At 37.1% G+C, this 72,089-nt stretch overlaps 4 protein-coding genes across 4 annotated transcripts; 2 read left to right on the forward strand and 2 right to left on the reverse strand.

The window, feature by feature from the left end:
• Nucleotides 1–18,102: 18,102 nt before the first annotated feature.
• On the forward strand, nucleotides 18,103–18,907 carry LOC138888419 (kinesin-like protein klpA). Its single transcript, XM_070170279.1, has 2 exons — nucleotides 18,103–18,686; nucleotides 18,787–18,907. The coding sequence occupies exons 1-2, from the start codon at nucleotides 18,103–18,105 to the stop codon at nucleotides 18,905–18,907; spliced, it is 705 nt and encodes a 234-aa protein (XP_070026380.1).
• Nucleotides 18,908–28,092: 9,185 nt separating this feature from the next.
• Nucleotides 28,093–36,605, forward strand: LOC104225730 (DDT domain-containing protein DDR4). The gene is made up of 12 exons (XM_009777592.2): nucleotides 28,093–28,915; nucleotides 28,999–29,109; nucleotides 30,776–30,862; nucleotides 30,942–30,979; nucleotides 31,077–31,158; nucleotides 32,350–32,456; nucleotides 32,608–32,764; nucleotides 34,585–34,677; nucleotides 34,774–34,897; nucleotides 34,975–35,017; nucleotides 35,106–35,294; nucleotides 35,370–36,605. Exons 1-12 carry the CDS (start codon nucleotides 28,430–28,432, stop codon nucleotides 36,112–36,114), a joined length of 2,262 nt encoding a protein of 753 aa, XP_009775894.1. The 5' UTR covers nucleotides 28,093–28,429; the 3' UTR covers nucleotides 36,115–36,605.
• A 969-nt stretch (nucleotides 36,606–37,574) lies between these two features.
• On the reverse strand, nucleotides 37,575–39,174 carry LOC104225732 (uncharacterized). Its single transcript, XM_009777593.2, has 2 exons — nucleotides 39,084–39,174; nucleotides 37,575–38,756 (listed from the first exon to the last, which is right to left on the reverse strand). The coding sequence occupies exons 1-2, from the start codon at nucleotides 39,135–39,137 to the stop codon at nucleotides 37,812–37,814; spliced, it is 999 nt and encodes a 332-aa protein (XP_009775895.1). The 5' UTR covers nucleotides 39,138–39,174; the 3' UTR covers nucleotides 37,575–37,811.
• Nucleotides 39,175–58,068: 18,894 nt separating this feature from the next.
• Nucleotides 58,069–61,902, reverse strand: LOC104213019 (hydroxyproline O-galactosyltransferase GALT6-like). The gene is made up of 7 exons (XM_009762409.2): nucleotides 60,642–61,902; nucleotides 60,081–60,319; nucleotides 59,709–59,999; nucleotides 59,473–59,601; nucleotides 59,216–59,389; nucleotides 58,682–58,789; nucleotides 58,069–58,606 (listed from the first exon to the last, which is right to left on the reverse strand). The coding sequence occupies exons 1-7, from the start codon at nucleotides 61,510–61,512 to the stop codon at nucleotides 58,397–58,399; spliced, it is 2,022 nt and encodes a 673-aa protein (XP_009760711.1). The 5' UTR covers nucleotides 61,513–61,902; the 3' UTR covers nucleotides 58,069–58,396.
• Between the last annotated feature and the right edge of the window lie 10,187 nt (nucleotides 61,903–72,089).

Raw genomic sequence — 72,089 nt, forward strand, 5'->3', positions numbered from 1 at the left:
GATAAGAAACGACTTGAACCTCGATTTTTTGGAGACACCAATAATGATGTCATCCCCGTGACATAAGCACTCGAGGCGACCTAAACATCATGTCGGTGTGGTTCCCCAAAACATTAAATGCTTACCAGTGACGGTCGGCCACTAGTGCCACGGAATCGTCGTCGTGAACCTATAAAAACAGGTTTCCCATTTAAATCAAAACTTTACTTTCATCTTCACCAATTTCTCTAAGTATCTTCCTCTCTCCATCTCTTCTCTTCCACTGTCCGTTGATTCGATCTTTTAGGGCCAAAACACCAAACTCCACCTCTTTCCGCTTCATCTCATCTGAACAAATGACGAAAACCTCCAAAACCGTCCCTCAAAAGGAGAAAGCCTCTTCTTCTTCTTCCCGACCGGCCGGCGACAAAATGCCGATATAACCAGTCCTTCACGAGATTGTTCCCGACCCTTGTGTCCTAAAAAACAACTTCAAAGTCGAGAACCCTTCGTCGGTCCTTGGCCGGTGTGAACACGTATCGAGGTATATTTGCTCGATAACGGCGAAACAACTCGAAGTCGCGAAAGAAGACTACAATTGGGGCCCCGGAGGTCATGGTACAAATCCCTGCCCCCAAAGAAAGTATCACAACTCACGTGGAGGGGTTTCTAAGTGTTTACACTTACCCCTTCACACTGGGTCCTCTTGACCCAGTTATCGTCGATTTTTCTAAGGTGTACCAAGTTACCCTCAGCCAGGTGCATCCCTCGTTCTAGCGCATAGTGATTATGCTCCGCTTCTTCTCTGGTAAGTCCAAGGGGTTGGAATTCACCCTTAGCCACCATATACGGTGTAATATCCCATATCATTAAAGAAGAGTAAGTACCTAACTAACTAAACCAATAAATAAATAAAAGAAAAAATAAAGAAAGAAAGTTAATGGGCCTAGCCCATCTGAAGACTAGTAGCATAAGCTTGATATATAATGGACAAAAAAAAAAGAAAAAGAAGCTCTAATTAGAGAGGTTTTAGGATTTAACAACTTAGAAATTAGAAGAAGGTTTATACGAGTAAAAGGAAAAGAAAGCAGAGAAGGTATTGGCGGAAACCCTTCGGTCAATAAGAATCAGAAAAGGTTGTTGGTGCAGTCTTGGTACCGAAAACTCATACCCAACTGGAATTTTTTATATATATATTCTTGCGTCTCAACGTTAAGCTCCAGGCAATTACATGTATTCTTCCTTCTTTAGAAATAATATTATTTTATATACACGATTTTATGGGACTGAGTAGATATCAGGTGGAGATTGAATTAAGAGTTTAAAAGATAAAGTTAAGAAAATTGGGAGAAATCCATGAGATTTTTTTCATGAATTAACTGGGTATATTATATGAACATGTTGTACTTAACAGATTTTGAATTGGTTTAAATTACCAGTAGCGCGAGTAAGTATAAATTGACGAATTAAGAGTCTAACATGAAACCCAAGGATTGGGTATTCAAAATTAGCTATGGATCAGCTTAAACAAGGAAAACTAACACAAGATCGATGTTGATGTGGTTATAGATTGATTAAAGAAGTCGTATGAATCGCTCGTGGTGACGAGTTTGATATTTCGACACAAGTACTGTGAGTAGTAACCTTATCGCAATTTTGTATTTCTATAACTAGCATGATTTACATATGACTAGTTTCCTGAAGATAAAAAAGAAATAGCCGGTTGATGTTTCGAATTTTCTAATGTTTTGTACTCAATTGAAAACTGAAGTTGTTACTATCTTGTCAATTAGTAGTTGCTAGATCTTTAATTTGTAATGTCTATATTTAGTTGAGTCTCAAACTTGTAGTATCAGCTTTAGGGTTTACTAAAGTTGTTCTTTTCTTGCTTCATTAAAAAAGAGACAGTGAAGAGCAGCTTGGGTGTGATTCCCCATAGGTCTTACAGTGTTTGCCACTTTTGTTCTAGGGTTTGGTATACACTGCATTTTTAAGAAACAGAGAAAGAGTAAATTCACGAAACTCATCTTGAAGTATGTTTATATGGTCAATTTAGTTATTGATCTTGGGGTGACATTAAGGAGTCAATTTCCACATGATACTTCTGTTATTAGGGGTATTTGCATTTTGACAACTGTAAGTTCCTTCATTGCTTTACTTTGTCTTATAGGGGATGTAATTAATCAAACCAGAAAGAAGATTGCTTTGCAAAGGCATAGAGGTGGTGCTCTTTGTTTAATTTATTGTTGGGTTTGTTCTAAGAGTATAGTCATGCTAATTGAGGGGAAAGATTTGATTGTTATTGTGACTGCTTTTATATAATTTTTGTTCCGCTTAGCTGAGACATTGTTGAGGTACGTGGGTAATTCTTTCTTGCCATTGTGCATCTCTAAGAGTGATTTCTCAATCTTTCCGTTGATTTTTTGTCTTACTACCTGGGTAAGCCGGGTGTTGGATAACAGATCACAGAGATGAAATCTGCTTAGTGTGCTTATCGTTGGTAGAGCTCCTGCACCTCATCAAGTAGTTAAAATTGGAGCTCCAATTGCTGAACCACCACAAGATGGTGTTGGAGCTGGTAATGCTCACGTTCTAATACCAATGCCACCGCAAGGTGGTGGTGAAGCTCCAATCGTTGAACCATCACAAGGTGGTGATGCTGGTAATACACAAGTTTCAATACCGATACTTCCACAAGATGGTGTTGGGGCTCCAATACCCGACCCACCTCAAGCTGGTGCTGGAGTAGTTGAGAATCCAAAAAAAATACATTTCCCATAATATTAACTTTTTCTGTGATTTCACTTGTATTGGGTATATTATTCCACTTTTGTCCTTCACTGGATATGTTTCAGTTGAGCAAAATAATTGAGACGCACTGTATTTATTGCAAATGCTGCAGAAATGAATTCTGAAAAATGGTTGAAATTTTGGATCAAAATTGGTGCTATTTTATCAGCCGTTGGATTATTTGAATCCCAATTGAGTAGTTCAGCATTTCAACTTTTGGGCATGGCTGATATAGCTTTGTTGCCCAAGTTCTTTTGCTTAAGGTCTAAGTCAATACACCTTGGGTTGATATAGTGTTATCAACAAAAATTTTATTGGAAATGTCTTAAATTGATTTTCAATACATCACTTCGTCAGTAAATATTTAGGTTTGTTTTTAGAATTTGCTTCATTTCTTTGGTTGAGCGCCAATGAGATTGCCACTTTTGGTAATTATATGTTTACTACCTTCCCATGGGATTGTTTTTGTTGGCAATTATGTGTTCAATTCTATGTGGTTTTTTGGTGTTTTTGGTTATAGCAACCAAACATGTGTAATTGATTAGTGATTTGAAGACTATTGGAGGGATTATATGATTTTTTGATGAAGATTTGTAAGTCAAAGAGGTTGCTTACGTTCAACAATTAAGGTAGATGATAATTAATAGGAAATATTATAAAATAGTATTAGCATTGGTAAAATATTATCTTTAGGGGTGATTATTTTGCATAAAAAAAAGCACAAGTTGTTGTAAATGACCAATGTAAATGGACGTATGGTCACTTAATCAGTATTGATTTTATAGTTCATAACACTAACCGTCAAAATCACATTGAATAGCTATACATAATAGTTATTATATAATAAAATCATATAAAATAAATAAAAAGTTATAACTTTTCTCTCACAAATAATTTTTTTTAAATAAAATAAGTTACTTTTTGAAAAGTTCTTTTCTTAACAACTAAATATTTTCAGAAAATAATAATTTATGAATAAAAGAACATAATTATTTAGAAAAACACAATATAAATAATTTTTTCAAATTATTATTATTGTTGTTGTTATTGTTAAAAATAGATTAAAAGGTTATTTAGATTTTCTCTCAAAGAGAAATAAAATTCGTGATAAAAGGATAGCAACATTTAATAATATTTATGTGTAAACCTCATTTATTCTTACGATTTCTAAAACTTAATCCAGTTAGGAAGCCTAATTCACATGTTACATCCTTGAAACTATAATCTTTCATATAATTTCATGCATGCTACTAAATTATATACTAACAGGCAACAAATCAATCTCATATGTCAAAAGAAATAATTAATATACTATTTTTTCTTCTTAATTGTAATATGCATGCAAGACATAATATATATTAAGTGTCCTAACATTTATAGAATTGTATTTACAAATTACTAAGGATAAGAAACAGTATATAAACCATAATTTGAATAAGAGAAAATAGAACTCATTTTTTTCGTTATCAAACTGCTCCAATCTCTCCAAATAATAGCTTGATGAAATAGAATCCTTGACAATATCATGTGATACCTTCTTTCATAAAATAATATTTACTTTGATGAAAATTTACCAAAGGAGTGTTTGACTTCTTAGAGCCGTGTCTATGTGCCTCATATATAATTGCTTTAATATTCAATCTTCTAAGATCGTTATTTTTTTTCGTCTCCAGTATATTTCTTCAAAAAGGATGAACTTGTGTTCAATCTTTGATGGGGTGAATTTTGAATTGAAAGAAGAGTTGGTTAGTTATCTTAAAAAGACACAACAATAGGAAAGAAAAGGCACATTAGTTGACTTCTTTTTATTTAAATATTTTATAGTTAATATATTATTTTTAAATAATATGGGTTGTGCCAAACCAACGTGTCCATAGACTTTCCAACCATTGTGACTCAATGTAGCAATTGTTCAATTTATTTTCTTTTAATTTAAGGAATAAGATATTTATATTTGTTTAGAAGGGCAAATATGTAATTATATTTTTAAGTTTAGGGGTCCGTGCTTTTAATATAATGTAGATTTTAATATGAACATGTTACCGACTATTTTGAATTTGCATTTGGGACAAGTCCTTTACTTGATATAATACCACTATATTTATTTTAGATGATTTCAGTTATTTTGAATATTATCATTGTTACTTAATATGTTTTACCGTTACTTGAGATAAATTTACCGTTATCGAAATGAAATTACATGATTTGATAAGAACTGAAATGCCATATACTGTTTTAAAATATTTTCCTACGAGGATTTACCGATTACAAAGACAAGTATAAATGGGAGGGAGACTTTGAAGGATCCCGTAGCTAACGACGAGTTCGTTAGACCTGGTGCACCTTGTATTTACAGATTACCGATTAACGTTATAGCACTCGCTAGTGGGAAAGTAGAACTAGCATACGTTACAGTTTTCCCTCGAGTATGGATCTACAGTTATATTTGACTCATTTTACGAAGGGGTTCACACAGTGATACAGATTACATGATCTTTCTTGAAAAACTCCCAAACATAAAGATTTGCTATGACACAATATTTACTGAGTTTATTACCGATTTGTTAAATTGATTTATGTTACAGGAAACACATGAATAGACTGATTATATTTACCGTTTTGAAAGGGCATTTTATTTTTATGATAGTTTCTGATTATTATTACACAAACATATTTTCTGACTTGTCCCCGGTAAAAAAGATGGTTGCGGTTAAGTGTTATTACTCATTGAGATAGCAACTCACTCCCCACTATTTTTTTTACAGAGACAACAGTTGACACGAGCGATGATTTCGTTAATTAGAGTATATGAGTTGATAGTTCTTGGTGAGCACCGCACTTGTACGCGTGGGCGAAGAGTTTATTTATTGTTATCGTTTTATCTTTTGAACTCTTAGAGTCGCTCCATAGTCATTTTTATTAGCGTCATGAGTATTCATTCATTATATCGGATTAGTTAGTAGTATTGCACTTTCTTTTCGTATTTTTGATGAGTTTAGTATTATTATGTTGGTAAGGTTGGTAATGTTGGGGAAAACCGATTTGTTCGTTGATGAAGATTGTGACTGATTTAGGTGAATATTGGTTGTTTGTTATTTGTTTATGAGACAGGAAAGTTTTTGGATAAATCCTAAAATAGGGGAAACTCTGTCCGATTTTATGTAAAATACCGATGAGGCTTACCTGGGGGCACTTGCTCCTAGGCGCCGGTTATGATCTTGAATTGGGTCATGACAAAGTTAGTATCAGAGCCTAGGTTATTCTTGTGACTAATGGAGCACACGTCGGTAGTAGAATATCAATTATGGTTATGTAATTGGCCATTCCCATAATCGTGATTCTGCGAGGACGTGATAAGATGTGTCTTGTCTTTCTTTCTTATTCCTCAGAATGTGTAAGGTGATTAGGGTCATAACTAGATCTATCACTATTATCTTGTTCCTCTATGGTTCACCCGATAATAAAATTTGGTTAAAGGTTCAAAGATATCAAATGGTGACACTAGGCAACTGTCTCTCGACAAAGGAAAGCGACATAAGTAGTAGGCACGGATGATGAAAGGATCATTGTGCTTTAATGAGGAGCTTTCTTTCCGCTAACATGTTTGATGGAGTCCATTCCTAAAATTAGTACTACTCCACCACTCTAATAATAAAGGATGCTATTATAAAGGTACTTACATCTATACAAAAAGAAAATTTAAGATCTTGATGAAAATAATGGATAGACATGAGAAGAATCGGCAACAAAATAGTGCTCTAGAGTCTTTATGAACCTTGAAGATTGCAGGGAACATAGAAATATTCTTAATAAAGTTTCTAAAAGTGAAACTACCAAGTATACCATTCCTGATAGTTCAGAGGATCCTTTTAAAGGTTTTTGATAAAATATTTACCACACGAGCTATAGAATATTTTATGGAGTGGTATATAGAACAAATAACTTATAGACCGGAGAACATGTTGAATACATAAACTGATACCGTACTCTTAGGGATGCCAACAAGAGCATCACAAATAATTTGCGAATGATTTCACTGAAGTGTATGAATCACTTCCTTCTTGACAATTTCTAGTATGAACTTGCCTATTAAGAAATTGATTTTGACGATGAGTCTACCGACATATAGCACCTAACTTTCTCAACATAATATATTAATTTTAGAGGCTTGCCGAAAGATTGGTTAACAATTTAAACAAGGTAGTAATTACACATACAAAAATTTTGATCTATTCTATGGCAGTTACACTTAGCGAAAAGACTGAAAACATGAACACGATAGGCGTGCACCCAAGAATTCACGTAAGAGGACCGATATTAGGGAATCTTTTAGTATAGATTTTAATATGGGTCAAAAATTTAAAATCAAGGACATTTTGAGATATTGAGGGATCTTTTACAGGTTGTCACTTCTGTGAAAAATCTATAGTAGTTAGACATATATTTAAAGCTTTTAACTTCAAGTTAAGAGAATGAAATCCTAGATAATCAAAGTTGTAGTTGATATGGTTTGACTCTAACGTACTTATGGGTATGAATTGATTATCTTCTTACCATTCTACCCTCGATTATTATGGAAAGACTATTATGTTTGGTGAACTTTATAAGCTAGTTTTGTCCAAAAAGGGATTATAGGTTTTAGAGACGAGCAAATTGTACATTTTGAAGGTTTAAGAGTAATAGAAGAAAGGTTGTTTAGGTCTCATAGATACAGTAAGGGGCACAAGAGAAGAAACACTTAGTTTGAAAAAATATCATAATGAGAGATTCGCTGATGTCTTTCTGGGGATTTACTAGGATTACCTCCAATATGAGAAATAGACTTCGATATTGAGGTGGCACCTGACATGCAAACCATATCATATGGCATCAACGGAGTTGAGAGAGCTAAATAAACAATTGCGAGACCTACTGGATAAGGGTTTTATCATACCCAGAGTTTCACCATGAGATGCACCATATTTTTTTTTTTAAGAAGGAATAGGTCACTAAGAATGTACATCAGCTACAAATAATTGAATAAGGTAACAATACACGGTAAGTACCCATTGTCTCGTATAGATGGCTTGTTTGATTAGTTACAAAGAACTATTGATCTTTAGTTTGGTTATCATTAGCTTAGAATAAGAAAGGAAGATATTTCGATATCTGCCTCTAGAAGCCGATACATACATTAGGAGTTACTTATGATGCTTTTTGGACTGGCTAATGCTCTAGCTGCATTGATGTATATAATAGATTTGGCATTCAAGTTATTTCTGGAAAAAAAATTCTTAGTTTTTACTGACGATATTCTAGTATATTCTCGTAGCCAGGAAGAACATGAGGATCACCTGAAAAATTTAATAAACACGCTGGAGGAAAGTCAGCTTTTTACCAAGTTCTTGAAGCATGAACTTTGGCTAGCTCAGTGGCATCCGCCGGGCATACTGCAAATAAGGATGGGATTACGGTAGATTCTAACAGTAAAAAAAAAGGTTCAAAAGTGGCAAGGGTCAACTACTTCTATGGAGATTCACAACTTCTTGGGCTAGGGAGGCTACTACAAGCTATTTTCTATAGAATTTCTCAATAGCAGTGGTGCCATTTACCAAGTTAACAAAAAAAAAAAGATAACTCAAAGTTTTAGTGGACGAAGAAATATAAGTAGAGCTTTTAGAAGCTCAAGACATGTTTGACCACTATCGATATTAGCTTTACCATCAAGTTCTAGTGGATTTCCGATATTATGTAATGTTTCAAAAGTCGGATTAGGATATATTATCATGTAGAATGATTGGGATATCTTGTGCTTTAACACAACTATTAAAAAAAATACGAACAAAACTATTTTAATTATGATTTGGAGATTGTCGCCATGGTATTTTCTCTGAAGATCTAGAGACACTACTCATATGATCAAACTTGCGAGATTTATACTGACCATAAGAGCTTCAAGTAAAAACGTTTGCATAGAGATTTGAATCTTCGATAGTATTGGTGGATTGAACTTCTCAAGGACTAAGATTATTCTATTTTGTTTCATATTGGGAAAATGAATGTTGTGGCTGATGCATTGAGCAGAAAATCTATAAATAGTTTGGATATATAGTTGGAGACTTTTGGCTGAAGATATGCATAAACTAGAGGATACCAATATCAAATTTAGTATGGGGAATTAAGAGACATTGCTAGTTTGTGTTAAAGTCAGGTCTTCACTAGTAGAGTATATAAATGTCACTCAATATAAAGATGAGCGACTATGTAACGTGATGAGGCCCTGGGCAGTGAAAGCAAGGATATGATTATTGGTAGTGATGGTATTCTTTGACTATGTGACTGGTCATGTGTACCAAAAGTAAATGGGTTAAGACGAGTTATTCGTGAGGAGCTCACAACTCTTGATACACTATACATTCGGGGTCCAATAAGATGTACCCTAACTAGAAAAAATATTGTATTTGTGAGAAAAGAAAGAACAAATTTCAAATTTTCTTTACTTGTTTCTAACTATTTGACTTGTTGGCATGTTAAGGAAAGCATTTACGACTTACAAAATCACTATAACAACTCGAGATTTCAAAGTGAAATAGAATATAATTATGACGGAACTACCTCAAACAATAAGAAGTCATGATTATATGTGTGAAATTTTGTATAGGCTTTCATAATAAGCATACTTCTTACTTTTCAATACTTTTATTGTGAGTTGATATATGCACAGATGTACATGAATTGAAAATTTTCCGATTCCATAGAATTTTATTGTCCATAATTTATGAAAGAGGATCACAATTTACTTCATACTTTTGAAAATCTTTCCAATAGTTATTGAGTACACGAGTAGATATTTGTACTGTATTTTATCCACAAAGAGACGGGCAGTCTGAACGTACTATATAAATCTAGGAGGATATGTTAAGAGCTTAAGTATTTGCTCTTGGAGGTAGTTGGGATAATTCCCAATGTTAAGCTAAATTTACCAACAATAATAGCTTTTAGTTAGAGCATTAATATGGCATTGTATGAAAAGCTATGACGACGTCGCTCCCTTATTAGATGATTAAAAATAATAAGGCTAAGGTATTAGGTTCAGACTTAGTAGTATGAGAAGTTATTTATAAGGTCCAGTCAATCAGATAGATATTACTTACATCACAAAGCAGACAAAACTTTTGTGCATACGAGAAAAATTAGACTTAGAATTTATAGTTAGAGACTGAGTGATCATACAAGTCTCTTTTCTGAAAGGCGTGGTGCAATTTGAAAAAAGAGAAAAGATGAATCCAAGGTTTATAAGATTGTAAGAGATACTTGAAGGGATGGGAGTCGTTGCTTACCATTTAGTACTTATTCCTAAGTTATATTTTTTTTATCTAGCATTCCATGCCTTTATTCTATATAAAAAAAAAGTATATTGAACTCCTCTTATGTGCGTGAAGCACCAATTACACAACTTGATGAGAAGTTAACTTATGACGAAGAGTCGATCGCTATTGTTAACGGACAAATAAGAAAGTTATGATCAAAAGAAATTATGTTCTTGAAGGTCTGGTAGTGTCACGACCCTAAACCTAGACCCGGTCTTGATGGCGCCTCTCGTGAAGACAAGGCCAGTCAACTAATCCCAATTCAGATTTTTAAACAGTTAAGCATTAACAATCAGTCTAAGCATGAGTAAATAAGCCAAAAACTAAGCAAAAGATAGTGTAATGTGCAGAATATAGCCCAAACACAGCCCGATACTGGGGTGTCACAAGTCACGAGTATCTACTAGGGTCTAAATACAACTGAAAAGTCTTAAATGTACAAAATACAGACTAATGAAATGAAGAGGGAGAAAAGCAGTGTTGCGAACGCCGACAGCTACCTTACTAAACTCCGATAACTCCGCCTCCGATCAGCCAATACTCGCTACCGGATTCAGAAATACCTGAATCTGCACACGAGGTGCAGGGAGTAAAGTGAGTACTCCAACTCAATAAGTGATAATCATAACTAAAGTCTGAATGGTAAGAAATCATGAAAAGTGCATCAACATGCTGTATAGAAGCAGTTCAAAAACCAGTAAGAAAGCAATGAAGCTGAAAAATCTCTTAGAATATCTTAGCTCGGTTTAAACTTCTTTGAAAATGACTTTTTTAACAGTTGCACAAATGAATGCAAAATAATTAGTGCAGATAAGCACAGAAATCCACCCCTCGGGCACAAATACACAATTAAACAGGTACATGACAGGCAAATAAGAAAGATAAGCACATAAGGTTCGCCCCTCGGGCACAATGTCAACAAATCCGCCCCTCGGGCAATATCTCAGAATAATACCAACCCCTCGGGCAATTAGATAGAACAATACCAGCCCCTCGGGCTATATCTCACATCACAATGGGTACCCGCGCTCACTGGGGGGTGCAGACTCCTGGAGGGGCCCCTTACGGCCCAAGCGTAATATCAAGCCACCTCGTGGCATCATAAACAGGCTCTCAGCCTCATATCAATATCAACAAGCCACCTCGTGGCGTACATATCTCAGGCCCTCGGCCTCATATCAATATCAACAAGCTACCTCGTAGCGTACATATCTCAGGCCCTCGGCCTCATAATCAAAAGTGTATCACTGATGCGGCGTGCAACCCGACCTAAAAGTATCCTCACAACACAGGCCCTCGGCCTTACTCAGTCAAAAATCACATAAGCCACTCGGGCAACAGTAAACCATGATGCTCAGCCCAAAAATATGATTTAAAATATCATTTCAAGTGTTAAAACAGAGTAAACATGGCTGAGTTTTGAAAACAGTAGAATATAGCATGACTGAGTACAAGTTTAAAGTTAAAATAGTGAGGAAATATCAATAAAAATTCCCGAAGGGTTCAAATAGTTGGCATGAAGCCGAAATATGGCATTTAGCCCAAATAATGATGATACCAAATAGATTTCAGTCAAATATGCAGTAAAATCATCAATCGGGATGGACCAAGTCATAATCCCCAATAATGCATGACCCCATGCTTCTCATCAAGCGTGTGTCTTACCTCAATATAACACTATTATGTGCAATCCGGGGTTTCAAACCCTCAGAACATCATTTACAATCATTACTCACCTCAATCAAGTCCAACCTCTAGCCCGCGATGTCTTCGCCCGCACAATTCGACCTCTGGATGCTCCAAATCTAGCCAAAATCAGTACATAATCATTAAAATATGCAAAAGGAACGAAGTTCACTCGAAAATATCCAATTTACATCCAAATCCCGAAATTGCTCAAACCGGCCCCCGGGCCCATATCTCGAAACTCGAAAAAATTAACATCAATGGAATCCTCATTCTCTCGTGAGTTCGTACATATCAAATTTACCAAAATCCGACCTCATATGGTCACTCAAATTCTCAGAATCCACTCTCCAATTTCAAGCCCTAATTTCCCTACTTTTCCTCAGATTTTTCCACTAATTTTCATGATTAAACAATGAAATAATCACCATAAACACAAGGTATAAAGCCTAAGTAGCTTACCTCTTTGGAAATACTTGATCCTCTTTTGAAATCATAGCTTGGAGCTCCAAAAATCGCACAAAAATGGTGAACACATGACTGAAAATCGCGAAGAGGCATTTTTTATACATTCTGCCAGCACTTCGGCACCTGCGATCCCATAAGCGCACATGCGCTTCCGCTTCTATAGAAAAACACCCGTTTCTGCGGATTTCACTTACTCTATCAGATTCCGCATTTGCGACCCAGGTATCGCACCTGCGGCCTCGCAGATGCGGTCAAGGTCTTCGCTTCTGTGGCCAGCACCGCTTCTGCGGTCTCCTTTATGCACCAGCAGCATTGCACTTGCAGTCACCAATCCGCATGTGCGGAAACAATAGAAGCAACAAATTTTCTGCTGCAAAACTCCAAGTCCGACCTCCCGATAATTATCCGAAACTATCCCGAGGCCTCCGGGACCTCAACCAAAAGCAAAAACATATCCAATACCTTATTCAAACTTGCACCATCTTCAAAACACCTCAAACAACACCAAATCAACCCAAAGACATCCGATTCAAGCCAAACTTTTCAAAAATCTTCCGAATTATGCTCTTGATCAAAAACCCAACCAAAACACGTCTGAATGGCCTAAAAATTTGCACGCACATCCCAAATGACACAGAGGAACTACTGCAACTTTCGGAATTTCATTCCGACCTCTATATCAAAATCTCACCGATCAACCAGAAAATGCCGAAATCTCAATTTCGCCAATTCAAGCCTAAACCTTCCATGGACCTCCAAAGTGCATTCCGATCACGCTCTTAAGTCCCAAATCACCTAACGGAGCTAAACAAATCATAAAAATTCCAATCCGAGATCGCATACAAACAAGTCAAATCTTGGTCAAACCTATCAAAATTTAAGCTTTAAACTGAAAACCGTTCTTCCAAATTCATTCTGATTAACCTGAAACCAAAACCAACGATTTACATAAGTCATAATACACCACAAGGGGCAAGTCATATCCGAGAACTGACGAGCAAAGTGCAAAATCTCAAAACCGATCGGGTCGTTACAGGTAGAGATACTATATCGTTGAAGAAACTACTTTGGAAGTGGAAGATGCTATACAAGTCAAGTATCCTCACTTGTTTCAGTTTTAGTCTACAAGTATGTACCAGAGCTAAATTCGGAGACCGAATTTTCCAAGAAGGGAAGAATGTAATATCACATGTCATTAAAGAAGAGTAAGTAAGTAACTAACTAAAACAATAAATAAATAAATAAATAAATAAAAGAAGAAATAAAGAAAGAAAGTTAGTGGGTCTAGCCCATCCGAAGACTAGTGGCGTAAGCTTGATATATAAAGAGAAATTTTCATAAAGCACTGTCTTTTTATGGTAATTAACTATCTATAGATACAATTTGCTATATTACGGATCATGAATACAGTAGCATTTCTAGGCGTGAAACAGGGGATTACAACTAGACAGATTTTTATATTCGAGTGTATTCGACTGTATTCATGGCGTAAAACATGGGATTACAGCTGGACAAATTATTGTATTCGATTGTATTCATGGCGCGAAATATGGGATTACACTGTTTGTAAACGGAAAGTGAATCAATTAACATAATAGACTCCTAATATAGCAATTATAACACATAAATTTTGTATTTCCAGTTATAAAAAAGATTCTCAACCGAAAAATATCCCAAAAACATAGCAATCTTCAGAGAAATTATATAATACATCTGAATACATAAATTATATTAATTATAAAAATTCATGGCATACAACGAGACAATGAATACAATGAAGTACATAGAATATAGCGGGATACATTGAAATATAATGGAAAAAAAGACAGTGAATACAATGAAATACATGAAATACAGCGAGGGAATTACAATGTAAGAAAAGACAATGAATACAATGAAATACATGAAAATACAGTGTGATACATTGAAAATACATTGAAAAATATTAACAGAAATTCAAGTTGCTCAGTCCCAAACTCCGTCGTCTTTGTTCAAGAACAAACCCTAATTTCCGGCGAATCCGCCGTCGAGCAAAATCCCTGAATCTCACTGTTTCCACGCATCCTGTACAGTAGATAATTTCGTTGTATTGTAAACAACAAAATAAAACAAGAAGATAGATAATTTCATTGGAATTGATAACCGTAAATTCCATGGTAATCCAAGAAATTGAATAAGCAGCAAATTGCCACCTCCCTCTTACTCTCGTTCTCTTTATTTCGTCATCTTCTTAGCTGTTCCTCTCTACTATATCTGTGTATGTGTATCTTCAATTTTGAGGGAAAGAATGATGAAGATCTAAAGGGATGTATGGCGCTGAAGATGTCTCTTTGTATTAGGTCCACTCTTTGTCCAGCCGTTCTCCTCTCTTCAAGTTGTTGCACCAGCTTTTTTTCTTTTTGTTACTCTAGGTATTTTCAGGGAATAAGGGAAGAGAATGACATTTATCAAAGTAGAGAAAGAAAGAACTTGAAGTGAGATGTTTATGTGAAATACGGTAATTATGTGAGAGAAAAATTTGAAAAAAAAAAGAGAGAGAAAAATAAAAAATAGCGTATTTAGTGGCTTAGGGGTAGGAGGTAACCAAAATTAGATATTTTGCTATAAACATTAAAAGGTATCTATAAAATATAATTTTTTAAAATGGTATTTATTTAAAACAAATAAAGTTTTAACATTTGCTATAGGAGGTAAAAATTACATATATAAAGGACAAAAAAGAAGAAGCTCTAATTAGAGAGGTTTTGGGATTTAAGAACTTAGAATTTAGAAGAAGGCTTACACGAGTAAAAGGAAAAGAAAGCAGAGAAGGTATTGGCAGAAACCCTTCGTTCAATAAGAATCAGAAAAGTTTGTTGGTGCAGTTTTGGTACCGAAAACTCATACCCAACTGGAATTTTTTTATATATATATTCTTGCGTCTCAACGATAAGCTCCAGGTAATTACATGTATTCTTCCTTCTTTATAAACAATATTATTTTATATACACAATTTTATGGGACTGAGTATATATGAGGTGGAGATTGAATTAAGAGTTTAAAAGATAAAGTTAAGAAAATTGGAAGAAATCCGTGAGACTTTTTCCATGAATTAACTGGGTATATTATATGAACATGTACTTAACAGATTTTGAACTGGTTTAAATCACCAGTAGTGCGAGTAAGTATAAATTGACGAATTAAGAGTCAAACATGAAACCCAAGAGTTAGGTATTCTAAATTAGCTATGGATTAGCTTAAACAAGAAAAACTAACACAAGATTGATGTTGATGTGGTTATAGATTGATTAAAGAAGTCGTATGAATAGCTCGTGGTGACGAGTTTGATATTTAGACATAAGTACTGTGAGTAGTAACCTTACCGCAATTTTGTATTTCTACAACTAGCATGATTTACATATGATTTTAATATAAACACGTTACCGACTGTTTTGAATTTGCATTTAGGACAAGTCATTTACTTGATATGATACCATTATATTTATTTTAGATGATTTCAGTTATTTTGAATATTCTCATTGTTACTGAATATGTTTTACCGTTACTTGAGATAAAATTTACCGTTATCGAAAAGAAATTACATGATTTGGTAAAAACTGGAATCCCCTATATTATTTTAAAATATTTTCCTATGAGGATTTACCGATTACAAATACAAGTATAAATAGGAGGGAGACTTTGAAGGATCCCGTAGCTAACGGCGGGTTCGTTAGACCTGGTGCACCTTGTACTTTACAGATTATCGATTACAGTTATAGACCTAGCTAGTGGGAAGGTAGAACTAGCATACTGTTACAGTTTTCCCTCGAGTAGGGACCTACAATTATATTTGACTCCTTTTACGAAGGGGTCCACACAGTGATACAGATTACATGATATTTTCTTGAAAACCTACCAAACATAAAAATTTGTTATGACACAATATTTACTGAGTTTCTTACCGTTTTGTTAAATTGATTTATGTTATAGGAGACACATGACTAGACTGATTATATTTACCGATTTGAAACGACATTTTATTTTTATGATAGTTTCTTATTATTATTACACAAACATGTTTCTGACTTGTCCCCGATTAAAAAATAGTTGTGGTTAAGTGTTATTACTCACTGAGCTAGCGACTCGCTCCTCGCTATTATTTTTTTACAGAGACGGCAGTTGACGTGAGTGATGATTTCGTTAATTATAGTATACGAGTTGATAGTTCTTGGTGAGCCCTGCACTTGTTCGCATGGACGAAGAGTTTATTTATTGTTATCATCTTATCTTTTGAACTCTTAGAGTCGTTCCATAGTCATTTTTATTAGTGTCATGAGTATTCATTCGTTATATCGGATTGGTTAGTAGTATTGTACTTTCTTTTCATATTTTTGATGGGTTTAGTATTATTATGTTGGTAAGGTTGGTGAAAACTCAGTTTTGTTCGTTGATGAAGATTGTGACTGATTTAGGCGAATATTGGTTGGTTGTTATTTGTTTATGAGATAGGAAATTTTTTGGATAAATCCTAAAATAGGGGAAACTCTATCCGATTTTATGTAAAATACCGATGAGGCTTACTTGGGGGCACTTGCTCCCAGGTTCCGGTCATGATCTTGAATTGGGTCGTGACATACAACTGTATCAACCAAAACTTTATCGAGAATTAATCAAGTTTCAACGCTGATCAATGAAGTCCTTTTTTGCAAGTATCGACGAGGACAAGGACCGAGGTTGGATGAGCCAATTTGTGCGGGTAAGGACCTGCGACCTCATCCCCGAGGAGTAGCTGTTGTTCCCCGAAAAGTGGAACCCCAAACGTAAGTGTTATCCATTAATCTTCGTACTTTATTTTTTGCTTTGTGTAACATTTTCATTTGTTATGCAGCGGTTGCCTGGATACCTCACGCGGTTCCCGACCTCGAAGACTGGGTTCAGAAGCTGGCTGCAACTTCCTCCCATGCCGAGCGTTGCTGGCGTGACTTGGCAAGGGGTAGATGGGAGGCTCAAAACCATGGTAAGTTTACCCTGTATGCTTTTGACATCTTTTTCTGAAACATTTCCTTTTACATATACCTGACTCCCTTTTATGCAGGCCTCGGAGACGTCACTGAATTAAGGCTGGCCCCACCTGAAGAAGAGGTGGTTCCCAAACTGGCCAAGGACAAGAAGAGGAGAAGGGACTCACCTTCTGATACCCCGAAGTCCAAGAAGAACAAGGCCCGTAAATTGAAAGACGATTATGTCGCTCTATCTGTCGACGTAGCCTAACAACTACAAGATAAAGAAGAGGAGGGGGAAGATGCCGGTTGTGAGATGGTGCCTCGAAAGAGGGGGAGCGTCGAAGCTGCTAGAATAGATGGGCCGGTGACGGTCGAGGAAACTCATCCTCGGACCGAGGAAGTCTCGGAAGGTACTCCGAGCAAAGTCACCGAGCCAACGGGAGCCGAAGATATTTCCTGCCGCGATGGACAAATGGCAAGTGTGCCCGAAGAGTCCGGTAGTGGGGATCTCTAAGAGGGAGAGAGTGCCCCAAGTGACTTGCATGGGGCAATCACTATCGAGGATTCGTCGCCCGGCCCTAAATTTTCTGAAGGGAAATTTCGGGAGGCTCTAGCAATGGGGACCTCGGATGTGGGAACGACCCATGATGGGGAAGACATATTTTGCGACTACCATGCGGGGGTCAATGATATTTATGACCTATATGCGACGATGGTTTTTGACAAGGCCCATCGTATCCTTAACCAGGTAAACTTCATTCCCCATTATCACGTTTGCTTTTATTTCCTTTTTGTTGATTTCATCCCTTTCTTCATACGCTGTGGTACTTCATCGGGAAGCATTCACCATGTCCCAAGCCGAGCTGAACTGGTGTGAGGCCGATCTCAAGAAGCTTACTAAGGAGAGGGACGCCCTCAAATGCCTCTATGTGAAGAAAGAAGAGGAGATCAGGGACCTCCGAGCAGATTTGGCCCAAGATCGTAAGGAAGAAGCCAAGCTAGATGCGCAGGTAACTATCATTTTGAAAGAGTACGGTCTACTCGACCCAACTGTGGAGGCTAATACTTCAGTATCTCAGTTGCATCAAAAACTAGAGAGGATCGAGCTGCTCCGTGGGGAGGTCGATCAAATAAAAGTTAACTGTGATCGGTGGAAGGAGAACATGGACCGCCTTGCTGCGGAGAAAGAGGCTACCTTGGCCAAATTGTCATTGGCCGAGGTCCAACTTCAGGGCATCAACGAGAAAAGCTCGCCCCATGCTGAATGGATCGAGGAGCTCGAAGTCAAGCTTGCTGAGGCCAAGGCAGAAGTCGGGGAGACGAAGATCTCGGCTGACAAGTCTATAGCCGTGTACTTAGATGATGTCGAGGATGCTCAAATGCAGCTAAGGAAGGCTTCCAATCGAGAGCGACGAAGCAATGACTTGGTGATGTGCCAATCTCGGAGGAGACCCTTGAGGAAATTCATGCTCGAAGTTATGACCTCTCTAAAGAGATAGCTCAAGCTAAGGCGTTTTTGAAGCTGATGATAGGTTGCTTCTCTCCTTTGACGATGATGATGATGATGAAGGAAACCAAGACGGGTCCGATAACGATGAGGAGCCCGAAAGAGAAGCTGCCCCCGAGGGCGAAACCAGCCCCGAGCATAGTTAGTATTTTATTTTTCTTCTCCTTTTTTGTAAGACCTTTGCGGTCTCTTGTACATATCAATATATAAAAGAAAGTTTCTTTTGAATGCCTTCTCGATCTTTATAAACATATTTTTTTGCCTTGTATAATTTTTAGCACAATCTTATGCTTTGAACGGTGCATTCGAGACTTTGGTTTTGGGTGGCTTCCTCAAAGTCACCATAGTCGAGTTCGAATAAGGTTCGAACTTGAGGCATAGGCCCTTAAGGGTTTGTGTCGGATAATGGTGAGTCCCTGAGCCATAGTCAAGTTATTCTTTATTTGGGCTCGGGATAGCCGAACCCTTGGGTTCGGATGGAGTGAGAACAAGGTCTCGAACTCTAAGTGTATTGGCCCTTAGGCTCTTTAGATCAGGCCGCCTCTAAAAGATTGTTATTATTCCCCTCTTTCGGCTTAAAATAATTAGTAAAATTTTCTTTGTGCCTTAGCATGCATTTTTCAACGGTTGGGTTTTTTGAGGGTTCGATATCGATTAAAACCCCTCTACTTTTTGTGCCTTAGAACGTTTATGTTAAGATAGTTTGATACCTCTTAAGGTTTTTTGAGGGCTGATTTTATCGAAACCCTTTTGATTATTTGCCGAGGGCAGCCTTTTTAACCGATTTTTCAAAGAATTCGAAGGCCTAATTTTTATTGCAGGACTCCAACGTCTCCGAGCGACATGAATTTCGCCATAGCCTTTGGGTATGCCCCTTGGGCTTATTTCCCAATAACACTTCAAAATTGTTCGAAGTGCTAGTCCCCGAGAATGATGGCCTTGGCCTATAGAACAAGGGGTGCCTCTTTGAGGCCTTATGAATTCGAGTTTAGATAACTTGAAGCCCTTTTGATTATTGATGACAGTCCCCGAGTTTTCGAGGCATATTTTTTCTCGAACCTTGAGCTATTTCCATCGGGGCTCAACTAGCCTATATGGACACGGTTCATTCGATCGTTTGGTCCATTACAAAGTTTTCCTACCGAGACCCTTTGGCATGAAGTACTTTCCTCGAAAATATAACATCCCGGGGCGCCCAATATTTGAGGTTGATTATAAAGAAGCCTTGGATACTATTGAATTTTCCTCAGGTAGCACATAATTGTTGCCTCTTTAAAAACCTAATTGGAAAAATCCATTTGGGATAAAAACCGATCTAAGGGAAAAAGAGTGCAACACATGCTTTAAAACCTAAGGTCTTTGTGTTGAAGAGTTTTCTCTACGTCTTCGATCGAACACCTACAAAGTTAGCATCAAATACAAATGGAAAAGGAGGGAAGTCATACCTTAGCAATAATGCAGTTTGAGGAGTGATACATTCCAATTGTTTGGCAATTGTTCGTCGTCCATTCTGCCAAGTTTGTAGGATCCCTTTCCGATGATACCGAGGACCCGATACGGTCCTTCCCAATTTGGGCCTAGTTTCCCTTCGTTTGGTTCTCGAGTATTGAGGGTGACTTTCCTTAGACCTAAGTCCCCGATTCCGAAGTGGCGAAGGTTGGCTCTTCTATTATAATATCTCTTGATTTTTTGATTTTGTACAACGATCCGAACAAGTGCAGCTTCTCGTTTTTCATCCAATAGTTCGAGGCTAGTATTCATAGCCTCGTGGTTTGACTCCTCCGTTGTATGTCAAAATCTAGTGCTAGGTTTACCGACCTTGATTGGAATCAAGGCCTCAGAGCCATATACTAAGGAGAACGGGGCTACCCCCGTGCTGGACTTTGATGTTGTTCGATACGCCTAAAGGACTTCGGGTAGAATTTCTCTCTATTTCCCCTTAGCATCATTCAACCTTTTCTTTAAGTTTTGAATGAGTCTTGTTCGTTGATTCGGCTTGTCCGTTCCCACTTGGGTGATACGGCGTCGATAAGATCCTTTTTATTTTATGTTCTTTAAGAACCCTCGTTACCTTGTTGTCGATGAATTGCTTTCCGTTGTAGCATACGATTTCGGCAGGTATCCTGAATCGGCACACGATGTGATCCTAGATGAAGTCTATAACTTATTTTTCTTTGACCTTCTCAAAGGCCTGTGCTTCACCCATTTAGAAAAGTAGTCTGTCATAAACAAAATGAATTTAGTTTTACCTGGAGCCAATGGCAGAGGGCCAAAAATATTGATCTCCCATTTCATGAATGGCTATGGGGACAGAACTGAATGAAGTTATTCTCCGGGCAGGTGGATCATCGGTGCAAACCTTTGACATTTATCACATTTTCGAACAAAACCTTAGTGCTTTTTCCATGCTGTCCCAGTAGTACCCTGCTCTAATGATTTTGTAAATCAAAGATTCAGCGCCAGAGTGGTTCCCACAAGTGCCTTCATGGACCTCTCGTAAAACATAATCAGTGTCTCCTGGTCCTAAATGTATTGCCAATGGTCCATCAAATGTCCTTATGTATAACGTTCCATCTTCATCCAATGTGAATCGAGCAACTTTGGTTCGTATGGCCCTCGACTCTTTAGGGTCCGATGGGAGCTTTTCGTTCTTCAAGTATTCAATATATTTATTCCTCTAATCCCAGGTCAAGCTTGTAGAGTTTATCTCGACATGACCTTCCTCGATCACAAATCTTGATAGTTGGACGATAGTCCTCAGGATGATCTCATCTTCCTCGACCGATGACCCCAAATTTGCAAGTGCATCAGCCTCACTATTTTGTTCTCGAGGTACATAGTCTAAAGTCCACTCCTTAAAGTGGTACAAAGTTACATGTAGCTTGTCCAAATACCTTTGCATTCTATCCTCTCGAACTTTGAAACTTTTGTTTACTTGATTCACCACCAATAAAGAGTCACACTTGGATTCAATGACTTCTGCTCCCAAGCTATTAGCTAGCTCGAGACCTGCAATCATGGCCTCGTACTCGGCCTCATTGTTAGTCAACCTAGAAGTTTTGATAGACTGCCTAATAGTGCTACCTGTGGGCGGCTTCAAAATGATGCCTAGCCTGGATCCCTTCACATTGGAAGCATCGTCCGTTAAAAGGGTCCATACCCCCATTGATGTGCCCGATTTCAAAAAGAGTTCCTTTTCAACTTCAAGTATGAGGGTTGACGTGAAGTCGGCCACGAAGTCTGCTAAAATTTGAGACTTGATGGCCGGTCGGGGTTGATACTCAATATTGTACCCACTAAGTTCGAAGGCCCATTTGGCCAATCGGCCTGATAATTCGGAATTGTGCAAAATATTACAAAGTGGGTAAATGGTTAGCACACATATAAGATGACATTGAAAATATGTTTTTAACTTTCTAGAAGCGCTTATCAGTGCAAGTGCCAATTTCTCTAAGTGTGGATATCTAGTTTCCGCTTCCCCTAGGGTTCGAGTTACATAATAAACGGGAAATTACGTACCTTGATCTTCTCGAACTAGGACACCACTTACCGCAAATTTCTGATACCGTCAAGTACAAGTAAAGTTTTTCATTTTCCTTTGGAGTGTGAAGCAGTGGTGGGCTTGATAGGTATCTCTTTAATTCCTCTAATGCTTGTTGGCACTCTGGGGTCCAGGTGAAATCATTTTTTTTAGCTAAGAGAAAAATCTGTGGCTTCGATCCGACGACCTCGCGATGAATCGTCCTAGAGCAGCTATCCGTCCAATTAGCCTCTGCACAGCCTTTATACTGCCACGACGGTGATGTCTTTGATGGCCTTAATTTTATCAGGGTTGACCTCGATCCCCCGGTTCGACACTATAAAGCCCAGGAATTTGCCTGAACCGACCCTGAAAGCACATTTCTCGGGATTGATTTTCATGTTATATTTCCTCAAAATCTCAAACGTTTCCTGCAAATGATCTAAATGGTCCTCTGTGCTCAGGGACTTAACTAGTATGTCGTCAATATAAACTTCCATTGACTTGCCTATTTGTTCTTCGAACATTTTATTTACTAGGTGTTGGTAAGTAGCTCCTGTATTTTTTTAGCCCGAAGAGCATTACATTATAACAATATGTCCCATATTTGGTGATAAATGAAGTCTTTTCCTGGTCTTTCGGGTTTATTTGAATTTGATTGTACCCGGAGTAGGCATCGAGAAAGGTAAGGATCTCATGGCCAGCCATGGGTCGATCATGCGATTGATGTTAGACAGTGGCAAAGAATCTTTGAGGCATGCCTTGTTTAAATCCTTATAGTCTACACACATTCTATGTTTGTTCCCTTTTTTAGGGACTACGACTATATTGGTTAGCCATTCGGGATATTTTACTTCCCGAATGGACCCTATTTTGAGAAGTTTAGTTACCTCGTCCTTTATGAACGCTTGATTTACCTCGGACTGGGGCCATCTCTTTTGTTTCACCAATTTGAACCTGGGGTCAAGGTTTAGTTGATGCGTTGTTATCTCCAGTGGGATCCCTATCATGTCTAAAAGGGACCAAGCAAAACAATCCATGTTATCAATAAAAATTGAATAGGATTTTTCCTGAGGGGTTAACCTCATTCCCAGGTATACCTTTCGCTCGGGACGGTACTCGATCAGTATGATCTGTTCTAGCTCTTCGACCGTTGATTTTGTTAGCGTCGGAGTCTTCGGGAACAATAAAGGTCCGATGGGTCAGAAAATCCCCTTCTTCCTCTTCTATCTCCTGCTTTCCCGATTCGGTCGAGATTGGTGACTGTGATTGCTATTTGGCTTCCTGTGTTACCTTTGATGCTCGACCTTTCCGAAGTTGATAGTGTTGATATCGGTGTTACCTCATCGACTGCAAATATTTCTTTTGCGGCATGCTGCTCCCCGTATACTATTTTTACACCATTCGTTGTCGGAAATTTCATCATTTGGTTGAGAGTCGAGGGGGATGCCCTCATATTGTAGATCCAAGGCCTCCCGAGTAGCGCATTATACCTCATGTCGCCCTCGATCACGTGGAATTTGGTATCTTGAATGGTTCCAGCTACGTTCACCGGTAAAATAATCTCCCCTTTAGTTGTTTCACTAGCCATGTTGAAGTCGTTCAAGACTCGAGCTTCGTGCACGATTTGATCTTGTAGGCCGAGTTGCTCCTCGACCCTCGATAAGATGATATTCGCTGAGCTACCTAGATCCACTAAAACACGCTTAACTCAAACTTTATTTAGTAAGATAGAAATTACCAGAGTGTCGTTGCGTGGCTGAGAAATGCCTTCTGCTTCTTCGTCATTGAATGATAAGGAGTCTTCGGGCACATAATCTCGGGTTTGTTTTTCCCTAGTGATTGAAACCTTAGTACGTTTGAATATGGGTCATTGTGGAACATCGACCCCACCGATGATCATATGACTGACATAATGGGGTTCCTCCTGTTCATTTTTCCTGTTAGCGTCCCTTTCTCTGAAATGATTTTTAGCTCGATCGCTGAGAAATTCTTGAAGGTGACCTTCATTGAATAGACGGGCTACCTCTTCCCTTAGTTGCCTGCAATCTTCGATTTTGTGACCATGCGTGCCATGATACTTGCACATTAAATTTGGGTTTCTTTGGGAAGGATCGGTCGGTATGGGTCTGGGCCACCTAGTATCTTTGATCCTTCCAATTGCCAATATAATGCCCGAGGCATCAATACTAAAGTTATACTCCAATAACCGAGGTGCATCCACGGGATCGGCATGCTTATCAAAACCACTTTTGTTCATAAGTCCCCAAGAATTCTGCCCTCGATTGCTTCTTCGATCATTCCGGGAGGGATTGCGTCCCAAACCATTGTTCCTTCGATCTGCGGTATATGGTTGATACCGTTCTCTCTTCGACCTTGGCTCCGTGTCGATGTCTCTCGGGGTTTTAACTACCAACCTATTTGGATGTACTGAACCGGAAGGGGCTCCTGATTGGTCGTCCTCGACCCTGATCTTCGATTGATATCGATTGTGCACATTTGCGCAAGTTACAGCTGGATACTCGACCAAATTTTGTTTCAACTGTCGTGATGCTATTGAACTCTGCTCGTTCAACCCTTGGGTGAAAGGTTGAACGGACCAATCATCTGTGACCGGTGGAAACTCCAAGCGTTCCATTTGAAATCGGGATACGAACTTCCTCAACATTTCGTTATCCCTTTGTCTTATCTTGAAAACGTCCGATTTTCTTGTTGCGACCTTTATGGCCCCAACATGTGCCTTCACGAAAGAATTTGCTAACATGGAAAATGAGTCGATGGAATTTGGTGGAAGGTTGTGATACCAAATCATTGCTCCCTTTGATGAAGTTTTCCCAAAAAATTTCAACAAAACGGACTCGATCTCATCATCTTCTAAGTCATTTCCCTTTATTCCGCACATATACGAAGTGATATGTTCATTAGGATCGGTTGTCCCATTGTATCTAGGTATATCCGGCTTACAGATTTCTTAGGAATGAGCTTCGGAGTCGCACTCTGAGGAAAAGGTTTCTGCACGAACTTTTTCGAATCCAAACCCTTTAGGATCGGGGGTTCCCCCGGTATCTTATCAACTTGGGAGTTATATGTTTTCACTTTTTTATCATTATCTTTAATTTTCTTCTCTCCTGACTCAATTCTTTTGGTGAGGTCCTCGAGCATTTTCATTATTGCAGGATCAATCCTTGATTCGTTACATTTAGACCTCTCTAGCACTGGCTAGGTACGGCGAGTGATTTCCGGCTCGACCACACTCGAAGTTTTATGTTGACTTTGAAGCTGAGAAATGGAGGTATGCTGGGCCTATAACATCTCGAATATTACCTGGAGACTAACTCCCCCGTCTCCTACGCCCTGTGTTCCTTAGCCACCAGATCGACCTTTCCTGCGCACACTCCTTTCGGGGTCCGCGCCTAAGTTCGCATTCAAAGCAATGTGCGAACTGACATCGACTGGATCGACAACCTGTACTCCCCCGAGGTTAACCGGTAGCACCCCAGCTCCTGGAGCAGTTACATTGTCGTTTTCCGCGTGAAATCCAAGACCATCGTCATTCATAAAGAGAGTTATATACGGTATAAATCGAGGTTACCCTATTTCGTTCTTCGATGGAAAAAATGATACTATGTCGGAAGGCCAGGACGTTGAGCTCGAGGTCGAAGCTCCTTTTCAATGTCGAGGTCGATATCATTTACCGAGGTCGGAAGAAGGCATGCTTCGAGATGATACCGTTATGATTCAGTAACGGAAAGAGCGAGACACCCGCAATGGGCCAGAGATCATGGCATAAATTTCGGAATGGATTGGTTTTCGGCGGTTAGACAACTGTCAAATATGATTTCCTACTGTAATTAGAAGTGTACCTTATTTAGGACTCCCCTATTATATAAAGGAGGGTCCCATTCATTTGTAACCCATTGTTCACTGATAAGAAAATATACGCATATTATTCTCTTGCTATTTCACTTACTGCTCTTTAGAGTTGTTTTATCATTTATTGCCATCATCATATCTCAAGACTATCACACGTCGATGTCGAGATTTAGCTTACACACTGGTTTGACCTACTTTATTCTTTAATTCATCTATTTAATCCCTTGCTTATCAATTGGCGTTGAAACAAATCACATATCTTAAAACCACAATACAAGTTTAATTGTTACTCGAATTTTAGGGTAAACAGTTTGGCGCCCACCGTGGGGCTAAGGATAATAGTGATTGTTCAGTGTTGATTCTGATAATACACATTATTTCACGCTTGTTCTTGTCAAATATTTTTATTTTCCGGTTAAAACATGTCAAACTCTCAAAACGCACCCGTACATGGTAAGAAGTTAATCCGTTCATTTATTTTTCCCTCTGGCAGTCTGGCTCACTTGAGTTTTACATTTTTAGGTTTGGCTCGTATTAAAATAAATTGATTCATTAAACACTAGGGGGAAAAAGCCACCAAATGCTCAAAGGCTATATGGACTCCAAATGTGCGGTGATCGTTCCCTTGCTAATACATGTGTTGTGTTGTGTGTATACAATTAAGTGAAAAAATCACAAAAGACTTTAATAATAACAATGCCCATCTAATGGTATTACTTCCAAAACTCGCAAATGTTAGTGCACATGTAGTTCAAACTTTCAGTAGCTCCCTGCATTCTGAAAAACATAAATAAGTGGATTACATTACATGATTACATAACTTATCCTAACTTCTGAATTTGTGCATCTACTGTTCTTACTATTTTCGTGGCGAGAGTAAAAGTATTGCATTATTTTAATACAAGTTATATGTGATAGATTTATTCTTTTTGTATAATTTGTAAAATACATTTGTTATAATTTTAGTTATTTAGTCATGTAGGTGTAGAACTGCAGATCACCTAATATTAGCCAAAATGAATACTTTAGATGATCACCCATGATGTTTGAAAGATTTATCGGTTTGTATTAACTCTTCATTGCTAGTAAAGGAATCTCGATGTAATTGCGGATCTATTAAGAAAAATCGTGGGAGTCGGCCCCCTAACTTGGACCTATATAATATAATCGATCAATAAACTCGCTTTTGTCACATATTTTATACATAGCATTAGATAGATATCTTCACAAAATAGTACTTCACTTTTAAGATGCATTGATAATGAAATGATAGATACAGAAAAGACCCAAAATCTCATTCTAAAGAGCATAGAGGTTCAAGGGCTCTTTTCCGGGCATAGTATTGCGAATGCTCATGGTACTGCCTTAATAATATTGCAAAATGATGGAAACACAAGGTTAGAGAAATAATAGAAGTAGTTTATGTTGTATTTTAATTTTAACGATACATAAATACTTAAACACAATTAACATAAATTACTTAATCTAGCTTCTATAATGATCAATAGCTTCTATAATGATCAACAGAATCTCCATGTGGTCAGGGATTTTTGGTCTTCCCCCACCTCTTTGTATGTAACATTATAGGGAACAATCCTACTCTCCTATTTTTCTTTTCTTTTAAAGGTTTCAAAAATTTGCCAACTCTTGTCCCTTTTCCCATACTTCATTCAGTTGACCGAACATTTTTTCTGTCAAATATAAATCAACGTAATTGCACGGCGTCGTTCTGAATATCCTTCATTCTTCCGGTTTCGGGAAAACCCTTGCCCTGAACCAATGTTGTTAAATACATTCACAAATTCCAATTCCGAAAAGTTCCTAAATTCACCGTTCTAGTCCTAATTTAATCCAAATTCACCGTTCCAGTCACCAAATCCCACGCCACTCTTTCCCTTTACCCCCAAAAATATTTTTCCAGATATCCCTAAATTCTCTTTCTCCTCCCTCTTCCCCCATAATTTTCTCTTTCCCTCTCCCCAAAAACAACACACAATTTCACACACCCACAAGAACTAAACACACCAAAGCTCAAATCTTTTTTCTTATTATTACCCATCATTATTTCAAGATTATTACCCATGTTCCATTTTCTTGGATGATGCTTTCCTTTTTTTACAGTAGCAGTAGCAGGAACCTCTTCCTAGATATTGCAGCTGTCGATAATATTTCAAAATTTTCTTGGCCAAAACCCCAACTTTTGTTCAATGCAACCCCACGATCTCCACCTGTAAACCCTCCCTAGACAATCCCTTCTCCGATCCCCCTCACTATCATGTCCGACCCACAGCCCTCCTCGATCCAACACGATACAAACAATACCCACTCGGAAAACAAAGCTGAAAACAACTATAACAACAGTAATAGTAATAGTAATGCTAATAACAGTAGTAGTAATAATAATATAGTTGTCCGGCGAGAGAGGCCGGCGAGGGAGTGTACGAAAAGGGCAGCGGCGAGGTTACAGGCCGCAGCAGCGGCGGAGGCGGAGGCTGCTGCTGCAGTGAGGAAGAAAAAGTCTGGAGTTAGGAAAGAAAGGTTAGCGGCTAGGTTATTGAGGGAGGAGGAGGACGGGGAGGAGAAGTTTCTAGAAGGTGATAATGATGATGAGGAAGGCGAAGAAGGCGGGTCGCCTTCTTCGTCGAGGCAACAATGCAGCAAGATTATCACACAGCTTGTGGGAGAGCCCGAGCCTTCGCAGTTGCCACGGTGGAACCTGCGGTCCATGTGGCAGTTAGCTTCCATATTGAATTTCTTGAATGTATGTCTTAAAGTTTATAACTTTATGTTATATGTGTGCAATTTTTGGGGATAAAAATACTTACTTTTCTTGTGGGGTTTTAGGTTTTTAGGCCTTTGCTGAATATTAGAGTGGAGTTCTCAGCGGAGGAATTTGAAACAGCATTAATTACTCCAAATGACACACTTGGTGATATACATATGCCATTGCTAAAGGTTGGTGATTTCGTCTTAATTCATTGCTTTTGGTGCAATTTGAGCTTTTACATACTCAAATTTGGTGCTGCATTCACTTAGTATTTGATGATTCCTACTTAACTCTAGTGTTCTTTGGTGCTGCGGTGACTCCTTATACAAAGTGTAATTGTTTTTTGTATTTGTGAACCTTTAGATTTTACTCTGGAAAGTTGACTTGCATTATCTGTTGCTTGAAATCAGAAAAAGAGTTTGTGCCCCACTTTTTAAACTAGAATTCTCTGCTCTCCTGTGTCTTTCTCTTCATTGGAAGTGAGGATGTCTGCAAAGTTTGCACCTTTTAACCTTTAATGCTGTTAGAAGGGTCATGGAACTACTTGGAGGACTATTTGTATAGAGAAATACTGATTTGCGATTATATATATCGCAAAGTCCTGGAATATGAAAATGTTTCTCATGAAACACGTAGGATTAACCTTAGAGCTACTTTTTACATGCATACCAATGCAGCTATACCTTGAAATATGCAGTTTGGTTTGAAGTTAGCATTAGGTAGAGAACCACCCACTTCAAGATAGGGATGGGACTCGGTGCCTAAAATGCATTATTAGGTTTGAGGAAAGCATGGGGCTTACTTCATTAGATGTTGTATCTTAAGTAGAGGTAGACAATGGTGATCTTTTTTTGTTATGATTAAATGAGCATTAGTGTCATCCAGTTTTGATTGTCCATAGTAGTGATTAAGATTTTTTAAAAACTGATGGGTGAAAACCTTGATTGGAACATCATAGCAGTACTTTGCTGATCCGGATCCCTTCGTGACTTCTTGGTAGACCATGTTAGTGGCCTTATGGCTTACTAGCCTTTGTACGACGTAGAGGTTAGAACCCAAAGAGGAGTTGGGCATATGTCCTGCTGATTTTCACATAATCGAAAGAGGAAACCGTACATGTGTGGTGCTACTCGTGATGGAGAAATTCTGTCTTGTGTGCATACAGCTGTTTGCTACTCTTGTGCCCTGTTCAATCAGGTTAAACTTAACTCTTTTGAGGAAGGTGTAGTGTTTGAGGGGTTTTGAATTGGTAATTCGTGCGTGACAGAGCAAGTGTCCGAGGGAGGGATTCCTATTTGCTTCCAAGTAAATATGATACCTTTGGAGGAACAATCAAAAGAAAGATGGATTGCATTTGGGGTGAACATAACTCATGAGAAAGATTTAGCTTTTCAAAGTTGACTGCCAATCCATCCCATGCATGACAGATAACAAAAGTCCGCATTCAAATCAAACATTTTAACTAGGCATACGATCTTTGCCTCCATGTTATACCCCCATTCTTATTGTCCTTGAGCTTAACATTAACATTTAATGGTTAAGGAGACTGGTCTTTTGATGCTTTCGTCTAACTGAATTTTATGCTCTATAGGGAGGGCATTTCAGAGATATAATTTTGCTTTCCTTGAGCTTTATATCAAAGCATTGCTTCTAATATTTCAGTGATTTAACACACATTTTCACATATTTTGATGATTTGAATCACCACTGGTACATGTGTACACACATTTTCACCGCAGTAATTAGACTAACGTTTTTGTGACTGGATTTGCTTAAAATGCTCTTACGTTGAAATTCTATCAATTTAAGGTTTTTCTATTTTCTCATTTCTATTTCTTTTCCCCATCTCTGTAGGCAATTCCACCAGTTACCCGAGTGGCACTTGGACACAATACATGGATTACGGTTTTGTGCAGGAAATTAAGAGATTGGTGGCATTGGGTAACTTAGCCTTTTGAACAAACTGAAGTGAGCTTTAGTTGTACATATTTTTAAATAACTAACTGATAAATTTCTGCAGGTTGCTGAAGGGGAACTACCTATAGTTGCGTCACATGGGTGAGTTAGATATATTTTGTTCTTGAAGTGCATTTGGTTTGTGTATGTACTTATCAAAAAAGTTTATGCATGTTGACAAGCCCCTTTGAATTTTCAGGGCTGAAATTGAAGCTTATAATGCACTAGATCCTGCAGTCCGGGTGGTGATTTTGAAAGCACTATGTGATATTCGTGTTGAGGTATTTTGCATCTAAATTTTATTTTACCTTAATTCTTGCCACCTGCTGTGTTAATTCCAAGCTCACTTGGTCTCAGAGACAGGTTTGTGACTAGCCACTTATTATATTTGAGAATCAATTCTTGAAGGCTAAGGATTTCTTAAATGATATTTGTGGCATTCTCAGTGGTTCGGTTTGACTTGGTTTATAGGAGCTTATCCAGAAAAGATAAGAAAATAGCTACTGAGTTATCAGAGTTGAATCAGACTTTATTTGGTTCTTTAATTTAGGTATTTATAAACTATATGAATATACCTGAACGTGCAATCTTTCCCATTGCAATCAACCAAAAAAATATAAGTTATCATCTTAGGCAGAGCTAGATTCTGTTTGACTCTTGATTTGTGAAATTGGACTGCCATTGTTGATTGAGGACGTAGTTGCCTTAGAAGTATTCTCAGGCATTTGGTACATCTCATAAAATGAAGGGTATAATAGTTTTGGAAGTTCATCCTTGTCCTCTTTCAAGTGGTGACTCTTCTCCATTTACTAGATGTGTCTAAGTTATGTTAGATCTCTTCTAGGATTAAGTTTATTTTCACTATATGGGGCCGTGTTTGCAAACCCCCCCCCCCCCAAAAAAAAAAAAAGCAGAGAAAAGAGGAGGAAAAAGAAGAAAACTTGAGTAAACAGGACTTTCCTGCATCATACAGGCATCTATGGCCTTTATAATAGAGCATTTATTCTCAAAAGAAGAAAAGGAAGAGAAGCAGGCACTTCAATTTACCAAAACGGTTAAGCTGGGTGATTGTTAATATACCTTTAGCCTATTTTTCATAATGTGGTCTAAGTGATCTTCAATGAGATTCAAATATCTGGTTTTGGAATCTTCTAATGCAGCACATTATTGCCCCAAATGATAGAGGTTGGTCCACCACATGTAATTTTCTTCCATCAATAGGAAAAGAGAAGTATAAAAAAGCATATTAGTCTGAAGATCAAGGGTTAGATGGAATGTGGTGAGACAAAGTTCTTTTTAATTTATAAACAAAGATGTGATGAGGCAGAGTAGTCCTTTAAACCCTTCTTGGGCACCTAGTACTGGATAATATACATACTTATGTAGCTGTCTCTGGATTTTATGTCTAACCCTTCTGAAGTTTTTAATTTTTAATGTCATTTGAGGTCCCAATATGGTTGGTTATTTTGCAGCAAGAAGATATTCGTAACTACATAGACGACTCCTTGAAACAAGGTGTTCGCCTTTCACTTTTCCGAAAAGAACGTATTGGCGGTGATTCTCATGGAATTTCGTACTGGTAGATAACTTCACTCGCAATACTTCCATTTTTCTTAGATATTACGTAATACTGTTTATAGGTTCTCATAGCACTTTTTGGAGAATAGATATTTTTGTATGGTCGATGTTGTTCACTGGAAAAGTCTGTTTGCTTTTAACTTCATTTACAGGTATGAGGATGATCCTATCATTGGGCATCGATTGTACCGAGAGATTAGAAAGGTTGAAGTCAAGAAAGGAAAGGGCAAGAATGTTCCGGCAATACCTCACTCATGTTACCAGTGGGAAACTGTTGCAACTAATTTCGATGAATTCGGGGATGTTTCGGTAAGTTCTTATCATGGCCTGTTGCTTATATTCAATCCATTATGTTATAATTCTTAAAAATGATTGTCACAATCTCCTGCGTCTGTACACCAATGCTTTGAGAAGAATTATAGGATACTAAGGTCCTGGATTCGTTAGTATTAATGTCCTTAAAAGGATCTGAAGATGTTTGAGTTCCACAATCATGCTTAATCTATTGCGGTTTTGGTATCTGATTAAAGGTAGTCCCTTGCTCTGGAATTTCGCTCTTTGCTCTCCTATCATATACTCCCTCTCTTTAAATTTATACTCCAATTGTTTGATTTTGGGGCATCTCAAAATGTACACTATTTGACTAGTATTATTACTTTATACAACTTTTATAATTTTTCAAATTGTCAAATTCGTTAACTTTTGAAATTGTGAATCTGACTCTCCATCTGTCCCAAATTATTTTGATACGTCTTTTCTTTTTAGTTTGTCCCAAAAAGAATGACACCTTTCTATTTTTAGAAACATTTTAAACTTCTCATTTTACCCTCAATGAGATGATTGAGCTGGTGCATATAGCATATTTTGAGAGTGCTGCATTCTTTTTTTTTTTTTTTTTATTGGGACCTCAAATGACATTAAAAATTAAAAACTTCAGAAGGGTTAGACATAAAATCCAGAGACAGCTACATAAGTATGTATATTATCCAGTACTAGGTGCCCAAGAAGGGTTTAAAGGACTACTCTGCCTCATCACATCTTTGTTTGTAAATTAAAAAGAACTTTGTCTCACCACATTCCATCTAACCCTTGATCTTCAGACTAATAACTATAAATTAGATGAAATCACAAAATTATCATGATTTTTTTTTGTTCTTGATAAGAACATAAACTTATTGAGATTTACCTTGCTTTCTGTAAAAAAAAAAGAGATAAGTTCATATAAATTCATGAAACAATAAATATGAGTTTGTCTACAAGAACTCTCTGATGGAAGAGAGATAGTTAGGTTAATACTATTAATCAAGCAAACTCATCACAGAAAAATATTATTATACTCAGATGTTTGTTTCGAACTTTTTAGCTCTGACCAATGAATATAGGAAAACAAATGCATCATGATGCTTAACTTGCTTCCATATTTTTACACACTCAAAAGATGACAAACAGCATTCTTCACCGGGTAAAAAAAGAGAAAAAACAGGCAAGCAACTTTTGGATTTTTCAGATTTATCAAGAATTGGCACCAAGAAAAGGGCATAAACAAACTAGGGAAGGCTTAAAGAACTATTGAGATTTTAAAACAAAGAAAAGAAGAAATAATGGGAAATACAAAACGCATAAGGTAAGCAAATAAAACTTCTAACAAAGAGCAGTTGCATCCACGGAAATCATCTTTGGTGGTCTGGTAATCAACTCTACACGAGTACATCTTTTTTTCCTATTCCTAAAAGATTATTTTTATTTGAAAATGTGGTTGGTTGGGTTTTTATCCTTTATTTAACTGCCTTGATTACTTGTCAACTTAAATCTGGGTCAAAAGGCATTTCTTTTTTGATAATTGTAGTCTGAATGATTAACTGTCCTATTTCACTTCATGGTTGAGCTATGTTTAGCTAACAGCAGGTTGAAAACGGTTTGATTTGAATTAGTAAGCTTTTCAGATGAACCTTGCAATTTCCATTTCAAAATTTTCGCTCCCTACTAATTGTTTTTTTGAATAATAAAGATTGTAACTAGTGGGAATTGAGCTCCTTGCTAAAATGAAGCAATTTGAAAGTTGTAACCACCTTTTGTTTAGAGGTTAAGCGCTATCACCTCTTTGTGAATTCCCTTCATTGTGACTACAGGAGAAGCTATTCTCGAGTAAAAATAGAACAGAGGCTTCTGTTGGAAAGAAGTTGAAAAATGACATGCTTCCTGAGGTTGAGAGGGTCCACAAGGTAATCTATGATTCATTGTCCCAAGCTCTGCGCTGTTCTGTTTTTCATTGACTTCATATTATGGGACTACCGGTACTGAGATTGTGTTTTGTGCAGAGGAAAGAGAAATTGCTGAAGAAACAACATAGACAGGCATTGATGCTTGATAACATGCTAAATATGGATGGTCTTGGTGGGGGACGCGCCTTGCGGGGTAGGAAGCCTGTGACCTACACATTTGGTAAGTGCATTTTATTTGGTCCTGCTTGTGTGATGGTCAAGTATTTGGCGTCTAATTGGACATTGGGTATTGCACAGATGATTACGATCGGTCAATTAATGAGGCTATCAAGCTAACCAAGTAAGGATGATTTTCTATTGGAAAGTCTCTCCCCGTCCGTGTCTTTTGTAATATGCTGACATGTTTGTTCTTTCCTGACTCCTTTCAGGAAGAATCCACCATCCCCAGAACCTACTTTGAGGAGAGAAGCTGCTACAAAGCATGAAACTTCTACAAATGGTAGATTGGGTAGTCCTACACACTTGTCTCAACATGTGTCTTTCAGAGTGCGTTCTCCTAAATCACCTGAATACGATGAATATGACGAAGACAATGAAGATGAACTATTAGATCGAAGGTACTTGCTCCGTGTGTTTTGAGATCTCTTTGGTTCTTTCCTTCAATGACTAACTGGTACTCTTCTTACATGCAGCAATCGTAGGAGGCAGAGACCCCAACGCTATTCTGCATCAGAGTTTGTTGAAGCAATATCTGAAAATGAGGCAGATCTTGACAGTGATGATGATATAATGGGTGAAGCAGTATATGATGAAGAATATTTAAGGACACGGAAGCATCGGAAGGTGTCAAGTAGCTCGGAAGGAGATGATGAGTACCACTGGGATGAAGAAAATCCTGAAGATGAAGAAGAGGAGGATGAAGATGAAGCAGATTCCCTAAGTGCCAGTGATGAGAGCGATGAGCCACGGAGATTTAAGAAACTGCCAGGTCGTACAAGAAGAGAAACCAAGTTGAGGTCAGTGGGCAACCTTCAGTCAGGTTTAAGACGCAGTAACAGGGCAACCAGAAACCGTATCAATTATAGCCATTTAGAGCTGTCAGAATCTGAGCCCGAGTCAATGAAACCTGAGAAGTCAAATGGATCCGAAGAGCAATATGATGCAAGTGATAATGCTGAGTTCTCGATGGGAAGTGAAAACACAGAGGAAAACTATGACAATCAGGAGGTGAAAGCTGAGCAACCTGTTGATGTACCATCTGAGATGGCAGCAGCAGATCAAAACAATGTACCAAAGAGAACAAGCAGTCCAGATCAAGATGATGTTGAAAGTGGAAGGAAAAGGCGCTTTCTTGATCTTAATGAGCTTGCCCCAGGTTCTGGATTTGACGATGGTCCCAATTCAGTGATGAAAGATGATGGTCCAGATGACTTTTGATGTTTTACTCTGAGATCCTGTTGCTTGTAGTTTGGTCTTGCAGGCTGATTATCTGATAGTTAACTCTGGAATTTTTTGGGTCCGCTCCACGATGGAAGCAAGGAGTTTCCCCCTGGTGAATTTTGGCAACTGTGACGCAGTTAGTTTATACCAAGGGGAGCTTAATCAGAACTGAGAAAATTATGTAGATTGAGTAGTCAATTTTTTAGCATTTCTACATTCACCTATGAAAAATGGTGGGGGAATTTGGAGAAGAGTTCTCTTTCTTGTTCGCTGTACAATAACATTATAACTAATACTGTAACAGAAATATCACTTCTAGATGTTTAGAATCATTAATTTAGTGAGGTGCCTGGTATCATTTCTCTCCGCAGTCGCTCAGTTTGGATGTTGAGCCTGCTGATAGTATGACTGAATTCCAGGAAGTTTGTAATGCTTGTCCCGGTAATGTTCTCCAATTTTGAGTTTGTGCTACAAAAGCAGTTTGAGAATCTTATAAGTCCCACGCCGGAGCACCAGTAATGTCAAATACAGTGGTGACTTAAAACTTTCTACGTTATGGCTACTGTCTATTTTTCCCTGCAAAGTGTTGTGCAGTTTCTTTAGTTTCAGGCGAATGTTTGTCTACTTCTCTTGAATCCTTGTCTTGTGATTCCTTTATGGCCTTTATCAGTTCATCTGTTTGTTTGAGTTGAGAGCTTCTACTATCTTTCAGAAGGATTTCTATGCATCTTCTTTCCAAGATTTGGGCATCAGGTTCTGGACAATATAAGAATGTCCGGTCTCTGTATCTCTTCAGTAACATTTCAACAAGGGATCCGCCCACAAGCCAGGTAATTGTTTTCGAGTACCTTGAAGCCCTCAAAACTATGGTCGGAGAGCTCAATGTGCATATTCATTCTTCACTTCTAGTAAGAGCTGGATCCAATTTGTCGACGTAATTTGTTGTTAAGACGTTTATTTGCTCTCAGTTAATACGTTTTATAACGACTCCAAGTTAAAAAAAAATGCGAATTAGGGCTGTCTTGGTGCTAAAAGATCTGATTCAGATTTAAAGATGTCGTTAGCCATAGAGGTTTTCTTGTGATGTGGTGTTCCAATGATACCATTACAAGGTTTTTTGCACCTCTTAGGGTGATTACCACTACCCTTTTCTTTTGTATTAAGGGGTATCTTTTTAAGACGTGCTGTATATATTTCAACAAATAACCAATATTACAAGATAAACTAAGCAGTTGCAACCCTAGAAATTAAGCGCTTTATTTAGCACCGCTACTGTTTAATTCCATACACTGTACCACATTAAATAACAAGTACATGCAATAATAAGAGCACGGACTAAGGTAATTGACAGCTAAAGATAAAAAATTGTGAAGTTTTGCAAAGTTTATGCTTTGCTCGTGACAAGGCCAACTAAAACATAGGAGTGAAACATAACTAGCCAGGAACATAAATTGCAAAACACGTGTTAGCTTGTAAGTATTTGCAGAATAAGGAATCCTCCTATAAAATACAAGGAAGACAAACTAGTAAACCCAGTAGAACTCGACAAACATCCTAATTGACAGTTTAAAAAAAAAAAAGTAGTTCAGAAACATTGTTACTAATTACATCCTACCATTTACAGGGCACCCTTCTACATCTAAGACTACATCTACACAACTAAGAGCTAAAACACCTTCTGGCTTCCACGTTGATCAAACCCAAGTGCCTCTAAGAAGGGCACGGATAGAAGCAGTTTCACCAAAAGTCTTCACCAAATCCGAACAAGACGGATCATGTTCTGCTTCTTCTTCTCCTTCAGTTTCTGTCTTCAGTTCCAACCCCAACTCCTCTTCTATATCATCAGATGCTGATATCAGCAGAAACTCACATCCTTCATAGTTCAAGAAATCTGGAGGATCCGCTGGATGGTATCTCAGCTGCCCAAATTCACCTTGTAAATGTGCTGGAAATGTCGCCTTCCTCTTGTTCTGAAGTCCCCTAAACTGTGTTTTTCCACTTCCATGTAAATCCGGATTCTTGATCTGAATCAGAAATGACCCTTCCCTCTTTATGTTCAGCTCCTCCTGTGGTTCGTTTTTCTCATCCTCTGCTGGAAATTCAAGCTTGTAAACCAAATGAGTATGCATTCTCTTCCCCGGATTGTGCCTCAGAATTCGATATATTCCTTCTCCTACAGCTCTAGCTGGTGCTACTACACGGTGTCCTCTGGTTGACGTGTCATATTCTTCGCCCTTGAGAGCTGCTTTTACATCGTCTATTTTCGTTGTCACCATTTCCACGAAACCCCAATATGGTCGGTGCCCTGTTTTCTTACTAGGATCCGGGAGACTTTTCCGGCCCATTACAATGAACCGGAGCAAATGTTGCTTCTCAATGTTAACTTCTTCTGTTCCATGTCCACCCTCACCGCCGGAATGTTCCTTATCAGAGGAAATGTCGCGGCTGGGTTTTTCGGGGTCTGTATGAGAACCGAGCTCTTCACCTTCCTTGCCGGAATGAGGATCTTGCTTGACTTCGACGGAATGTTCGCCGGACTCTGGACGGAGAACGATGTACAAGCGTTGGACATCGTTGGGGTCATGTGCTTCTTCTTTGCCGACTTTTGGTCGGTAAAAGAAAAATATTTCTCCTCTTTCCTGCATTTAATTTTGGATATTAATCATCCATATGTCGTGAACTTTGAACTTGCTAAGTAAAGTTATCTAGGTGTAATGTAGAAGTCACGATTCCGATTCCGAACCATGAATCAACTAGGCTGATAGCTATAGATTTCGAGTTAAGACCCGTGAAATAAGTCAACTGATGCTTGACTAAGGATATCCTGTGTACATCACAGTGTGTGTGACACTTTTTCGAAACCGGACCTTGCATTTGATACTTCATACTACTTTTTTTTTATATCATGAACTTGTGGACATATTTGCAACTACATAATGAAAAATCAGTCAAAGGTAGACGTGTACCTGAACTTCAACGCTGGGTTCATTTCTGGTCTTCGATTCCTCGCCTTGTCCCATGGCAGAAATTTTGTTCTTGGAAAGGTGCAACGACCGACTGAGTTGAGAAACTGGAAGTTAAGATAATGTCGATGAAGTTATAAATATACTGATGGAAGGGTGAAACGGTTTAAGGCCACGTACGCTCATGCTAATGACACGTGTTGCTTTTTTAGCACAAACTACTTTCCACGTTTCTACTACAAACTAATACTAAGTGAAATAGTTGTCTTAATACTAGAAACATTTTTTCTAACTGCAGCTTGTCATTGTTAGCAGCTAAGGCATTTCGGAACACTTTTACCATTTCAAAGTAGCTTAATCCACTCAATATTTACGCAACTCTTATTAAATAAATTATAAAATAAAGACCGTAAAGTAAAGACAAGTACAGAGAGAAACTGTTATATTATTCGAATTCAAATTGATGTACATAATGAACTGAAATTTCTTCTATTTATAGAAGAAAGAAAGCTGTTGTGTAAGCTGTTACTATATCAGATATGGATAATCTTCTACTGAAAGCACTGTTTATTTATAACGGAGTACTAAAAGGATAAACTTATTATACCCGATATGGATAATCTTCTACCGGGGGTAATATTTATCTATAACCGGATACTGAAAGGATAAGCTTATTATACCTGGTATGGATAATCTTCTACCGGGGTAATGTTTATCCATAACTAGGTACTAAAAAGATAAACTTATTATACCCGGTATGGATACCGGGTACCGAAATGATAAGCTTCTTCAGGAAGCTTATTTCCAATAGAGTACTAAATAGATAAACATATTTATGGTGGAGTCCCATATGGATTGAAGAAGCTTATTTACAACGGAGTACTAAATGAACATCCATAATATAATATATTTATAACACTCCCCCTTGGATGTTCATTAAAAGATAATGTGCCTCACGAAAACCTTACTAGGAAAAACCACGTGGGAAAAAATCCCAGTGAAGGAAAAAGAGTACACATATTTAGTAAGACGCATTGCTAGGTGCCTCATTAAAAACCTTATAAGGAAAACCCCATGGGAAAAAACCTTAGTAAGGGAAAAAGAGTGCATCGCGTATTTTACTCCCCCTGATGAAAACCTTGTTTCAAATATTTGAGTCTCCGCATTCCAATCTTGTATACCATCTTCTCAAAAGTTGAAGTTGGCAAAGATTTAGTGAATAAATCTGCTGGATTATCACTTGAACGGATTTGTTGCACATCAATGTCACCACTTTTCTGAAGATCGTGTGTGTAGAATAATTTTGGTGAAATGTGCTTCGTTCTATCTCCTTTTATAAATCCTCCCTTCAATTGGGCTATGCATGCAGCATTGTCTTCGTATAAAATTGTGGGTCTTTTCTCACATTCCAAACCACATTTTTCTCGAATAAAATGAATTATTGATCTCAACCATACGCATTCCCTACTTGCTTCATGAATAGCTATTATCTCAGCGTGATTTGAAGAAGTAGCAACAATAGATTGCTTTGTGGAGCGCCATGATATGATAGTACCTCCATATGTAAATACGTAGCCGGTTTGAGATCGAGCTTTATGGGGATCAGATAAATAACCTGCATCTGCATAACCAACAAGGTCTGCACTATCTTTGTTAGCATAAAACAAACCCATATCAAGAGTTCCCTTTAAATATCGCAATATATGCTTAATCCCGTTCCAATGTCTCCGTGTAGGAGAAGAACTATATCTTGCTAGTAAATTAACAGAAAATGCTATGTCAGGCCTTGTAGCATTAGCAAGATACATTAGTGCACCAATTGCACTGAGATAGGGTACTTCGGGACCAAGGAGTTCCTCGTCCTCTTCTGGAGGTCTTCTGGAGATCGGAACAAATCCTTATTCACTTCAAGTGATCGAACAACCATTGGTGTACTCAATGGGTGCGTTTTGTCCATGTAAAAGCGTTTTAAGACCCTTTCTGTATAGGCAGATTGATGGATAAAGATCCCGTCTGCTAAATGTTCAATTTGCAGACCAAGATAAAGTTTTGTCTTTCCAAGATCTTTCATCTCAAATTCTTTCTTAAGATATTCAATTGCCTTTTGGAGCTCTTCTGGAGTTCCAACAAGATTTATGTCATCAACATAAACAGCAAGTATAACAAATTCTGATGCCATTTTCTTTATAAAAATACATGGACAAATAACATCATTTATGTAACCTTCTTTCAGCAAATATTCACTAAGGCGATTATACCACATGCGCCCAGATTGCTTTAAACCGTACAAAGATCTTTGTAATCTGATTGAATACATTTCCTGAGATTTTGCTTCAGGCATTTTAAATCCTTCAGGGATTTTCATATAAATTTCATTATCAAGTGAACCGTACAGATAAGCTGTAACTACATCCATTAGATGTATTTCAAGCTTTTCATGTAGTGCTAAACTGATGAGATATCGAAATGTTATGGCATCCATAACAGGTGAATATGTTTCATCAAAATCGACTCCAGGTCGTTGTGAGAATCCTTGTGCAACAAGGCGAGCTTTGTATCTTTCAACTTCATTTTTATCATTCCTTTTTCGCACAAAAACCCATTTATGACCAACTGGTTTTATACCAGCAGGTGTTTGGACTACTGGTCCAAAGACCTCTCTTTTAGCAAGTGACTTCAATTCCGATTGAATTGCCTCTTGCCATTTTGGCCAATCAGATCTTTGTCGACATTCTTCGACAGATCGAGGTTCAAGATCCTCACTATCTTGCATAATATTAAGTGCAACATTATGCAAAAATATTATCCACCACTATTTCAGATCGATTTAAATTAATCTCATCACCGATCGAACTTATTAAAAGTTCCTCACTCACATGAGCTTCGGGTTCATTGATTTCTTCAGGAATCTCAAAACTAATCAGATTTTGGGTCTCTTTAGGAGATCCCTTTATAGTATCGTTTTGATCATTTGTCGATTTTCTTTTTCGAAGATTTCGATCCTTAGAACCCAAAGGCCTACCACGTTTCAGGCGTGCTTTAGGTTCACTATCTCTCATGCTAGTAGATGGTCCTACTGGGACATCAATTCGGATAGGCACATTCTCTGCTGGGATATGTGACTTAGTTATCCTTTTCAAATCAGTAAATGCGTCTGTCATTTGATTTACTATATTCTGTAAATGGATGATCTTCTGGACCTCCTGATTACATATAGGGGTACGGGGATCAAAGTGAGATAATGATAAAATTTTCCACACAATTTCTCTTTTGATTTCCTTTTTCTCTCCCCCTAATTGTGGAAAATTTGTTTTATCAAACCGACAATCTGCAAATCGAGCAGTAAATAAATCTCCTGTCAATGGTTCAAGATAGAGAATAATAGAGGGTGATTGTGAGCACGTGATTTTTGCTTCACGAAAACTACTCCAAAAGAAATCAAAAATAAAACAAAATTCTCTTGGTGTACAATTTTTAGGATTTGTGTGACATTTTTGGATAATTATTTGTGTTTTTGTCCGTAAATGTTTACCTTGTTGTAGTTAATTGAAAAATACAAAAAAATAAAAAATACATATTTAGGATTTAATTATGCATTTAGGAATTAATTAAACCATTAATTGGCTCTAAAAGGAAAATCATAAAAATATGCGTTTTATTCTATTTGTTGTCATTGTGTGATTTTTTTAAGGTCTTAATCTGTGTGCTAATTTTTGTAAGTGTTAATTAATATTTGTGTAGTTTTATTTTTGATTTTACAATTTAATTAGGAATTGTGTTTAAATTGTTAATTAAAAGAAGAAAATGAAAAAAGTTAAAAATATAGGGCCAATTAGATTTGGGCCAAAATTTTAGACCAAAAAATGAGGCCCAAACATTCAAAAGACCCGGTCCATTTCAGCCAGTCCCTCAGAAGACTCGAACGACATCGTTTCTGAGTCTCAAATCTGGACCGTTGATTTGTTTCAATCAAACGGTCCAGTTCAGCCCATGCATAATTGAAACGACGCCGTTTTAGGTGTGTTTGATCAGGACCGTTCATCGCTTTTGATCTAATGGCTCCCAGGCCTTCCTTCATGACCCGACCCACTCCCATCTGAGACCGACCCAAACCCCCTTGTTTAACCAAAATGACACCGTATAGTTTAACCCCCTTGATCTTGGTCGTTGATCTTAATTGATCTAACGGCTAAGATCGAAACAACCCCTCTGTATATAAGCCCAAATCCTTACCCCACACCCCCAAAGCCATACCCCCCATTCCACCTTTCGTCTCTGATCTTCAGAGACCAGACATGTTTGCCGCCTCTAGCCACCGTGCACCGCCCACCTGAAATCGCCTCACGGCAGTTTCGGTGGTCCAAACGACCCCAAAATTACACCATAGCTTCCCCATGACATCCTCTTTCCAGATCTGATAATAGTTTCCCTCGAATCCATACCCAATGTCTCGAATCTTCAATCAAAGAGTCCGTCTGAGACCTCACTTGTTCCGATGACTACCAAATTAACACCCCTAAGCCATCTGACCACCCTCATTACAGATCCAGTACCCGTTGGCTTCGAATCTTCCTGGAACTCCTCGAATCTTCGTTTGAAGATTCGAGCCAAAAATGAACCTACCCCGATCCGTTCCAAATTCATACCAGGTGACCCCCAGACCTCTCTCACCCCTAAACCACCACTGGTTCCCTTCAAATCTGCCTAGAAATGTTCGAACCCTAAATCGAAAAAAACGGAACCCTAGAAATTCCAAATCATGGAATACGTCCAAATTAAGTGAGGATTTGGGGTTTAATTGACCTTAATCAAAGTGTTCTTAGTTGAGAACACTTCGACTAAGGTCTGTTCGACCTCAAAATGTCCAAATCCGAGTTCGAGCCAGGGTCCGTATAGTTCTGAGGTTCTGAGGTATTTTTCTTTTTCCTTTATTCTGTATTTATGATTTTTCTATCTATGTATCTGTTTAGTTTAGTTTTATTGATTTCTCATGCTTTTTGAATTCATCTTCTCATCTCCACTAGACCTTTTTATTTGGTCCAATTCTGGCATTGCTTCTGTTTGCTGTAATTGTTATGAGTTACAATGTGTGTAATCGATTCGACTAAGTTCGTCGATTAGTTGTTTTATTATAAACCCCTGTTCCTGTCAATGCCGATTGAAATTGCCTGATTATCTATTTTCAGATTGATTGTTATCATTTGTTGTAGGTAATCGGTTAATTAGTTTTCGTCGATTAATTCGTTCTTGTTTGTTAAATCAATAAGTTCGTCAAATGTTTGTTGTGTATACACTTAGTTTCAGGGCATTGTCATTAGGCTGACAATGAACCTGCATTCATGTTACCTGCATTCATGTGCATATTGATTCAATGTTTCAATTTCAGTTTAAATGATTCTGTTAAGTTCTGTGTGTTGATTTAAATTCAGTTCAGTTTGTTTCAATTGGGATTCGACCTTAGTCATTTAGCTGTCAATAAGTTTGGTTATAGCTGTTAGTCATATTTAGTTTTCAAATCTTTGTTAGCTGGAACAAATTTCAGAATTAAAAGTTTTAATACAGCTGATAGGCAGTAATATTAAGGGGTTTTAGGGGTGATTTAGGAATGAAATAGTTAGGATTATATTTTAGTGTTAGTACTTTGTTAGTGGGGTATTAATTAATACACTAATGGGGAACCAAAGGGAGTGGGAGGGGCTGAATTTAAGGAAAAGCTTTCCTTAGTGGAATTATAGTGGAAAATTCTGATTTGAATAAGGAAAAGGGTCGGGCAGTAAGTTGAAAGGAAGGGCAGATTTGTATAAAAAGGGTGTTGGGGACTGATTTTAAAGGAGGGGGAGAGAGTGAGAATTAGAGAGACAGAAATTTCAAAAAAAAAAGAGTGGAAAAGGGAACTAAAATAAAAGGAAGAAGAGTTTGAGAGAGGGAGGAGAGATAATTTTCCAGAAAGATAAAGTTTAAGGCTGAACTTTTACATTAAGAGTTTCAGGCTATTTTCTCTTGAGTGTTTGACAAATCAGAAACTATTGTTTCCCTGCATCTGTCTGTGTTTCATTTTGGTACTGTTGGGTTTTAGTTTAGTATTCCCTGGGTTTCTGTTGGTGGAATACTTATTGCATTGAGTTCATGGGTTTTCCTGCTTGGTTTTAATCCCTCCTAGGACTTCTGCTATTGCTGGCTACTGGTTTATTGGTTGTTGTTGTACTGCTGCGTGGTTGTGTATGCTACTGCTGTTTTCTGCACTGATTTTCCTCTTCTTCTCTTTGCTTTCCAAATACCAGGTACACAAAATTGATACATTGGTTCTTGTAGGTTGAAACTTGAAGCATGAATACAAAGAAATAAAGAGTTGAAGTTTTAAATTCATTATAATTGTCTACTTGTTTGTATGTACATTAGAATACCTCTTTCATAAGAATCATGTAGGTGTTTGTTTATGTATAACTGGACATGCCTTTTGTATTAGTTTAGTGAGAAAACTGCCCATGTATGCTTAGTTAGAAGGATTGATGGTATAAGTAATTCCTGTTCTGTTACTTCAGTATTATTTGTTAAATAGTATATATCAAAAGCATGTTAGGCCATTTATATTATTCTTAAACATTCAATAGTTATCTCATTGAACGAATGGCCTGTTTCTGAAACTGATAGGAACATTGTTTAATTAAGATAACATTAGTTAATTTCATGCATGTAAATGGTTTAGGATTAAAAAAAAAAGTTAGATTTCCAAGTTCTTTCATTCCAGTAGAATGCCACTTTAAATTTGCAGAAACATGTTAATAAAATGACACCATTTTTTGCAAGCTATGAATATGTGTAGAAACCATTAACTAGACCCTATTGGATTAAGGATGGCCCGGGTCCAGTTTTACCCCATATACGTTGGACTTGGGCCCAATAAATGGCAAACGGATCGCCCTTATTGCATCATTTTCAGAATTAACGAATCGTATTCGAAACTTAACTATAATAACCCGCAAGCATGTAAATAAATTAGGTACTTTTCTTATTTTATTTTAGAGATGGACGGAAATAGAAAAACATAGTTACTATAGGACGATCCTTTAAAATAAAATGAGGCGTGCCTCGCCAGAGAATCACAAGTTGCGGGGCCCTCGATAAAAGACATAATAATTGGATAGACTTCGGGATCGGCCGTTTAGTGAACTCTATGGTGCTTCCCCAAAAATAACAATACGCTAGTCTCTTTAGGACGCGTCTTTAATAAATTACGTCCCTAAACTCGGGTGCATATTTATGTGACCTAAATTCAAATCTTAACGGAGTCGAAATGTGTCAACAACCGCGGGTGCATTGATTGCGACGTAGTTCGAGACGCGTTTCCACAACGTTGCAATATCTTTAAAAAATAATAATAAAGCGGTAAATAATTAAAATTGCATTATAGTTTTGAACATGTATTAAAATCAGATATTTAAGCCATTACAATAATTTAAGCGACCGTGCTTGAACCACGGGATCCGGGGGTGTCTAACACCTTACCTCAGGTCAATAGAATTTCTTACTTAGAATTTCTGGTTCGCAGACTTCATTTGGAAAGTCAAATATTTTCCTCGAATTGGGATTTAAGATAAACCGGTGACTTGGGACACCAAAAAATCAAACATATCCCAAGTGGCGACTCTGAAATAATTGAATAATCCCATTTCGAATATTGTCACTTAAATTGGAAAAACTCCCTTGTGCTTTTATCCCTCGGGGTAGGTGCGTGTAAAAAGGAGGTGTGACAGTGATTCAAACCCAACATATATTCCGATCCTTCTTTGTGGTCCCATCTTACTACGTTGTGGTGGTGCTACTGGCACATATACAGCACATCCGAAAATTCGTAGATGGACAATATTTGGTTCATGACCAAAAACTAATTGTGACGGAGAATATTTATTATAATGTGTCGGACTGAGACAGATAAGTGATGTTGCATGCAAGATAGCATGGCCCCAAGCAGTAGTGGGCAATTTTGTTTTCATAAGTAGTGATCTTGCTATCAATTGCAGGCGTTTAATAAATGACTCTGCAAGGCCATTTTGAGTATGAACATAAGCTACAGGATGTTCAACTTTTATCCCAACGGATAGACAATAATCATCAAAAGCTTGAGATGAGAATTCTCCAGCATTATCAAGGCGAATAGCCTTTATAGGATAATCTGGGAATTGTGCCCTTAATCGAATTATTTGGGCTAATAGCTTTGCAAACGCCAGGTTGCGAGATGATAGTAGGCACACATGAGGCCATCTTGAAGATGCATCTATTAGGACCATAAAATATCTAAACAACCCACTTGGTGGGTGAATAGGTCCACATATATCCCCATGTATACGCTCTAAAAAGGTAGGGGATTCAATACCAACCTTCATTGGTGATGGTCTAGTGATCATTTTTCCTTGATAACAAGCATCACAAGAAAATTCGTCATTTGTAAGAATCTTCAAGTTCTTTAATGGATGCCCACTCGAATTTTCAGTAATTCGTCTCATCATTATTGATCCGGGATGGCCCAAACGGCCATGCCAAAGCACAAAAGTATTTGAATCCGTAAACTTCTGGTTTACGATAGAGTGTGCTTCAATTGTACTAATTTTTGAATAGTATAAGCCAGAAGATAAAGTTGGTAACTTTTCTACAATGCATTTCTGGCCAGAAATATTCTTTGTAATACAAAGATATTCCCTGTTCATTTCATCTATTGTCTCAACATGATACCCATTTCGGCGGATATCTATAAAACTCAACAAGTTTCTTCGGGACTTGGAGGAGAACAATGCATTGTCTATAATAAGTTTTGTTCCCTTAGACAGAAATATTATGGCTCTTCCGGAGCCTTCAATCAAACTTATATTACCAGAAATTGTTGAAACATTTGCTTTTTCCTTATGCAAATAAGAAAAGTATTTCTGATCGTTGAATATGGCATGAGTTGTTCCACTATCAATAACACAAATATCTTCATGATTTGTCTTTGATCCAAACATAATTTGAGGGTTATCCATATTCTTCAAAATAACATAAATAAAATATATTATAGTAAACATCATTATCAAAGCATAACTTTTATTTATGTACAACAATTACATAACCATACTATCTATTACAAACAATAAAAATTAAAATATTTACATTTCTACAGATTTACTACCGATTACATGACTTGTTTCTCCTTCTAGGAGTGCAAAGTAATCAGCTACATCCAAATGCATGAAGTCTAAATTATCTTCAGAAATAAAATTTGCTTCAGCATTTTTCTCTGTCTTCTTCAGCGAGGCTTGATAAAACTCAACCAGGTGCTTTGGCGTATGACAGGTACGTGACCAGTGCCCTTTTCCTCCACATCTATATCATGCATTTTCTACATTTGGCGCTTGCACCGCTTCATGCTTTTGTTCCTTCCTTTTCCACTGCTGGTGGTGAGGAGGCTTCTTTGGTGCATTATTATTACCATGATTGGGGTTTCTTCCCCGACCACGGCCATGACCACGACTGGGGCCACGACCTCTTCCACGTTTAGCTTGGTGGAAGTTCGTCTCATTCACTTCAGGGAATGGACAAGAACCAATAGGTCGGCTTTCATGATTTTTCATTAATAGCCCATTATGTTGCTCTGCTATAAGAAGATGTGAGATAAGTTCAGAATACTTTTTAAATCCCATCTCTCGATATTGCTGCTGCAGGAGCATATTCGAGGCATGAAAAGTGGTGAAAGTTTTCTCCAACATATCATGATCAGTAATATTATCACCACATAATTTTAATTGGGAAATAATTCTGAACATAGCAGAATTATACTCACTGATAGATTTAAAATCTTGTAGCCTTAGATGAGTCCAATCATAACGTGCCTGTGGAAGAACGACCATCTTCAGGTGGTCATATCTATCTTTCAAATTATTCCACAGTATGACTGGATCTTTAATAGTGAGATATTCCATTTTCAGGCCCTCATCAAGGTGATGGCGTAGGAATATCATTGCTTTGGCACGGTCTTGGTTTGATGCCTGATTTTTATCCTTGATGGTGTCTGCCAGACCCATCGCATCAAGATGAATTTCAGCATCAAGCACCCAAGACATGTAGCTTTTGCCCGATATATCCAGGGCTACAAATTCAAGTTTAGAAAGATTTGACATTATTTAGGAAAAGAAAGTTCTTACCTCTAATACTTTCAAAGTATTTGCTCGAGATGTCAGAGTCTCGTGCTGATAACGTGTTATAAAATAAAGACTGTAAAGTAAAGACAAGTATAGAGAGAAACTGTTATATTATTCGAATTCAAACTGATGTACATAATGAACTGAAATCTCTTCTATTTATAGAAGAAAGGAAGTTGTTGTGTAAGCTGCTACTATATCAGATATGGATAATCTTCTACTGAGAGCAATGTTTATCCATAACGGAGTACTGAAAGGATAAGCTTATTATACCCGATATGGATAATCTTCTACCGGGGGTAATATTTATCCATAACCGGGTACTGAAAGGATAAGCTTATTATACTCGGTATGGATAATCTTCTACCGGGGGTAATGTTTATCCATAACTGGACACTTAAAGGATAAACTTATTATACCCGGTATGAATACCGGGTACCGAAGTGATAAGCTTCTTCAGGAAGTTTATTTCCAATAGAGTACTAAATAGATAAACATATTTACGGTGAAGTCCCATATGAATAAGCTTCTTCAAGAAGCTTATTTACAACGAAGTACTAAATGAACATCCATAATATAATATATTTATAAAAACAACTATATATGTTAAGTACTAACGTTGTGGCTTAATAATAAAGGTATGATGGTGATAAAAAAAAAGTAGAGGGTTAATTTTATGTATAATCACGAAAGTTTTCCTACTTATTAGAAGAGGGAACACAAGCACCTCTCCGTCAACATGCGTGCCTGGCAAAGGGGTATTTTTAAAATTACAACTTTTTTCAGACTGCATTCATTATTTTCATTGGTCCATATAGGGTGTTAGTATAGCTATTTTGCTTTTGATTTACTGTACAGACATTTTAGCCCTAAATATGTGGGCCCCATCTGAACTTTCATTCATATCTCTTCCTGAATTTGTTTTTATAGTGGACACGTGGTCACACAGAGAGAACTATCTTCTCTCTAGGCTTATGTTGTCTATTATAGCTAAAACAAATAAAAAGTAATGATGGCAAGTACTTTTTAAAAGGGATTTTTACCTATCTATACCATATATGAAACCTTATTACCCTCAATGTTTAAGGTTTGATTTAATTACAAACCCGTATACCAAATTACCAATCCTATACCATACTTAATTAAGGGTCTAATTAATGGGCAGTTTTTACTCCTTAATTAAAGGTATCCATATATCCCACGTTTCTCTCTCCCCTTAATTCCTAAGATCTGACCATATTCGTTTTCCCCCTCCCATTTCTTTCTCTTCTCCATTCCTCCTTCTTCTCAAAAAATACAGAGATGAGACCCATTGAGTATATCATCTTCATCGTGGTAGATGTTTTCTGCCATCTGCCAGATTTGTAGTATATTGTCTTCAGCAACACTAGCGACGACCCAATCTTCACATGGGTTCCATGAGAAGTCAGAATTTTTACTTGTATGGCCACCATGAATAAAGAGCAACTCCGGTGGCCCATCTTCTGCATCTTCTGCTGTTTTGTTCTTCATCAATCCTATAAAAATTGATTTGTAATTTATTTGTAGAAATTTTATAGATAAAGAGAAAATTTTATAGTCAACATTTTTTTTCAACATAGATTGTAGTGTAATTGTACTATAAATGTAGTAATTTTGTAGATACCCTTCAAAACAATACTGCTTTATACATATGTAAACTGATTTGTAGTTTCTTTGTAGATTTTTTGTAGATATCTACAAACTAGATACATTGAATTTTAATATCCCAATTCTCATTTCAATTGTAGCATAATTGGCATTTTCGACATAATTGTAGACGATTTGTAGAAGTTTTAGTCTTCCCAATCTACAATTTATCTACAATTTATCTACAATTCTATAATTTATCTACAATTTATCTACAATTTCTGGAAATATGTCGTCTTCTTCTTCTTCTTCTTCTTCTTCTTCTTCTTCTTCTTCTTCTTCTTCTTCTTCTTCTTCTTCTTCTTCTTCTTCTTCTTCTTCTTCAATATGAAATTCAGTCAAAACCAAGTCTAATCTTCACCAAAACCCCTCAAAATTGAGATATAAACTCCTAAACATATTCCGAATTATTTACAACAACACCCAATCCAAACAAATAATGATTTTTGAAAACCCAAATTTGAATTCAAAGCTTTCAAGCTTTTTAATGGCTATCAATGGTGGAAAATATATGGAAGAACAGATTTTTTCAACTTTGAGTTGTTGAAACTCGAAAATTTGAATTGTTCGTTCTTTTTTTTTCGAGAATTTGAATTGTAGTTCTGGAGAAAAATACGCAGATGAAAAATCTCCTTTCCCTTTTTAAAAATTGAATTTAATGTAGAATCAATTAACACCAAGATTCTCTTCTTAATTTTAGCGCGTTTTTTGGGAATATTCTGCCCTTTTAATGCCTAATAGTCGAATGATATATAAATTGTAGTTAAAGTGTGGACGGACAGGTAATTAACAAACTATGCACATTTAGGGTAATAAGGTTTCATATATGGTATAGTTAGGAAAAAATTCCTTTTTAAAAATCAAACTCCAAATATTATCATTACTATTATTACACCAATGTGTACTCTCTCCATTTCTAACTAATTTTTTTACATGCCTATTCTAATGTAATAAATACTAATGAATTTATACGTGAAATAAATGATATGCTGGCAACTCATTTTTTTACAAATTAACTAATCTTATTTGAAGAATTCACAAATTGTTTAATAGTTATTATTTTAATTAGTAACGTTGAATCATAAATGCAAAAAAAAATCTATAATAAATTAAGAAAACTAAACTTATAGATAGAAATTTTAAGGGAAACACATAAATTGCTTGACCAATTAAAACTAAAACGATTTAAAATTAAATTATACATAAATACCGCACTATGTAAAGTTATTCAACTACTGCTCATAGAATTTTAAGAAGTGTAATCTTAGGAGTTGTTTCACATGGTTATATGGAAATTATACTGCATGAATTACAACATGGGGATTAAATAAGAACGAGATTATTTAGTGAATATATTTTTATTAGTAGATTTCATCATTATTAGATTAAACGTAAAATATCATCGTATATTTCAAACACGTGTTTGCTTTTATACTAGATAAATTTGAATAAACTCTTAATTCAAATTTTAACTTTATTTTTTTAAGACTTTAAAAAAAACATTGGAGAGGATAAATATATTATTTTATTGTCATATCTTGTGATTAGCAATATCAAAATTCAAATTTCGACCACGTCGCAACATAAGGTTATCCCAAGAAAAATATAAGGAACACAAGAGCGTCCTGCTTGAATTCTTTAGTTCAGGCGCTACATTTGTAGTCAATTGGAAATTATATTACTTTCTTTGGCCATGTGAGCAATTAAGCTTCGTTTGTATTTTTTAGTTTAATTAATAAGCTAGCAAATTTTAACTATTTTTTTAATACTTAAATATGTACTGTCAAAATATCCAAAGGACAAAGTAGCTACTATGAAGTTCACCGTATATTTTGAACATGAAAAACTAAAAAAATGTTTGTCCTGTTATTCATTTCCTTCATTCTCCTATGATTAGAGAATGAATTGTTAAAGTCAACAACGAAATGCATATATCCATTTGTTTTCTCATAATAGAATTTTATAAATCTCAAAATGAAGATACAAAGGACCACTTAGTTAAAAAATTTATAATATAAATAATTTTCTTAATTATATATGTTGAAATATTAAATGATACTTTTTGAATAAGAAACATCATTACCAGAGAACCTATGCACGACCATTTTAAATAATAACATATAAGTTAGGTAAAATTTTTACTTATGCTAATTAATGAACTCGATCATGAAGCAAGCTACTTTTACAGTTTGATTTTTACGTGATAGTAGGGACCAACAAAATTATGATACTCTTTCCTTTTAAATGATTTCAAGTAATATAAGATTAACTCTAGGATCCTTTCAAGATAGACTTTAATAGAAGTTTTTTCCATAATAAAAAGAAATTATACTCGAGTATTTAGCATACTTGGAGGCAGAGTTAGAATTTGAAGTTTACAATTATGGATTCTAATCTTTTTAATTTATTGTCTAAACTAATATTTTATATATATCCAAATACATGACTTAAATCAAAATTATATGATTCGATCAAACCCCGTAGTTAACACTTTAACTCTACTCTTGAGCATACTGTTATTGGGCTCGTGCGTAGCACAGGCTATCCTTACTAGTATTTATTATAATAATAAAGATATGATATTATTTTTTGAGTGTAGTAAAATATTGAGCTTTATCATTATAAGTTTTTTAACACCTAAAGATATAAAATTATTTTTCGTCTCACTAGTTGAATTTTTACCTACTATAATAGCAAAATCATAAATTTTTATCCATTATACCTTGGTATAATAGTAAAGTCACCTTTGATGAGTCGGTCTTGTCATTTAATGAGCAAAGTTTAATGATTTTAGTATGATTGTGTGTATAATTCAGCTACTTTAATAAGCTAGAATATAATTTTGTGACTTTATAAGTATAACTAGGGAATTTATCCGCGCTTCGTGCAGTTATAATAAATATCATACAATATAAAATAAATATGTAATTCTTAGTTGAGTTATATATTAAATACATGAATGTATTATATGCATTTGATTTGTTCTTTTCACTAAATAGTAAAACATTTAATAAAAATGAAGTGAAAAATAAAGAAACTAAAAATAAAAAAGAAAATCTCTCTATTTTTTGTATCGATCTTCTTTTTCTTTCCTTTTCAATTCCCTAATCTCTCTACTATTTTTTTCTCTTTTTCTCTCTATTCGTATCTTATACTGTCTCTACAAATTATTTTTTCTTTTCTTTCCTTCTATTTCTTTTCCCTACAACTGCTTTTTCAATTTGCCTCATTAAATTTAACCTTTTGGTAATATATTATTCAAAAACCTTTGGGGGAAAATCTTAATTTTTTTACCACATCCAATTTAATTCTTGGGAGTTACTATATATACAAAACCTTAAATAAAAGAATCGAAAATAATTAAAATTGTTACACTTCTAATTAGGCAAGAGAAAAATGCGAAAAAGTGATGAAAAATAATTGGTCATTTTAGTTTTGGAGAAGTGTCACGTTATATCTCTATAAGTTAGATACAAATCTTATTCTTCACGCAATGACCTATAATCTATTAATAAAATCTAGCAAAATATAAGAACTTCTATACCATATATTTTATATTCTCCAAAACAAAACAAAAAACAAATAAGAAAAATGCTTGTAACACCAGAGTCACCATTGTGATACTATGATTCATATACAACACACACAAAAATAAAATAGCAAAAGTGACTTGAAAATAAAAGTTGCATACAAACCACAAAAGTAATGAAAATTCATAGAAAAGCTTGCCAAAATTAATCATGCATCATTAAAATAAAAGCTTGCCAAATTTCTTCACCAGCTCTTGAAACTTGATAGGAAGATATTTTTAGTATCATCACCATCTTGACCTTGGTTTATTCCATATACATAAACATTGTCTGATATGTATAAGTATAGATGCACAAGCATTTGCTGGAATATTTGGTTTTACTCTAATTTTAACATGTAATACGGAATATTGTTAAAACGAAAAAGAACTTGAAAATTCACCAGTTATATAGTTCAAATAAAACCAGAGATCACAATATATAGTTGGATTGGAAATTGGGTGGTCAAGCAGAAAATTGAAAAGATCAAAATATAGATAACAGATTAAATACAATTTAATACTAATAATTGTATAATTACTTATAATAACGATTTGAAAAATGAAATGAAGAGCTTTCATGGGATTTGTGAAGAAAAATAAGAAGAGTGGGCAGAAATCGTTTCTCATTAGAATGCTAATACTCACTCATCAGCTTTATTTTACACATTTTCTTCTTTAAGTCATTAAAGCTGCTTATTTTGCCCAATTAAATTGAATCCCTTCCTCTCTCTTATTTAATATTCATAATTAATGTATATAATGAAAGATGTAATTCAATTCCAAAATTTCCTCCTCTTTCGTTATTTAAACTCATAACAGTAATTATATAGGAAAAACATTTTAATAATGAAAATTGTACTAAAATGATGATGAAAGTCCAAAACAACATGAAAAAAGATAAATAAGAATGTTGGCTTTAGACAGTGGCGGATGCAGCGTAAAATCTACGGGTTCAACTGAACCCATAACTTTCGACGCGGAGTAAATTTTTTTTATGTAAAAAGTCATTAAAATTACAAAAATAGTAGATATGAACCCATAAATTTAAAAATACAATGAGTTCAATGTTAAAAGCCTTAAAATTGAACCCATAAGATTTAAATCCTGAATTCGCCTCTGGCTTTAGATGACTGCCACATCATCTTGCCAATTCCCACCTTTATATTTATATATATAGATGAATAAAACTTTGATTTTACTATTATTGCAAATAATATTCAATTACTTATAAAAATAATTTTGTGATTTGACTATTTCAGCAAATAAAATTCAACGAGCATATATAAAATTAACTCATGTACGAAGAGTTGGGTTAAAGGAAAGTTTGGTATGGATTATGGAAGTGACGAGTTTAAATCCATTTATTTTTCAATTAAATATGAAGGTTCGGTTTAGTAAATTCTCAAAAAGGTCGCTGACACAAGAAGCGACCTACTGTTAGGTGGGGCTCACAAAACCGGTTTTAAGATAGTGGACCCAATAATTCCCCTAAACTTCCACGTTACAAATATTCACCAATTGCCTGTAAAATAACCCTTTAGCTTCCATTTAATTACAGTTATACCCTTCCTGCTCTCTATTGTACTATACTACTCTTTCATAAGAGAAAAATTTACTCTCTAACATTTTTCACTTGGTTCCAAAGACACATTTCTTTAGATAGAAAAGAAACGTAATAGAAAGTGAAAAAAAAATCCAAGAAAAATAAAGTATTCAAGATAAAATTTGCAAAGAAAAACATTAGAAATGCTATAAATTTGAAGAAGAAAAGAAATATGAGTCGTTAGTGTGATTGATTTTTTCCTTTTAAATATTCCAATTAATGCCAATAACCATGTTCTTAGAAGAGTTCGTGTCTTTTTTTTCTTGAGCCGACGGTCCGTCGGAAGCAACCTCTTTACTACTTCGGAATAGGGGTAAGGTCTGCGTACACACTACCTTCTCCAGACCTATTAGTGAGATTTTACTGGATTGTTGTTATTGTTAGAAGAGTTCGTATCAATAAAATTCCTTAAAGCTTGTTTGATTTCTCGTTTACAAAAAAGATTACCCGACATAAAACTCTATGTCATTCAATGCGAAGTTTGGCTATGGAATTTCTCACATATGGTTTGTTCAGCTAGGGTTTTAAGTTTGAACAGAGAAAGGAAAGATCCACCATCCATGCTATGTTGCATTTCCATTTCTATATAAGTAAATTACTTTTATTAAGAGAAACATTAATTATGTAATTTAAAATTCGTCCCACATTCCTAACATACTTTTCGAGCCATCTTGATTTCTCCTAACATGCTTGTTGGCTCATTTTCAAGAGGATTGTTTACACATATAGCTGGGGTTGGGCACAGTTTGGCAAATCTGAAACCCAAACCGAAATTTGATTTTTTTTTTGAATTTTTGGTTTGGATTTTTGAATTACGGATTAGATTTTGGATTTAATTTTTAAAATTTTTGGATTTCGGATTGGATATAGGATTTGGTACTTGTGATTTTTGGATATATGAAAATCTGAAATTTTTATACTTTATATTTAGCCCATTATCCATATGCCAATAATAATAATAATAAGTTCAATACCCTACCCATTAGATATTATCTCATCTATTCAATATTAATTACAAAGTTACTGTCAGAATACTTTTCATTGGACATGATTTTACTATTGCTACTTCTTATCGGCCGTATTAATATCTCTGTTGTATTTTTTGATAATAATTTCATTGCTTAAATGCTTTATTTGGATGATTGCGGCAAGAATGTGGAACTTTTCAGGCAATTTAACATAAGTACTTCATTTGCATATTCATTTTTGTAAAAAGTGGAAGTATCTCAACTTATACGCTCAAAACTGAAAATCCATAATACCCAAATCGAGTAACCCGAAACTAAACTTAAAAAATCCGATGTAATCCGAACTTATTGGGATTGGATTTGGATTATCATTTCTTTAATCCGAAAACCAAAATTCTCATATCCAATTCGAACTGCCCGAACGCCCACCCCTACATATAGCCGGCCAAATTCACTGTTTATTTTTCCTAGCTAGTATACATAAATTATACTGAGTATGCACAACTATACAAATATTATAGATGAAGACAGCTATATTGACGCCAAATTAGAAGAAAGAAAGAAGAAACAGGTTCAATCCCACAAAGAGGTGGTTGATTTTGGACTTTGATAGCAACCCCCATATATTCCAATTCAATTGCAGTCCGCTATTTTTATATACACTGCTAACAGATTTGAAATCTTAATTGGTGCAACTGTCATTCTCCTTTGAAATGGAATGAATAGCCAATAGCCATTGACCTCCATGTCTATGTTTTGTCGTTCCAAATAGTCCTTTTCATGTCACAAAATCAACTTTGGTTACTACATAGCAAGCATCAACTACCCCACATTCCCACAACAACCGGCCTTGCTTTTGGCACAATAATTTGGTGGTCCATAACATGAACATCCTTTTGTTCATTGAATAGGTCAACCATATACCTCAAAGACAAATTACCAAAAAACTTGGAAAATGAATCTCTAGCTAGGAGGAGAGAAGGAGGGTAGGGAACTTTAAGCAAAATTGAAGAAACTTGCTTGGAATATCAAGCTCTGATTCTATGCTATGTAGGACACATATAAAAGTGTATATGGATATTCTCTTTGCACATGTATTTCCATACCTTTATACAACCACAGATAGGCTGGAAAAGGTATTTAAAAAATTGAAAGGAAAAAGAGAAGGTAGAGATAGCAAAAGAATGAATTTTCAAGGGCCCCTAAGCAGCCCATATCATATCTAAAACCGAGTGTTCAAGAAAGTTTACAGCTCATGGTTTCTATAACTGCAAAAACTTGTCTAACTCTCTCCTTGCCCAAGTCTTAGTTACCCTTCTCTTTATCTCTAATTGTCATCTCATGTTGCAGCATCGAGGTTTGCCTAGCTGTTGCAGTTTGTTCCACATGCAGATCATCTGCCTAGGTGATTGGTAATGAGCTGAGTAATAATCATCTACACATCCAGATTGCGAGAACTTCAAGCTGTGTACATATTCCACTGGTCTTGAGCTATTGAATTTCTCAACCCACATTCCCATGCTCACGTCCTCCATCTTGAACAACTGCGAGTCAGGGAGCTTAGTTAGATATTTCATTGAACTGACACAGACGGATAGGAAGCGAGAATTTGTGCCTACCTTTAAGTTATGACTATCAAACTCTGAGACAACGAAGCTGGCAATGTCTGATGAAACAATGTAGCCAGGTCCATTTGCATAAGACGGATAATCTTCTTCTGGCCATTCCTGAGACAACACAGAGAAAGGGAAACAGAATAAGATACTCAGATTTCACGGTATAGAACAAGGACACAGAGATTAAAAGGGAGCAACCAGACAACATCCAGAAAATTACTCCATGAAGACAACTACTTAGTTGGTGCATGTGTTGTGAAACTAGTGCATCATTAATCTAAATACCCTCCAATTAATCTCTTGAGAACACTCACCTAACTCAAGTATTGGTTATTCAGTATTATGTGGTAATTATGACATCCTCATTAAACCACAAAGCATAAGAAACACGCTTCTGTATGACAGAACTAGGAGTCCAGACTAAAACTTTTTTTGATAAGGTGGAGTCAAGACTAAAACTATCCAGCAGCATTTGCATCTTTTAATACTAGGTAAAGATTCTGAGGAATAAACGCACAAGAATATACGAACTATTACCTCATATGTCACTGCCCATTTACCACTACGTAGGGGTTTATGGTGGTAATTGATATTTCCAATATATAAGCTCCTATTTTCAAGTATTTTATTTACTTCCTTGATAACTGCATCCACTCTCACAAAGGTGTCATCGTCACACTTCATGATATTTTGGGCAGATACTACACGGACCTGCAAACAACCAAAAGTAATGATGAGATCAACTTTTGGGGACAAAACTAATTTCAAAATTTAAGGGAAATCTAGAAAGGTACCCCATATTCACAGATGGCAACTGTTTTCAGAACCACGAGGTCATAGTGATCCATGTAAGGAACAATGACGATGTCACCAAAAAATTCTGCTTCTTTCTTTAGCTCCACATTTACCTCCTTTCTTGCGTGCTGTCAAAATACATCCCAAGTTTAAACATTTTAACAGAACGAATGCCAATGTTAATAGCAAAAGATATTTGCAATATGGTCCATAAGTTACCAATATGTCAACCTACCAATGCAACAAAGAACCGAGCCACAACATTTGAAGATCTGATTAGCTGATGCTGCATCCAAGACCTCCTTATAGCCATTCGCTCAGCAAAATGATTGCCAGCAGAAAGAATACCAATGAACATATCTACAGGCTGATCAAGGAGAGGTGGTGCCTTCCATCTGTTTGACATATCAAGATGTCTCTGAGGAGCAAAATTAGGATGTGTAGAAGGCAAGGAGGCAGCAAACACTGAATCAACATCAATGTCACCGTTCATCCACAAACCAGTGGCATCCTCAAGGGCAAATCCCTAACAGCACAAAGGAGAACCTTAACAATAATCCGATTCAATAATCCTATATGAAGTTGAATGTGGTAGTACATTACTTACAGTTCGGTATGGAAACGAGGTCACATGCCTCCCATCAACATTTATGTGATAGCCCTCAAAGCCGGCACTAAGAGTTAGCACAAATAACTTATCCTCCGAAAATGGGAATGGCCAATCAATAGACACCTTCTTTGTTCGCCCTGTAATAAGCCGGTTTAACCACCATGATGACTTTGATTGCTCAGTATGATTTTCGTCATTATCTCGAATCCAATTTTCACACTTAACCTGTCCATCAACTGCAAAAGAGTCATATGTCACCTATAGATTAATCTACTTCACCATACAACAGACACAAATGTAACTACAATGCATTCTCAGTTAATCCCTTTCTCCTTCAATAATATAAAATCAACAGTCAAGCTTTTAACAGATGCATTACCACAAGCTCCTATTCCCCCAACCCCACCCCACACTGCGCCTGAAATACAGATTTTTAACATAAACTAGTACAAAATGAACAAACTTTTAAGTTCAATTACCCAATAAAACATAGGAGTAAAAGAATTTTCTAAACAATACTTAAAAGATAGTCCAATAAACAAAATTCATTGTTCTCACCAGTCTCCTCATTATCCTTGGACCTCCAGCCATCACACCTTTGTGCTGTCCCCCACTGCATCCTATAACAAGTGTTGTGTTCAATCACGGGCTTCCCACTCCAATCACCCCTCAATCGCGGATTAAAATGCAAAATCCTTGGCGGGTCCTCTCCATCAACTGTCTTCAGCCCCTGTAATTCCATCATAAACTGTGAAACCATCAAGAATTGGCCATTCTTCAGCAAAGATATCTTCGGGTCATGCTCCGAGTGGGCCTTCCTTGGCTTTCCAACAACAGTAATATGAGACCCTAATGTAAGCCCACATGGCAACACCAAAATTCTCCCTTTTTCTTGAAACTCCGACCCGGAAATTGAAATTGAATGGGGGCATTCCTCTGTCTTGTTACTTTTTTCTACAGGAACCACTTCTTGTTTGTGCAATTCAAGCTCTTCCCAGAATTTTTTCCCTACCTCAAATGCCTCCTTTGCTGATTTCAAAATCCCAGAAAACCCATCTGTGCTATTCATATTTACGGAACTGCCATCAAAAACTAAATTTGATAACAAAGTGTGCAATTCTCTGATTTTTCTCTCGGGCCTGGAATTGGATTGATTGGAAATTCCAACCCTAAGTGGGACATCAAGAGGGCGATTTGGGGCCTTTTTTTCTTCCTCGTCCTCTTCACTTTCAAGCACAAAAGTCTTTGAATTCAAATGGCGGTTAGCAAAACCCTCACCCTCCTTAGAAACTAAACTGAACCCAGTTTTGAAAACGAAAGGAACTTCTAAACCCACCATTAAAACATAAACAAGACCTATAAAAATCAAAACTTGGACCGATCTTTGACGACTCAGAGACATGAACATATCAAATTTTGTTCTCTTCATGTTTTAAGAATTCAACTCCAACCCACAATAAACAAAACTATAAACCCCCTCTTTCAATGACCAACGATCATAAATAAATTTTTTCGCAATAAAACAGCTAGGCAAAGAAAGAGGGAGAGCACTAGTGAGAAAAGAAGAGAGAATTAATAAGTCAGCAAAACATGATCACTGACGCGTTTAGTAAGGGGATCATATGAACTTAAGATTATACCATATTTATAAATAGTAAGTAGATAAATAGAGAGAGATTGAACTCAAAAGAATGAAGATAGGCTATTGGGGTCGGTGACCTTCATAGAACAAAAGAAATTTTAATACTTTTTCAATTCAAATTAGAAAGGGTTACTGGTTTGAAAGGGGCCCGAAAGAATATTTTATCAGGTAGTAGTATGTTTAATTGATTCTCTGAAAAGGAAGGAAAAGGAGAGGGGAGAAGTAAAAAGACCTTGGAAATTGTTTGCTAATTAATTTCATATACGCACCTCAAAGTTTTGCGTATTTATCATGATACCCTCTACTTTTTCTGAATGCACAAAATGTTCGAGTTTTTGCTATATTTGAAATGTTTTGTTAATTCCTCAATTTCATTCACAAAACTTAATAGATCGAACGAAACTGATGATGGGAAGTGTCTTGACATTGAATATGAAAAGGTTCCAAGCTATTGTGTGTATTGCAAAATGCAAGGTCACTATGAGAGCCAATGCAGAAACAAGATCCGTGATGAAAGAATAAAAGCTCAAAAGGAAGCTCAACTCAACAAGGAAAAGGAACAAAAAAGAGATAAGCCAAAAGAATATGAATTTCAAACGGTTTCTAAGAAGAAGAGTGCCAAAGTGAGGTTTCAGAACAATAGTCATATGGAGATGGCCAACAAACCTAATGAGCATAACCAGGAAGATCAAAGATCGAATGAAAGGCAAAGCTAGAATCATCAATCAATGAACCAAGATGTGAGAGGTATAGGCAAAAAAATAAAATTGTTATCAATGAGCCTTCCAAGATGCAGAAGCCTCCCATGAAGGAAGATATACCTGGTAAAGGTAAAAACAAAATGGAGGAAGAAACCAAACAAAACAACATACAGAGGAGTGAGCAAAATATTAACAAGAAGAAGAGGGTCAGAGTGAAAAAGAAGAACCAAATCATCAATAGCAATGAAGCTCAACTCCAAAACACAACCTTTGAAAAAGGCCAACCAAGCAGCAAGAAAACTGATACAACAACCAAACCATCGGAGCATAATACTAGCAACAAAGAAGACAACAACAATCCCATCGACAATGATCAAAGCAATAGACACTCGTTCCAGGAGAATAATACCAATGGTAAGAACAACACCAATCTCATTGAGGAGGAAGGCAACAACAGAAGCGAACCAGAACAAAACAACAACAAAAATAACCATGTAATTGATCCAGGAGATGCTCATAACACATATCTTAAACTTATTAGTGGTACCAGCTTATAAGAGGATAAAGAGAGTGAAAACATGTACATCTCCAATAATACTCAAATGGCTGAATCACCCTTTGAGGATGATGGGGAAGAGGACATCGAAGAAGATGGTGACTATGAGGATGATATGAGCATTGAAGAAACTGATGATTTCGAAAGTGTTGACAGTGAAAGCTTTCAGAATGAGGATCCACCTGTAAACCATACAACTGATGATCATGCGGCACAATTAATTGAAACTTTCAATTCCAATGCTTTAGTGGAGATAAATGTAAGCTCTAAAATTGACAAGATTGTTGAAAGAGCTCACCTATCACCTAGAGGTAGAGGAAGAGGCAGAAATAACATCAAGAGGGGCAGCCACAAACCAAGAGGAAGAGGTAGAAGATTCACCTATCAACAAGCTGTGGTTATACCACAGGAACAAAACCTCTTCAACTGATTTATGATGCTTAAATCCTTATATTGGAATATTAGAAGCATCAACTCTAGTGGTGCTTTTAATAGACTAAAGCAAATTATCCGGCTCCAAAATCTTTCTTTCATTGCTATTAGTGAACCTTTTCACAAGGTAGATCATCTTGATAAGTTCAGATCTATGCTAGGCTATGATAATGCTCATGCTAATATCAATAGTCAAATATGGATCTTCTGGAATAATGATCTGAACTGTAATGTGGTGGAGGAATCAGATCAACAGGTTACTTGTATAATTGAATGGATGGGAACAAACATCCTTGTTACTTCTGTTTATGCAAAATGTGATGCTGGTTTGAGAGAACATTGTAAGCACGTGATTTTTGCTTTACGGACAATCGCTCCAAAAGAAAATAAAAATAGTGACAAATGGTTTCGCTGTACAATTTTTCGATCTGTCCGTGATATGTGTTTGTGGGTCTGTCCATTTTGCATCTAGTCATTATCAAACGAAAATACAAAAAAAATATATATATAAAATATATGTGTCGTTAAAAGAAAATTCAAAATATGAATATATGTGCGTCGTTCGTTCTAGGTTGTGATTTAACTTACTTAAATATTTTTGTGATAATTATGTGGAAATGTTACAGTGTTGTTGATTTTAATTTCACTATTTTATTTATTATTATTAAAAAAAAAAGAGAAAAAAGAAAAGTAAAAGAGTGAGGGAAAACCGGTTTGGGCCCAAAAGAAATGAAATAAAACAGGCCCAAACCAGCACTCTGATCCAGTCCAAAACAAGCCTGCCCAAACACGGACTCAAACGACGCCGTATCGGCATCCCTACCAAAGCCGTTGATCTGATTCAAACGAACGGTCCAGATCAGGCTGTTCAACTCGCCTCAACGACGTCGTTTCAGGCAAGATGATCTAAGCCGTCCAACCCCATTGATCCAACGGATCCAGGCCCTCCTCTAAACCCGTCAACATGGCCCGATCCATGCCCTTTACCCGGTCTCACCCACCATCACGCCCAAACGACACCGTCTTTCCTAAGTGGATGGATCCTGGCCATAGATCCCCATTGATCCAACGGCCAGGATCTAAATCCTCAATACATATATAAGCTCTCCATTACACCCCACGCCCCCCAAACCAAACCCCGCCTTCCCCACTGTACACCCTCGTCCCAAACACAACCCCTTCTCATCCTCGAACCCTAGCAGCCGCCCCAGTATCCCTCGCCATTAAAGCCGGCGGCATGAATGCCGATGACCGCCTCCTGAACACCCTAGGACCACCTCATTGTCCTGAACACGAATCCACTAACCACGAGCCTCGAATCACTTTTGTTCGTCTCGAATCTTCATTTGAAGATTTGAGTCGAACCCGGATCTATGCCAAACCACCCCATCTTCATACCAGACACTCCCCTGATCTTCCTCGTGACCAAACCAAGCTTGGTTTGGTCCGAATCTACCCACAACTCCCTAAAAATCAGATCTAGAAATCCAGACTTTATAACACACGCACCTGGGGAATCCGGCCGGTTTGGACATGGGTTTGAGGTCTAATAGACCTTAAACAAGGTGTTCTCATGTGAGAACACCCTGATTAAAGTTTGTTCGGCCTCAAAAGTTCGAAGATGAATCAGATTTGGGTCTGTTTGATTTAAACATTTTTCGGTACGTTTTCCTTTCTTTTGTGTTAGTTTTTAATTAAGTGGTCAGCATGTTTCGTTGGGTTTGTTTGTTATTTTTGTTATTTTTCATTCGGATTTCTTTCATCTCTTTAAAGACCTTTTTCTTTGGTCGGTTGATTTTCTATGTGTGTATTCTGAATGTACTCTGTGATAAACATGATCGTCGATTAGTTTAATCGTCAGATAAGTTAACTCATATAGGCCCCAGTAATTGAACAAAAATTGTCTGATGCCCTTTAGGTCCCTAAACATATTGTTTATGTGAGCGATTGATTATTACCTGTTATAATTAGTATAGTCGACTCGATAAATATCGTCGATTAGCTTTCTATAACTAATAAATCGAATGAGCTAATAATGTCGCATGACTAATTGAGCTTTGTCACTGACTGTATGCCCCAACATTGTTTGAAATGGTTTGTTTGCACTATAAAACTGACTGAAAAGGTTCAGCCCAGGCAGTCTTGAGTTCGAACTTTCATCAGTTCAAAAAATGCCCTGATGCTGCAATAGGCAGGGGCAGTAATAATCAAGGTTGACAGGGGTATTCTGGGGTGTTAAAAAGAACAGAAGTAATTAGTTTAAGTGAGCTGACAAATGGGGTACTAAATTAGGATTAAACTAATGCCAATGGGGGGACAAGACACAAGAGTATGGGTTTAAAAGGAATACTAAAATAAGCCCATAATCCTTGATTAAAGAATAAACCAGGCGTGGGGAACAAGAGGGGCTGGCATCAAGAGATGCTCAAGCATGGGTTTAACAGGGTAGGGGCAGGCTGCAAGTTGCAGCATGGGGGCAGCTTAGCTGCACTTGGTCACTTTGGCTTATAAATAGGCCATTTGAGAACTGAAAAAGGGCTGGACTTTTAGTCTTCAGAAAAAGAGAAAACAAAAGGTTGGAATTTTTAGTCTTAAGGCTGGAATCTTTAAGTCTTAAGAAAGAGTGGTGAGTTAAAAGAAAAGATTGAAAACATAAGAGAGGCTCGAGTAAGACATTGTAACCAAACACTGCCTGAAAGTGGTATAAGAATGCATTTTGGTCAATCTGTCTTGGCCAAGTTCTGTTGCTTGCATTGACTGAGTTGTTTGTGGTTGATTAAACTGGTGGTTTTACTGCATTTGAACCCTCAGTTACTGCTGCTATTTCTTTACTCTTTCCTGAGATTACTGGCTTGGCACTCGACTACTTGCTAGTCCTTGTATTCTGGGAGATCATTGTTGGTTGTCTGTGGCTATGGAAAACATTTGGTTTAGTTGGTTGTTGCTGTGTTGTTGCTGAGTATCTGTTGTTGCTGTGTTTACTGCATACTGCCTAGCTGATCATTCCTTCCTTCTTTGTCCTCCATACCAGGTACACAATTACACTACCAATGTAACTCGAAAGTTTGAGCAATGAGTATAAAAGAGAAGATCTGCAGATGTTGTTTATATACATGTACTGTTGTGTTGAACGTCATGTAATGTCTAATAGCTCATATTTTGGGATACTGAAGTTAGCTAACAAGCCTAGTTGAGGTCAATATAGGGTATCGAATGATAATTATATATGTATGCTGTTAGATAAAAGTGGTCTCAATGAATTAGGTTGCATCTCAGATTTAGTTTACTTTGCCATATATGCTGTAATGTAGTCCAAGCATGAAACTTGTACACTGTAAATTAAGTTCTTTCCTTTCCAATAAATTGCCATATATGACTCTTAAAATCATGTTTCAAGATAAAGAACACAAATTCAGGGCCTCAACCTCATGAAGGTCGAGCCCAGGTCGAAGACAGACCAGGCAGGCCCGCATCGAACGAGCCGTGGCCCAGGTCTGGCCAATCGCGCGTGGGCTGGATTTGGGCCCATGATTATTTGTTTGGCCGACTGTGCACGCAGCTTCGGTCCCGATTTGTTAAGCATTTCCGAATTCCATTACAAACAACTTGCAAGCATGTAATTAATTAGGATTATCTACTGTTTTCAATTGATAGAGACAAACACGACAAGAAACGTAGTTGCTATAGGATATCCTTTTAAAATAAGAACGAGATGAGCCTCGATGAAAATAAACAAAACGCGCATATGCGGGGCCCTTGTTAAATGTATATTATTGAAGCATTTAGTTTCCAGGACGGGTTGTTTAGCAAATCTCACAACCCTCCTAAAATAACAACACGTTAGTCTCTTTAGGACACGCTTTAATAAACCTTACCGTCTTAAACTCGGGTGCACATTTATGTGACCCAAATCCAAATCTCGACGGATTCGAAATGTATTTCTAATTACGGGTACATTGATTGTGACGTGGTTCGAGATGCGTGTCCATGACGTTGCAATTTCATTTTTTTTTAAAAAAAATAATAATAATAAGAATGAGATGAGCCTCGCCAAATAAAATACAAATTGCGGGGCCCTCAATAAATATTTGCTTTAAAAAATTATTTGGACTTCGGGATGGACCGTTTAGTAAAATCCCACGGTCTTACCCAAAATAAATACGCTAGTTGCTTTAGGCGCGCCTTTAATAATTTAATTTCCTTAAACTCGGGTGCACATTTGATGTGACCCAAATCCAAATCTCAACGGAGTCAAAGTGTGTCGACGACCACAGGTACATTGATTGTAACGCGGTTCGAGATACATTTTCACAACGTTGCAATTCTTGATAAAAACAGTAAATGATAAAAGCGGTTAAAAAGTTAAATTTTGCACGCAAGTTCACACTTGTATAAAATCAGATAATCAAGCCGAATATAACAATTGAGCGACCGTGCTAGAACCACGGAACTCGGGAATGCCTAACACCTTCTCCCGGGTTAACAGAATTCCTTATCCGGATTTCTGGTATGCAGACTGTAATATAGAGTCATTATTTTCCTCGATTCGGGATTAAAATTGGTGACTTGGGACACCCTAAACCTCCCAAGTGGCGACTCTGAAATAAACAAATAAATCCCCTTTCGATTGTCCTTTAATTGGAAAAAACTCCCTTGTCCCCTCGCGGGTACAGAAAAAGGAGGTGTGACAGCTCTGGCGACTCTGCTGGGGATTGTAACCCAGAACCACTGGTTCAGGGTTAAGAATTCGAGCTTAGAATAATTGTTATTATTTGGCTTTATTTATTATCTGATTATTACATGTTCTGAGCCTAATGTGCTAAATGCTGCTTTTACCGCTTTGATATTATTTGAACTGTATATAAACTGTGCCGAAACCTTTCTCTTCTTACCTCCGGGGATGTGCTCACTGGTTGAGACTCCCTATTCTGTTAGTGTCATACCCTAAATAAAAGAGGCTCGGAAAGTTTCTAAGCCGGCTGGCCTTTTGGTTCCCGGAAAGGAGCTCCTTCCTCAACTCGAGTTGTCCGCTCGGGTACACTGTCTAGAACACCGACCCAGGTTTTGAACATAGAATAACGTGACTTCATGCCGGATCCCTAGTAGGAACGCTTATTTGCATCATGTTGCATATGACTTAGGGGACTCAACACAGGGGTTGGGTCCGTCTAGGACTAGCAACCTGATATGAAAAGGCCATTCTGACGCATCCTATTGTTTTCCGTGCATTTATTTGTCTCATGCCCGCATGCTGACCGGTGTTTGAATATTTGGAATATTGTGAAAAAAAAGGGAAATAACGGTTAGGAATTGATTGTTTACTGTCAAAACTCTGCCAAAATTTTGAAAAAAAGAAGTCGTTGTTCGGTTTTTCAAAAAAAAAAAAAAAAATAATATCAATAGAAATATAGAGTTTGTCTTGTCATAAAAAAAAAAAAAAAAGAGATCTTATTTTTAAAATGGTTTTTTTATGAAAATAATAATAAAAAGAGTCTTGTGTTGTCTTTACTTTTATTATTTGTTGCAAATATATGTATATATATATATATATGAAAAATTCAAAAGTTTTGCTTTACTTCAAAATGTATATATATCTTTATTTGTGGCAAAAGTATTTATCTTGCTAAAGGTCTAGAAAAGTCCTTTCAGGCTCCCAGTTTTCGAAACAAAAATCCAAAATATTTTCCGTTATTGACTTCTTTAGAAAGTTTTTATATATATATACGAAAATTCAAAATTCACAAAAAATCGCATATATTTTTGTTTTTATCAGGATAAGTGTCGTTTGTTAAAATCTTATTAATAAATGTGCAGAATGAGCACGATTCCGAATGAACCCTTTTCAATCATGAATAAAATTCCCCTCCAATTGCGGCTCTGGTGGAATGATTTGGGCAAAGAGGGGCATGACGAAATCAAGAAGTATCTGAAAGGCCTCACGAGTTTGTTGGATATCAGGCCACGAGGAGATATCATAAGGGCACTAGTCCCCCACTGGGATCCTGCGCACAATGTCTTCCGTTTCTCAGATTTTGAACTTACCCCAACTTTAGAAGAAATAGCAGGGTATATCGGCAGCACTGAGACTCCTTTGAGGCACAAATATCTGATTGCTCCAAGAGCTGTAGCAATACACCGGTTCCTGGACTCCTTAAAGATAGTCAGAACAGTTCATAACCCTGACTTGGCAAAAGGTTTTTGCAGCATGAGTTTCATATATCAAAGATATGGTCACATAGGAGGATTCGACAAGCCAGAAAACCAGTTGTGCAGCAAAGGTAATCGCCAAAAGTGGGAAGAACATAGACGAATTGCTTTCATGATAACTTTCTTAGGACTACTAGTATTCCCAAGAAAAGATGGGAATATTGACATAAAGATAGCAGGGGTCGTCAGTACGTTGCTCACACAGAGTGATAGTACGTTGGCGCCCATGATAGTATCTGATATATTCCGGGCACTCACTTCTTGCAAAGCCGGAGGAAGCTTTTTCGAGGGTTGCAATTTGTTGTTGCAAATGTGGATGATCGAACACCTATGTCACCGAGCCCAGTTTCTGAGCCATGGATCCGCTGGAAAGACCTGCATAGAGGAGTTCTATACCAGAGTTGATGAAACCTACCTACCAGAAGGAGTTATAGCATGGACCTCATATTTCCATACCCTCAACGCCAGTCAAATACAGTGGGCGCTAGGGTGGCTACCGATCGACGAAGTCATATACATGCCAGCAGCCAGGCCCCATTTTCTCTTAATGGGACTTAAAAGTATTCAACCATACGCGCCGCATCGGGTTTTAAGGCAACTTGGGAGGTATCAGATAGTGCCGAAAGACGAGGATCTGAGCATCCAGGTAATCGAGATCAGTCCCGACGGCCAGTTTCCTGAAGCAAGGGTTCGTCAAATTTGGAGCCAATGTCAATACTTAGAAGCAAATACTTGTGTAATGAATCGGGCAAAAGGGGAAGTTTCGCCCGGGTATCAGGCCTGGTACAAAGGGGAGACATCATCTGGAAGACCGACCAAAAGACCTCACCTGCAAGAATTTGCCAAATCTTCACAAGAACAGTGGGGCTGGTTGGCCAAAGAGCAGGAATATCTTGTCAAAGCAGGCAAACTGAAGCAACAAGTTCAGGATATGAAGTTTGAGTGCCAATTACAGTCTGCTGCCCACAAGGGAGAAAAGAACAAGTTAATCAGAGAAGGCGAGATCCTCAAAGCTCAGATCCGGAGAATGAAAAAAGAGGCTAATAGCCAGCTAAGAAGCCGGGCAGATAAAAGATTGATAGCAGGGTTAAAAGATCAGGTTGCGGAATGCCAGGAAGATTTGGAAAAAGCCAGGGCCAGCACAGCAAAATTGCGAACCAAGTGGGCAAAGGGTGCGATGGCTCGGAGGCAGCGCCTGCAACAAGTCATAAGGGAGTATGAACTGAGCATCGGGACATTAAGGGAAACGAATGCCTCTCTTCGAGAAAGGATCCTCAAGCAAACACGAAATGCCCAAGCCGACAGAAGGCAATATTACGATGCAATGACCAGAATGGAAAGGCAAATGGAGATGTTCCAGGATCAGCTTGCCAACAATGCGCAAACACTGGGATTGAAGAACCAACAGATAAGGCATTTGTTCACAGAAAGGGACAACATCCGGGGAAGGATTGATGAAATAGGGCATTACATCTACATGAAATGCTTGGCATATGAGCGAACACCTCGGAAGACCCTCCTTGTTTCCATCATGGGCTGCGTCCGCCGGATTATGAACGAGTTGAAGAGCTTGCAAAGAGACCTTACACCTAGAGCCGCGAAAAGGCCGGATGATGCCTCGCGGCCCCTTAAATTGGAGAATTAGTTTTGGTCAAGTCCTGTTTATTTGGCTTTGGTTGTTTTTCCATATGTTGTTTTCTTTTTCGTTAAACCGAGTTTAAAACCGTGGAGTCTGTACTATTGCTATTCCTTGCTTGATGTAATTTGTAATAGCAAAATTTTGAGAATGAATTCAATGATTTCACAAGAATTGTGTGTTTCTTTACTTTAAGGCAGAACTACGCCTGGTCTGATTCACGCGGGGACGTGATACGTAGGCAATCCCCATAAGATTCGACCGCTTTTAATAAATAAAAATAAAAATACAAAATAAAACACAGGGTTTCCCAAAGTACTTTAAAAAGGGATGAATGAGCAAACCGGGATGACGTATGTTGTTTGAGGCAAAGCATGTAGAAACGATTAACTGCCTAGGTGCATTGCATCCTCTATGTGTTATGATCAAATCTGTTAAGCTCTAACACTAACAAAGTTTGTTGTTGTCTGATACCAGACAGTTAGTTGTTAAAGAATTCTGGCAACACATTCATACCAAACCAGATCCAAAGGACCGGTAGCAACAAGCATGACTACTTCAGAGAATAGTAATGAGGAAGAAAGGCCGATGAGCCAGTTGCTAAAAGAGGCAATGGAAAAGATTGAAAGGATGGGACTAGAGATGCATGCAATGCAGCTAGCCTTGGCCAAAACACAAAAGAGCCCTGAGACACTGGGACACATGCCGGAGTACCCTCACTCTGGCCCTTCCACAAGCCGCCCAAATCCCCTCTATCATCAGGAAAGAAGCCCTCATGATTCCCAAGCTCCACCACCCCATCAACCTCTCCCAACACCTAATATTCCCATTT

This window comes from Nicotiana sylvestris, chromosome 3 (genome assembly GCF_000393655.2).
Source record: "Nicotiana sylvestris chromosome 3, ASM39365v2, whole genome shotgun sequence".
In the NCBI taxonomy this organism is placed as follows: domain Eukaryota; kingdom Viridiplantae; phylum Streptophyta; class Magnoliopsida; order Solanales; family Solanaceae; genus Nicotiana; species Nicotiana sylvestris.

Bases quoted from the DNA above. Each gene is read 5' to 3' on its own strand.
- LOC138888419 (XM_070170279.1), top strand. From the start codon at position 18,103: ATGTCCCAAGCCGAGCTGAACTGGTGTGAGGCCGATCTCAAGAAGCTT. The intron at 18,687-18,786 runs GTGCCAATCTCG...AGCTGATGATAG, and splicing joins CGAAGCAATGACTTGGTGAT to GTTGCTTCTCTCCTTTGACG.
- LOC104225730 (XM_009777592.2), top strand. From the start codon at position 28,430: ATGTCCGACCCACAGCCCTCCTCGATCCAACACGATACAAACAATACC. The intron at 28,916-28,998 runs GTATGTCTTAAA...GTGGGGTTTTAG, and splicing joins CCATATTGAATTTCTTGAAT to GTTTTTAGGCCTTTGCTGAA. The intron at 31,159-32,349 runs GTATTTTGCATC...GTTATTTTGCAG, and splicing joins TATGTGATATTCGTGTTGAG to CAAGAAGATATTCGTAACTA.
- LOC104225732 (XM_009777593.2), bottom strand. From the start codon at position 39,137: ATGGGACAAGGCGAGGAATCGAAGACCAGAAATGAACCCAGCGTTGAA. The intron at 38,757-39,083 runs GTACACGTCTAC...AATTAAATGCAG, and splicing joins AACCCAGCGTTGAAGTTCAG to GAAAGAGGAGAAATATTTTT.
- LOC104213019 (XM_009762409.2), bottom strand. From the start codon at position 61,512: ATGAAGAGAACAAAATTTGATATGTTCATGTCTCTGAGTCGTCAAAGA. The intron at 60,000-60,080 runs GTAAGTAATGTA...TTGTGCTGTTAG, and splicing joins CCTCGTTTCCATACCGAACT to GGATTTGCCCTTGAGGATGC. The intron at 58,607-58,681 runs GTAGGCACAAAT...CCTGACTCGCAG, and splicing joins TTGATAGTCATAACTTAAAG to TTGTTCAAGATGGAGGACGT.